Genomic DNA, 71,551 nt, shown 5'->3' on the forward strand with positions numbered 1-71,551 from the left:
CCAGATGAAAGCAGACCTTTTCGGTTTGTAATCAACTTGAGTTATAGAATAAGAACATGAGATCTAAGGAAAGCCACTGTAATGAGCCACATCTGTTCTGTGAGTAGGGGGGCAACTGCAGAAGGAAACATCCAACACAAATCTGAAGCAACAGCTACAAAAAAGAGATTTCATTGCTTCAATTTTAAAAACAAAAATTTAGGTTAATATTAAAGCAGAGACAAAAAATAATTTTAACATTGTTTTAATCACGTAACATAGCTGTTTCAAACAGGAAGTTTTAAGACAGTTGAATACAGCAAAGTGAAAGATCACTCTATTAGGATAGCCGCTATGAATAAACTCCTTACTATGTGGATTTGAATTCCACTGAAAGTTTGGCACTAGACTGAACAGTGGTCTAAGCCAAAATTTTCTTTTTAGTGTTTAGAAGCCTTGAAAGTTTTCCTTCAGATTTAAGGGGGAAAGAAAAAAAAAAAAAGGAAGAAAAAGGGAAAAAAAACCCTCTATAACAGAACCTCATTAGCTTGATAATGGGTATGCTGAATGCAACTTGATCCCCCCTAAACAATTTCAGATAATGGTAAAAATTTAAAACCTAGGTGAGACATGAATTTGCAAAGACCTCTTCTCTTTGGTGCGACAAAGCACATTCCCTCCAGGTAGGTATATGGCTCTCCTTCAATCTCATCAAAATCTATCAAGAAAGGCAGCTGGAGACCAATTTGTACCTCTCCAGTAAGACCGCCAGGGTTTAATTTCTTAAAATATCAAGCTAACAAGGTTTTATTATACCAAATGTTTATATAATTTCAATGTGAAAAAAACTTACATTTGTTAAGGTCTCACTGTAGTCTGTGAGATGGATCACAAAGAGGTGAATGATATAAGCCAGTGCTCCAGTAAAAATTCACTCCATGCATTTTGATTCCCACAGTGTACTTTTTGTGGAAATTTGCTTCCTCAAGATGATTTCTCAGATGTAGTCATAAGCCCTTCTATCCAGTGAGTTTACATCAGCAAATTGGGTAAGCAAATCACAAGCAAGTTATTTCCAAATCTAAAGCCCAGGATGGGCTGGGTCAGGCCCTCGTCACCTGCTTTCAGTTGCCATCATCACAGACTTCCCGGGTATCTCACAATATTCATTGTGAAAATAAAAAACACCCCAAGTCTTACACCAAAATATAGGCTCTCAGAAGTATGCTTTTAGCTTGTTTAAAAAATAAGACATTTTGGGGGGTGGGGGGAATTTGAGATATAGTTAACACTTATTTTGGCAAGATAGCAACAAAAACCAAAGAAGTATAAGCTATGTGTCCAAATGCAGAAATCGTCAAAGAACCAGTTTATCAAGGGAAAAAGCCACAATGAACAAAAGATACAGTATGTCTAAATATTTTGAAATTGTAATTTGAATCAAGAGTAAATGCTGAAAAATTATGCTCAGTTTTTGCTAGAGATTAAGTTTACCTTTTCCTGCTTCCCCCAAATAAAATCGTAGAGCTTACTAATCACTCCCCAAAGTTTCAGTTTTCTCTCAGTATAAAGCAAGAGCTACATACACATAATAAAATGCTTATGTTAATGTAGTAATTCCCCTGGCTCATCCAACGTGCAATGCACATGACTTCAAAGACTACAATTTGGGGCAAGTATAGAAGAAATGAAAAAAAAAAACCAATTCAAGTTTCAAAACCTGTTCTTAGAATTATCTATAGGACACTCGGGTCATTTTAACATCTCAGTGAGATAAAGGCGTTGCACTGTCATTTGATCATCCGTCCACCTTGGCATGGGAAGAATGTGCATTACCAGATGCCCATCTGAGGGACTAGAAATAAGACTTAAAAGTACTACATTTCTTAATGACTGAGTGAGGTATTGGTAAGTTCATGTTCACCTTCTGCTGAGACCTCTTTACAGTCTCAGCACCTAACAATACCTAACAGGCTCCAATAATCCTATCAGATTAAATGATGGTGCAACATTTTTTAAAGGAGTCAATTATTTTAGCTTACTTAAGTCAATCAGAGCCAAAAATGTGAAGAACGACCGAAATCAAATCTTTGTTTTTATAACTGTAAAAATGTGATCCAAATGTGTCCACCACTAAATTTTCAAAAAGAAACATGCTGTAAATAAGCAAACTACATCTGCTCACTGATATGTGTATGGACTCCCTAGATGTCTTGTTGGGTTTAAATACAGACCACTCACAGCAATACATTTTTAGTAGAAAGTGTAGCATGACATTAAGCCATTTTAGCTTTTGCACATACATGTTGCACTTCTGGCTGATGATGCAGAAAGATTCTCAGCATTACACTGTTAAGCTGGGCTGCACCCACCCCTTTAAATGGCATCAATATCAATGTCATCATCCTTGTTGTCAGACTTCACAGCTTCAACTTTCGGTACACTGGCAGTCTTTGAATACACCACCTGATAAAACGAAGATTTTTGATGGTAAACCTTTATCCCAGTAAACCTCCTTATAAAAACAGTAATAAGTCAATGGTCAACAAAGGACAAAAACTACCCAGAGACAGCCATTATTTTTCATGAAAATTTGTGCATATGTAAAAACTAAGTTAACCCTCCACAGCCTAACAGTACCTTATTTTTATGGACAATCAGCACCCCTATACTTAGGTTAAATAAACTTTCCTTTGGAAATTCAGACAATGTTTATTTGGAATCAATGTCTGGGGGTAGGAGAGATTTCCAGCACCTTTTCTATTAATGTGATTACTTTCCAAGTTAAGAGGCTGTATCATTACCCGATACTGGCATTTTATAATTCTCAAACACCCACCACGAACACCGTATTTAACGATTTCCCCAGCGCTTACCTCAATGTTCTCATCTTCATCATCATCTTCGCCACCGGAAGATTCTTCCTCTGCTTCCTTCAACCATTTTATAAAAGGTTCCGCTTTGACACGAATCTCTTTGGCAAGTTCTTTTGAGACATATTTCTTAGAGGCCTAAAAAGTGTTCAGCATGATTTTCTTAGTTAAAGGAATTTAAAATAATGCAAGTCATTTATATAATTGCCCACACCCATCTCTTTGAGGGGACTGGGCCACATCCTAATCTTGACCCCTCAACAGCATAAATGTATTCAGCACAAAGTATTAGAGTGTGTAAGGTTTTCTAGAAACCTTACTAGAAAGCTACCATGATGAGAATCACCCTACAGGTTATACCAGTCAAGCATGTAAAGACTAGGTATTAGTAGTTAACTACTTCTTCCAAAAAAGCCCCAATACTTCTAATCTTAAAGAGCCATTTAAATATTCCCCACCTTTTCTGACCAGCTAATGATGACTTCTTCCTCCAAAAGGTCTGCATCATACATCTCCTTCAAGATATGTGGAATCTTGGAGATGAGCTGAGCCTGATGCATTGCTACCACACACTCCAAGCCATGAAGAAGGTACCGTTGAGCTTTTTTGTTGTTGTGACAAAACTGCAAATAAATATCTCGGCATTAACAAGCTTTCTTAGATGTTCTAAGTTGACAATTCTAATATATGTTCTAAATATACTTATTGCCTTAGAATTGTTCTTTAAAGCCATGGCCCTACAGCAGTCGTCAATGCTTAAAGATCTCTACTTCACGTGTAAGGGACTACATGCACCATTTCCCAGGTACTCCCATTCCTGTTAAGGTAGGTCAATTATCTCCGTTTTCAGGATGACAGAACAAATAAACGAGGTTAAATCAGTTATTTCCAAGGTCACACAGCTGTAAAATCTCATGAATCTAGAATGATTCGCTTACTCGTAAGAAATGGCGCCTGTATTTCTTAATTTGTTCTCTAATTTTCTCATTAAAAAGAACTTCAGTCAAAACAAGAGGGCCCATGGCTTTTACATCCAGTCTTTCTGCTTCAGCTACAATTTCTTTGTCAGATGAGTCAATAACACCCTCTTCTTTCTTTTTCTGCAAATAAAAGGAAGCAATTCAGTGAGATGGAGGCACATCTTGCTCTAGAGATACCATAGTCCCTGCTCTTATGAACTCTTCCCCTAATTCAAGGAGGTTCTAGGACTTCTAAATAATACACACCTGCCAAAGACAGTGCCTGGAACCACCCTCAAAAACACTTCTGAATAGAAGTAGTAAAGGTGAGACTTGTATTTGAGTATTTCAAAAGAAAGCAAGAAAAAAACACAACAAACTACCTGCCAAATACCCAGCTTAAACTAATATCTAACAAAGCTCAAGGATGGGTAGAAGCTGATTTAGTGTGATCACAAAATGTTTAACTGCTCTTGAAGCAAGTACCTTACCTTAACAAAATCAAACAGGATATTGACACGCTCTTCAACAGTCCTTTCCAAATCATCACTGAGGGTTAACACTTTCGCGTGGTCACTGATTTCGTCCATTCTTCGCCTTTGAGCTTCCTCTGTTGTATCCTCCCCCCAGTCATCATCTTCCTCTTCTTCCTGTTTTTAAGAACAAAAATGCTTGGCCAAAAAAAAAGACCTTATAGGTAATAAAAAGAAATCCCAGATTTCTAGTCAAGTTAACAACATCAACTTCCCACTAAACTTGTGTTCACATTAGCTTAGTCAACGAATAGCACCTGGAACCCAATATACTGATGTATTGTTCACTGAAGAGCAGTTCATTTCTGCTCACCTCAACCAAAGGTCACAGTGTACACAATTTTAGTGCCCACCACACCCATCAACCTTGCACTGACCACAGCATGCGGAGGACTGATTTCATTGGGGGGTGGCGGTGGTGGTGGTGTCTCACTGCTGGACACGGAGCCATTTTCCTTGTCTTTGCCCTTTCTATTTTTCTTTTCCTTCTCTTTCTTTCCTGTACCACTGTCACTATTCTCTACAGGGACAAAAAGAAAATAAAGTTTAGTACCATAACTTATATTACACTTTATCGCCCATCATGAACATTTAAAATCTTGCCCTTTTGCTTTGAAACCCTCCCCTCAGAAAACCACACACAAAATGCTACCTATAATTCTAAAAGAATTCACAAATCAAATTCATCCACTGTATTTCATAGGTAAGCAACTCAAGCTGCGAATGGAATGTCCCTACCTATCAGTGGTATTAACTATTGGGTAAAATTAAGACCGAGTGGTAGTACCTCAGAAGACCAGGCAGTTAAAGTGGCACTCACGGCCCTCTCCTTCCATCCCTCATGAACTTAAACAAGGGTATTTTTAAAAAATTAATTAATTTATTATTTATTTTTGGCTGTGTTGGGTCTTCGTTTCTGTGCGAGGGCTTTCTCTAGTTGTGGCAAGTGGGGGCCACTCTTCATCGCGGTGCGCGGGCCTCTATCGTGGCCTCTCCCAGTGCGGAGCACAGACTCCAGACGCGCAGGCTCAGTAATTGTGGCTCACGGGCCTAGTTGCTCCGCGGCATGTGGGATCTTCCCAGACCAGGGCTCGAACCCGTGTGCCCTGCATTGGCAGGCAGATTCTCAACCACTGCGCCACCAGGGAAGCCCCAACAAGGGTATTTCTTAACTGCACTTTAGCCAACAGCTGGAACACTGTTTAAGTCTATATAACGGCTTGTCTCACAGAGAAGAGAACACCGGAATAGGTTAGACTTTCTTGCTATAGCAAGCTCAAATTGTGTCAGAGTTTTGATCATCTGCCACAGAGTGTTGCTTGCATGCTCTAAAACCACTTTAGCTTAATGAGCAAAGACCCGCATTTACAAAAGTTTTCCAGAAGTCAATCCTTTACTAGGATCCCATCACAATTTGTTTTACGGTATTTCATACATCCTAAGACAGGTCTTGAAAATCGAGAATGTGGTAGAGTTTAATTGGCAGCCTGTACTTCACCTTTAACAATACATACAACAGTACATTTAACAAAAAAGTTCTGAATTCAGTAAAATAGGGCACAATAACTAGAAATTTCTTAAACAGTTGACCTTTGGACAACACAGGTTTAAACAGCACAGGTCCATTTACATGGAGTTCCCCCCCCCCCAATAAATACACACTGCAGTATCACACCATCCACAGTTGGTTGAACCTTAGATGTAGAGGGCTGAACCTACTGTTATAGGCAAATATTCACTTGTGCAGGTATTCAAAGGTCAACCTCACTCCAGCTTTACAGCAGCAAAGAAACTTCCATTGTTTCCAACAATCAGGTGCTTTATGCTAAGATTTTAGAAGTTATCATAAGCACTTACCAGGTGGGTTTTTGAGAATGAATGTGCAGAGTTTGTGATGGGTGTCAAGCATGCCTCGATAGCCACAGGCTTTACAAGAATTACCTATTGTTTGTTTCTTTGGATTGACATGCTGCCAAAAAAGCAAAGATAAATATGTCAACCATAATATATGATGAATATTCTGTGAGGAACAAAATATGAAAGCATCTAACCATCAAACGGCATCTAAAACACAAGTCTAATATCAAAAGAGTTTTTTGGGCTTCCCTGGTGGCGCAGTGGTTAAGAATCCACCTGCTAATGCAGGGGACACGGGTTCGAGCCCTGGTCCGGGAAGATCCCACATTAAAAAAAAAAGTTTTTTTTTTTTTTTTTAACATGAAGTCAGTATGGAAATACCTGCAAAATTTGATGTTTGCTCTGCCTTCCCGGGAACATAATTTGCTGACATCACAGAAACAGATACACTTTTTTCTTTTACTGACAAAAACCTCAAAGGCAGGCACTCACCAGATCCGTTTCAGGATTCTCACACTCAGGACAGAGAACAAATTTTTTAATGAATCCATCCAACATGTCTTGCAGCTTATTCGCCTCATGAGATCCATTGACAATGTAACGGTCATTCTTAACATCAAACTGGGTCTGTGCTCCCAGTTCACAACCAAAATATTTGGTGGGATCTATTTGGGGGAAGAAACTCTGATTCATTAGAGTTAACTAAATTAATCTTTGGCTGCTCACCCTCATTTACACAAACATCACTCTGTATTTTTAAGTTGCTAGGTTCAAAAAATGTGTTGCCCAGATAGTTTTTTGTATCAGTAACAACTAACACATCAATGAGTTTTAAGCCCAAATTTCCACTCGACCCAGAAGTTAATCAACATACAATCCAGGCAAGATTTTGCAGACCAGAAACTATCACGTTTACGTCAATAAAATGCCTCTTTAGACTTCTTTCAAGAGGCATTACTTACACGTTGGAGGCCGATTAAGCGCTTTGGCTACGTCAACCATGTTGACTATAACTGTCTTGATTCCATTTCCTTTGCCCTCAACCTGAAGAAAGTAAGAAGTTTAATTTTGCGCGTCTACCCTGGGAGAAGCAATCTTCAATAATCTATGAAAAAAAGCTTAGGACTTGCTACTAAAATGAAGATGAACGTTACCTTGGCAATCAAACGGGGCATCTTGTAGCGATAGAACTGGTCTGACACGCTGCGGTTGACGTTGACAGACATTTTGGCTTATTAGTGGCTTTATCAATAAGATGAAGAGATCTTTGATTGCAACTTTTTGGTATCCTCTGTCTGGAGAAGAAGGGATGACATAAACGACTGCAAGAGTTCTCGGTCTCTGACATGAAAAATTTTTCGCCACTGAGGCTGTAAGCTTCTTGCTTGTATGCTATGTTTCCCCAATACAGGTACCAATGGCTGCGCAACAGCTCTGAAAGAGAGGAGAGAGAACAAACAAATCCCCCACGTTTAACGCGAAGCCTGCATTAAGACACCTCCCTGTCCGTTCCGTTTAATCACGCCTAAGGCTCCAACGTTAAAAGCATCTGTGTTATGCACAAACCAGCTCACAGACTCACGTAATACGGGACACCTGCAGCAACATAAAAGGCCTCCATTTGGACGAAGATGTGATTCTGGGAGACACCAGACTGAAACGACAACCAACTACGACGCTTCAGCGGCTCTGGGTTTTTACCCGACCAGTCAGTCACCACGTCGACGGTGGGCTTCGGCCGAGGGGCCGTGTTTTAACCACCGCCGAGGAGCGAACCCAGGCCTCTCCTCCCCCCAGCGCAACCCGTGCTGTCAACAAACTTGTGACACATCCCTCGACGACGCAAGGCTGTGCAACCGTTCTTCACGGCCAAGCTGCGCCTTCGGCAGCCAGGGCCCACTCCAGAGCCACCCGTCCCCGACGACACCCACGGAACGCGGCCTCGCGGGACGCAACGGAGCGTGCGCGGACGCCCGGCCCCGACCGCGACCTCCTGTCCCTTCCTGTTCTCTACGCACACGCACCGGCAACCTTCGCTCCGGTCCCCGCGCCCGTCGTTCCCTCCGGGGCTGTCAGGGCTGAGCCGGCGGCCCCCGCGAGCCGGGCGCGGCAGAGGCGCAACGTCGCCAGCTTCCCCGGCGCCCGCGGCAGCCCCGCCATGTGCGCCGCCCGGCGGGGGAAACGAAACCGGCCGAGGAGCGCCGGCCCGGCCGCCCCCGCCCCGCCGCGGCGATGACTCAGGAATGCAGCAATTAGGCCTGAGTCAGCCCCGGGCGGCGGCGGGCCCGCGCGGCGCGCTCCCGCGAGGCCGGGGTGGGGGTGGGGTACAGGCGGGCGCAGGGGGCGGTGTGAGGACAGGAGGGGACGCAGCGCCCGGCCCCGCCCGCCCAAACTGCGCCACACACGCGCGCTCACACACACGCGCGCGCGCGCGCGCGCGGGTCACGCGGCGCGCCGCCATCTTGTGCGGCCGCCATCTCCCCGCCGGCCCGCCGACTCACCGTTTTCGTCAAATAAAGACATAAACCCAACGCTGCTCGCCCGGGACTGGGATGAAGTGAGGCGCGCGCGAACCCGAGTCCGAGAAGCGGCGGCGGAGGCGGCGGAGGCAGCGCAGCGAGCAGCGACCGGGCCAGGCGCCGCCGAGCAGCGGGGAGGGGCTGTCCCAGCGACGTCCGGGGTCCACACCCTTCAGCGCCCGGGGCCTGGCGACCTGGCGCGGAGAGAAGGCGCAGTGAGCCGCGGGCGTCGGGGTGCCTTCCCCGCCAGCCAGCGGCCCGCGGGGGTCGAGGGGGCGGGGAGAACGGGGGACGGGGCGCGGGGCTCCCGCCCCTCCGCCGGACTCACCTCTGGAATGTTCTCCCTGTGACTGAACAACGCCGCCGCCGCGCTCAAGCTACCCTCGGCCCCGGCGCCCGCCCCCTGCGCCAGGCCGCACAGCCCACTGGCTGGCCGTCCACCCGAGCTCGCTCGTCATTGGCCCGCATGCCGCGTCAGTCGCGTCTTTCCCCGCCCCTTCTGCTTCCTGAGGCTCCGCTCGCCGCCTGGGCCCTCCTCTAGCCCCGCATCCCGGCTTCCTTCTCTCGCCTTCCCCTCCCCCGCTTTTCCCAGAGGCCTTCGCGGTCTCGCGAGAGTGGGCGGGCTGCGGCGGCGAAGCTGTGCCGCTGTCCCGCGCTTTGTCGGTTTGGGCGCTCGGGGAAGATGGCGGTTGGCTCCCCCTCCCCCGCCTGCTCGGCCGCGGCGTTGCGGCTCCCGAGGCCGCGTTCCCGCACGGGTTCCCGCGCCGGGCGGGGGAACTCTTGGGGGTTTCTCTCTGCCCCTTCCGTTCCTTGGGGACGCCCGTCGTCGAGTATTGAGAAAGAAGTTGCTTTTCCTCCCCACTCCCCTAGGCCTGGGCAGAGGGCGAAGGTTGGAGGGCCTGGGTGTTTCGTCCCAGGTGCCGCCTTTTATCGTCCGAAGCTCAGATGTGCGTGGCCGCGGCGATCGTGACTCAACCGCCCGCCTCGCTCCCTCCCCGGTGCCCGGCCTGCAAGCCTAGCTTGGCTGGTCGCTCACTTCCACCCGTTTTCTAAAAAGGAGAGCACCAAATTAGTTCGTAACTCCGGGGCCTCCTGATTGCGATCTTGGGGCTGTAGGGGGGGGGGTGTCCTCCATGTTCTCGTGCTCCACCGTCACTTTGCTGAAAATAAGCCTCACATCAGGTTACCGTTTGTGGGATCCTCCTCTCCAGTGTTTACAAATTGACTTCCTTGCCGGGCAAAGGATAGCCGAAAGCAGGTGTTCCTAACGAGATTCCAGTGTATTCGCTTGAAAACGGTTACTATTTACAAAGAGCCTCTCATATTTTAGTTCTGTTGAGGTGATCACAGAAACTCGCCAGTTCTTTCAGATACTTGTGTAAAATTTCGGTTGCGACTGTAAAAATGCACTGAGTCCACTCTGAAATGTGAAAACATACTTGACTCCAGAGCAAGAGCCAAATAACTGAGCGGTTGGAGCAGTGTCCTGGGCGGCAGTGTGGTTTCCCGGATCTGGATGAAATAGCGATGTTACTGAGGACAGGGTGAGGTGGATAAGGGGCTGACCTTTGTTTTACACCATTCGAATTTGCAAGGTTAGAATTGAAAGATGTTTTGATTTTTATCAAAGTTGAAGATTACTCTTCCATGGCTTTATAAGCTTTGTAAACCATTTAAAAATTGACAGTGTCGGCTTCCCTGGTGGCGCCGTGGTTGGGAATCCGCCTGCCAATGCAGGGGACACGGGTTCGAGCCCTGGTCCAGGAAGATCCCACATGCCGCGGAGCAATTAAGCCCGTGCGCCACAACTACTGAGCCTGCGGCCTAGAGCCCGCGAGCCACCAATACTGAGCCCGCGCGCCACAACTACTGAAGCCCTCGTGCCCAGAGCCCGTGCTCCGCAACAAGAGAAGCCACCGCAATGAGAAGCCCGGGCACCGCAACGAAGAGTAGCCCCCGCTCGCCGCAACCAGAGAAAGCCTGCACGCAGCAACGAAGACCCAATGCAGCCAAAAATAAATGAATTAATTAAAAAAAAAATTGACACTGTCAGTGGGGAGAATAAATCAAAGGGATGGTCCAGAATTGAGAGAAGTGATTTGTTCATTGCTGCAGGGGCTTTTGTTGTAATCACACAGTGTATACGTTGGTGTGTAATCGTTAAACCAAATGCATAATGCTTTATGGGTAGCAGGGTTCCCGTCAGACAAACTAGAAAGATAGATCCCAAACGTGCCTCTCTGGTTCTCGCTGGGGCTTGACTTAGCAGTATTGAAACTTTGAATTTTTGCATGGCTGCACACAAATGACATTATTTTAGAAACTTGAAAATATGGACATGAAACTACCTGAGGTTAGAGGCCTGCTTCCACAGAAAAGTTTTTTTTTAACAACTAAATACAAAGTGATCACGTTTTTGGGTAATGTTTGATGGCCCCATATTTAATTTCTTTAAAGAAGCTTGTACTAATTTTAACTTTAATTTTTAGTATGTGTACCATTCATTGTGTCTAATCACGGACAACGTTTAAAAACTACTCTTAAACATAACCATTTGTTGAATGCTTCTCATAACCTAGGATTTTCTAAGTCCTTTGAATACACTGCCTTATTTACTTCTTTGCCCCATGAGGAATTTTTATTCCCATTTTACAAATGAGCAAACTGAGGCTTCCGGAAAAAATTAAGCAACTTGCACAAGATCATACACTAGTAAGTGGTAGAGCTAGAATTTAAACCCAGATCTGTCTGATCCCAAAGTCTGTTCCCTTAACCATTGTATGACACAGCCTCTCCAGATGAATATAGCCATAAATAAAACTAGGCAATTTGCATGTGTAATCCCATTTAATTCTTTAACAATCATGTGAGGGAGTGTTGTTATGCCCATTTTACAGGTGAGGAAAGAGACTCAGGAAGGTTAAGTAATTTTCCCAAAGTCACCTGTCTAGTAAATAGTTGACCGCGTTTGAACACTAGCTTGACGCCAAGCTCATTGCACAATTCCACCTCCCATTTCTGGGTCTCCACCACCTTTGGCTGCGTTATTTCCCCCCAACCAGGTGCTCACAGTTTGCTAAATAATGGGTACTTGGTGCTTATGAAATCCTTGTCGAATGAGTACCCGAATTAATGCATTTCAGGCAACGTCCTGGACGGCAGATATGAATATCTACCGAAAAGGTAAGTTATTAAATTGGCTTTACGATTGTTTAGTTACTGGTGTCTGTGAGTCTGTTTAGCATGAATTAGCCCCCATAAGCAAGATCAAGTCTGTGTGGACTGAGAACCTTGTGCTTCTGAGCTGAGGGCCACTGAGGGGACCAAGACATTGCCCTCTGTAATGGGCCTCCCTCTATGACATCCCTCTCTCAGCTCTCTCTGACCTCTAGCATACTTTTAAAGCTGCACGCTATTAGTTACTTAAGCTCCTGTCTCCCCTACTTGAGAATGGGCTACAGGGGATATGCCCCGTTCTCTTTCTAGCACAAGCCTGTAAGCGTACGCATAGGCAAACATTTGAAGCTGCTGGAAGGGAACTGAAGGTTATCTGGTGAGTACAGAGGTGGTGAAGGGTGTTGGCTGTGTTGAGGACTAGTGTCCTAAACCATGGTAATCTAGTGCACCATATCAGTAAATATTTCTGAATTGCTAGGCAGCGAGGATATAGGCTCTGTCTACATCGCAGGCCCTGCCCAGGGAGACCATGTGTCAACAAGCAGTGGCCAATATCTTCCTGGTGGACACCCAAGTGAACCTCGTCCCGCTCCGCGGAATCGCTGACCCTCTGGGCGGGTGTCTCCCTGCCTTTGTGCCTGGCGCCACCCCCACCCCGAACCGCTGGCATTCACGGCGCTTCACTGTAGTTGCCAGTTCACTTGTGCATGTTCCTCATTAGGGTAAGTAACTGGCAGACAGGAAACTTATCCTTGAGGAGAACCAAGGAATTTGAACTTTGGCTGAGGACTAGGGACCTTCAGTTGCAAAGGGGACAGGTGCCTCTGAGGAAAAGAGGTATCCAGGCGAGGTGTCACTGGGGACAGATGTGACATCTTCTGCCTCCCAAGTATATAACTCTGACCAGCGTCTCTCATGTGTCATTCCTTGAAAGAGAGAAAAAAGTGCAAAGTGGTATCGATTCAGTAGATGATGGAAAAATGTGGGTGACTCGGAGAGCAGGCCCTGCTCTTGAACTGGTGGTGTCCTGGTCACACACAACACCTCAGGATGGGACAGTGGCCACACTGGTGGCTTCTGGCTCGCCGCAGGTCCTTTCTTCAGGGAAGCAAGGTGGGTGTGTGCCGAACTGGACCCTCACCTGCATGATTCTAGTGGCAGTGTGCTGTTGTGGCCCTACGAGGCGTGTGTGCTCAGAGGGCTGGAAGGGGCCCAGGAGTGCCCTGCAGCTGGCCCTCCCGCTGAGACCCTGGGTTCCCGCTCTGATTCCTGACAGCCATTTGCAAACCTTTGTGAGAGAACATTAACGTGTCCCCATCTCTGCCACACACTGGCCTCTTCAGCTGGGAGTCTGGCACAGTGCCAGCCAGCTAGCTCACTGAGTGCGGATGGGCCGTGGCCTAGGCCTTGTAATCAAGCACTAGCCCCACGCCCCAGGAAGCACATTCTTGGCTGAGTCAGCTGCCACTTTGGGTAGACTTGCCATCTACGTCTAGTTTTTGTTTTGTTTGTGTTTTGGGTTTTTTTGGCCTCACCCTGTGGCATGTGGGATCTTAGTTCCCGGGACAGGGATCGAACCCGTGCCCGTTGCAGTGGAAGCATAGAGTCTTAACTACTGGACCGCCAGGGAAGTCCCTAGGTCTAGTTTTTGACAGCAAATATGTATGGTTACCTTCTGGGCTCTGTGTTTCTTACAGGGGGCCTATCCTGCTTCTCTGTGCGTGGCCTGGTTTTCCTAAGCCAGTGGTTCTCAAATGTGGGTGAGCGTTAGAATCCCCGGAGGGCTTAGAAAGACATAGATTGCTGGGCCCTCCCCAGACTGGGATTCAGTAGGTCTGGGTGGGCCCAGAATTTAGATTCCTATCAGATTCCCAGGTGCTGCAGGTGCTGCTGGTTCCAGGAAACACTTTGCCGTAAAGCCAGGGGACCGTGTGACTTCGGAGTCCAGGGACCTCTTTTCCCCTCACCAGAGTCTCAGTAGCTTTCTTTTGAGATAGTCCACATGCCGTAATTCAGGCAGGCTGTCTGTGAATTAAAATAAGTAAAGAAGAACAAAATTGATGCCTCATGCCTGCATTGCAGCAGTGGTCACCAGGCCTAATGGTGAAGTTATGGGACTGGCTGTCGGGAGACTTTGCGTTATACTGACCACGCCCATTAGCATTATGATACTGGTCCCAATGACATTGCATTGCTGCCGGAGCCCTGTCACCTGAGTTCTCTTATAGGCATCCTGACACCTCAGGGGGGTGGCAAGTATGCATGTTACCCCCTCCTCTGGTGGATGGATAGAGCGAGCCTTGGAGAGAAGATTTACCCCAAGGTTGGGGTCAGGTGTCCTTACTCCCAGCTTTAGGGCTTTTCCCACGTTGTAGGGACTACTTATCCTGCTTGGTGCATCCAGATTCTAGCAGTTTGCTTCTCCTCTTTTAGTCCGATTTCAGTGGCTCTAATGCTCTTCTTCAGACACTTCAGCGAGGAGGTGGGATCTGAGGGCTGAGGATACATTTTCCTTTTGCCACTCATTTTCTTTTCTTTTTTACTATATTAAAATTTTTAATTCTGTTCAGTAAAAGTCACCATACACAAAATAAACAAAGAAAAACAATGGACTGTTACACACACATAATAACACACACACACATACACACACACAGTCTAAAGAGATAGGAAAGGATTCAAAATATACAAAGAATCTTCTACAAATCAATAAGAAAAAGCCAAACAACCAAATTGAAAAATGGACAGAGAATACTAACAGTAGGTTTACAAGAGAAGAAATCTAAATGGCTAATAAAAATAGGAGAAAATATTCAGTCTCACTAAAATGGACTGTCCACTTTGCCCAACTATCAGCAGAATTTTAAACTCTGGCTTTGTCAGGTGTTGACCAGATCATGGAAAAGTACAAACTATTATAAGACATCAATAAGTGTATAAAGCTACTGAATGACATTGGAGATTATTCTAGCAATGACTATCTGTAATCCAGAAATTCCACTTCTAGGTATATATTCCAGAAATATGGCAAATGTACAGAACAAAAAGTTCATTGTGGGACTTCCCTGGTGGTCCAGTGTTTAAGAATCTGCCTTCCAATGCAGGGGATGCAGGTTCAATCCCTGGTCGGGGAACTAAGGTCCCACGTGCTGCAGGGCAACTAAACCTGTGTGCCACAACTACTGAGCACGTGAGCCACAACTTGAGAGCCTGTGTGCCACAACTACAGAGCCCACGTGCTCTGGAGCCTGCACACCACAACTAGAGAGAAGCCTGAGCACCACAACAAAAGATCCTGTGTGCAGCAATGAAGATCTCGCGAGCCGCAACTAAGACCCGACACAGCCAAAAATAAAATAAATAAATAAATAAATAAATAAACATTAAAAAAAAAAAGTTCATTGCCTCATTGTTTCTAAAACTAAAAATGGGATTTCCCTGTTGACGCAGTTGTTAAGAATCTGCCTGCCAAGGCAGGGGACACGGGTTCGAGCCCTGGTCCAGGCAGATCCCACATGCCATGGAGCAACTAAGCCCGTGCGCCACAACTACTGAAGCCTGTGCACCTAGAGCCTGTGCTCCGTAACAAGAGAAGTCACCGCAATGAGAGGCCTGTGCACCACAGCGAAGAGTAACCCCTGCTCGCCGCAACTAGAGAAAGCCTGCGTGCAGCAACGAAGACCCAACACAGCCAAAAATAACTAAATAAATAAATAAAACAAAACTAAAAATGAAGTTCTAATCTAAAATATCCATCAATACAGTTTGAGCTAATTAAATTGGTGTATGTGTATGTATTGAAGTACTATATGGCAGTTAAAAGAATTTACATGATATGAATATGCCTAAATCAAAAACAATGTGGAATAAAAAACAAAATGCATATATATATGCAAAACATTATGTAAATGTAATAACTACGTAATGTCTAATTTAAATATAATGCATGTGTGTGAATAAACATAACACCCATGATTGTGGCTGCCTTTGAGATTAAAGAAGATAACAATGTCATTACATATTAAAAAATGATTCAACTGAATATTGTCTTTGTTCTTTCATGAGTAATGTAAAAGATCTGGAGCAAAGACAACAGGATATTGAAATATGTTAACTCTACATGGGGATACATTGATATTTAATGTATCATTCTCTATAGTTTTGAATATTTTAAAAATATTTATTCTATTGTGCAAGTACTTATTAAGTACCAGCTGTATACTCAGTGCAGGGCTAAGTAAAGAAAAAATAAGAAAAAGAAAGAAAAGAAATTTTCACATATTGAGGTATGAGAAGTCATTCTGGCTTATACTTGAGTTAACTTGAATTTTATGCTGAGTAGAACAGCCTGTTTGTGGCCTATCAAACATATACTGTATATCTGCTTTAATTATTAAAGAAAAGTGTACACTGACCGGAAGTAATGAATGTCCATGTTAAAAATAAAGATGAAATGCCTCTCTTCCCTGGACGCCAATGCTGGTCCACTTGTGATTATAAGACTCCCTCCCCAGGTGCCAAGGCCATGCTGACTCACTGTGTACGTGCTATCTGGTCTTTTCTGAAACCTTGAAGGAGTGTATCCCTGACTTGTATGATGTTCTTTGTTCTGACAGGGCATAAAAATCTGTGCTGAAAACCATGCTTCTCCAGAGCAGTTTGTCAGAATAATCTGGGAAGCTGGCTTCTGAGCTGTGGTCCTCAGTTTGGCTCAAATGAAACACTTTTCTATGCCTCTGGTTGTTTATTGGTTATTTTCGTCGATGTTACCTGGCATAGTCAGCAGGATATCAGAAAAACGCACCTGAGATCACCTGGAGTCTACTTTGGACCAGCACTTGGTACCAATCACGGTCCCTTGAGCCCCTGCATCTTCACAGCACCCTTTAAGTGATTCGGTGAGTTTTTCCTGATATCTGGACCTCCTTGTATTTTTTTTTTTTTTTTTTGCCACACCATGCGGCATGCGGGATCTAGTTCCCCTACCAGGGATCGAACTGTGCCCCCTGCAGTGGAAGTGCCCAGTCTTAACCACTGGCCCATCAGGGAAGTCCCCTGGATCTCCTTGTATTAAGTGATGGTCCACAACTTGTTTTTTTCTAATTAATTTTTATTGGAGTATGGTTGCTTTACAATGTTGTGTTAGCCTCTACTGCACAACTTGGAGTCTTAAGGGGGTACCAGTACATCTCCTACATGAAGAAGACCTAGAGGGAATTTCTAGGCAAGGGATCTAGAGAAAATTTCCATACAGGAAGGCCTGGAAGGAATTTTGGAGTGAAGTGTGTTGGCTGACTGTTTTTTTTTTTTTTTTTAATGTGGCTTAAAACTGGAAATTTAAATTTAATTTTAGACTTGCACTTTATAATAAAATGAATCTAAAAGAAAGGGGGAAATTGTGTTTCTAAAGCCTATCAGCTCCCAGACAGGGAACCACCCACTGGAACTCCAGCTGGCTTCCACAATTGGTATGGAACCAATACTTGCAAGTACTTTTCTAACCCTAAAATGGCCAGGAGGAAACTTTTTTGACATTCCAAAACTGATTTTTACATGCACAATTAAAGAAAGCTAGCTTGATAAAACATCTGTTCAAAATTCTGACCCTGAGAGAACATAAGTACTCCTAGGAGAAAGCTTAAAGTTATAACTCCCATCATGTCCTTGAAATGCAAACACAGCCCACACTGCCTGAGACTACAGCCTTGGCTCAATTAGTAGAAGCCAAAATCAAAGGGGGAAAAAAAAGGGGGCGGGAAAGCCTTTTAAAATTCAAGCAGGATGGTCGGGACTTCCCTGGTGGTCCAGTGGCTAAGACTCTGCCCTCCCAATGCAGGGGGCCTGGGATCGATCCCTGCTTGGAGAACTAGATCCTACATGCATGCAGCAACTTAGAGTCCGCATGCTGCAAACAAGTCCGCATGCCGCAACTAAAGATCCTGCGTGCCACAACTAAAAACATGCCTCAACGAAGATCCCATATGCTGCAACTAAGATCTGGTGCAGCTGAAATAAGTCAGACAGAGAAAGACAACTATCATATGTTACCATTTATATGTGGAATCTAAAAGAAGATACAAATGAACTTATATACAAAACAGAAACAGACTCACAGACATAGAAAACAAACTTATGGTTACCAAAGGGCGAAATGGGGGAGGGATAAATTAGGAGTTTGGGATTAGCAGATACAAATTACTATATATAGAACAGATAAACAACAAGGTCCTACTGTATAGCACAGGGAACTATATTCCATATTTTGTAATAAAATATGATGGAAAAGAATCTGAAAAAGAATATATGCTATATCTATACCTATATACCTATATCTCTATCTATGTATCTCTTTATCCCTATATCTATGTAGCTCTGTATCTATCTATCTTTGAATCACTTTGCTGTACACCAGAAACTAACACAACGTTGTAAATCAACAATACCTCAATTTTAAAAAAGTAAGCACTTAAAAATCAAATATTTCTTTTTTTTTTTTTAAAGCTTTATTTATTTTATTGATTGATTGCTGTGTTGGGTCTTCGTTTCTGTGCTAGGGCTTTCTCTAGTTGCGGCAAGCGGGGGCCACTCTTCATCGTGGTGTGCGGGCCTCCCAGTATCGTGGCCTCTCTTGTTGCGGACCACAGGCTCCAGACGCGCAGGCTCAGTAGTTGTGGCTCACGGGCCCAGTTGCTCCGCTGCATGTGGGATCTTCCCAGACCAGGACTCGAACCCGTGTCCCCTGCATTAGCAGGCAGATTCTCAAACACTGCGCCACCAGGGAAGCCCTCAAATATTTCTAAATGTAGAAAAAAACGAATCCAAATGCTTAAAGGATGATGTGATCTAGGATTACTCTTGAATAAAGGGAAACAAGTTTAAGTTGTTGGTTTGATTAATACAGACATGTTTTTAGTGTCATCAACATTAAGTGTAATACTTTTATTGTACCTAGGTTTACTAAAAGTCAATAAGTTCATGTTGTCTCTGTTACAAAATTTGTCAGCAAGAAAATTAACTTGGTATGATGATATTTTCACAAGTAATGAAGTAGAGATAAATGGGATAAAAGTTTTAGGTGAACTCTTAAAGAATGGTTATGTTTGATAGTATACATACCTAAAAACAGTTTCTCCAGATTTTTGGTAATTGAAACTCTAGAGTTTTGTTCAGTTGAGATAAATGATGGGAATTCATTGAATATCCAGATCATTTCCAATTAAGATAAAAATACTGAAACATTCATTACTAAACATGTCTAAATTTACCTACTTTGTCTTCTGTTTTTTTTTTTTTTTTACTATTTTTATTTTTAAATGTTACGTTTACTGGTTTTTTTTTTTGTTTGTTTGTTTGTTTTTTTAAAGATTTATTGATTGATTGATTGCTATGTTGGGTCTTCGTTTCTGTGCTAGGGCTTTCTCTAGTTGCAGCAAGCGGGGGCCACTCTTCATCGCGGTGCACGGGCCTCTCACTATTGTGACCTCTCCTGTTGCGGAGCACAGGCTCCAGACGCGCAGGCTCAGTAGTTGTGGCTCACGGGCCTAGTTGCTCCGCGGCATGTGGGATCTTCCCAGACCAGGGCTCGAACCCGTGTCCCCTGCATTGGCAGGCAGATTCTCAACCACTGTGCCACCGGGGAAGCCCCTGTCTTCTGTTTTTTTAAATTAATTAATTTATTTATTTGGCTGCGTCAGGTCTTAGTTGCAAGCACATGGGCTCTTCGTTGCAGCGCGAGGGATCTCTAAGCGTGGCACGTGGGCTCTAGAGCACGCAGGCTTAGTTGCCCCACGGCATGTGGGATCTTAATTCCCCAACCAGGGATCAAACCTGCGTCCCCTGCATTGGAAGGAGGATTCTTAACCACTAGACCACCAGGGAAGTCCCCACTTTGTCTTCTTACAAAAGAAAAAAACTGAAGATATTTGGGTTTATTAGACACATGTCTTGTACCACATTGGAAAGAGAAATTATGCTATGAGGAAAAGGTATGTTTTTAAAGGTTATGAAATACGTTCTCAAGTTTGCTAATCAGGAAATACTGATATGACAGAGTAAATTACTTGCTTCTTGATTTTCACTAGAGATTAAATTTTTTAAGGGTTAAAAATTATATGTAATTAAAGATACTAAAATAATAAAGTAAGCATTTCAGGTATAAAAAAGTAGGCTATATATTGTCAGTGATAGAAGATATAAAAAATGTAAATATCTTTGTTTAGAGAAAAAAAGGAGAATAATTTTGTCCTAGAGCTGGTTGTTTCTGGATGGAAAAAAAGGGGGGGGGGAACAAGCGAATATTGATACAGACAGTGATGGAAGGTTATGGAAAAGGAAACGAGAAAAGAGTTTTGTACATGGTCAGAATTGATTAAGATTAGATTGAATTTAATTAGATAAATAAAATTTGTTATTAAAAGTAAGCTGAAGCAAGACTGGATTTGGTTTTCTCTCTCTGTTAAGAGAACAAAGTTTTCTTGGAATGCTGCTTTTGATAACAGATTATGTGAATTTCTTTGCCTTTAAGTGATCTGTATTTGATTTTGAAATTTTTTGTCACTTTGGTTAAGTAAATAAGTTTTGTTTCACAGTGACCTATGATCCTGTTTGACCAAGTGTTTTGAAACTTTTTGATATTTTTGACAAACTTCCAAAATATCAAATTCTAATTGAAGTTCTTTTGACCTCCAGCTAACTTTGGGATGCTTCAGAGGGCCCCTGAGGCATCTCAGAAAAATATTTAACTAGGATTATTTTGTAGATTAAATTATGTGGGAAGCATTGTCAAATAAGAGATGACATTAAGCCTTCTTTATGTTATATCTATATAAGTATACGTATTATAAGTATTCCAGAAATTATATGAAATTCCTGGAAATCTTATATGTCCTGACATAAAATGTTATCTGTCATCAAAATTGAGGCTCCCACTAAAGGGACTGAACCCAAGTATTAGGGAAGTGCCCTAGCTGACTTTCACACCACGGCAACAACAACAGAATCTGTAAAGATCATGGCACATGTAGATAAAGTCCATTCTGCTTCTACAAAAAATTAACCCCTCATTGTCAGGCTTTTGCCATCCTGATGTGCTTTTAACATGGCAACAGTCTGCTCCTAAATCAGAAATTAAATGGGTAAAGGATAGCTGTGAATTAAGTAGTTGGGGCTATGGGAAACCCAAGATGGCCACTTGGCTCTTCCCGGCTCCCTGGAAAACACTGTGTTTTATTTTGTGGGTTAAAGCCTTCCCTTGCTGCAAGGCTGATACCCTCCAATGACAAACTGTTAGAAAAATGTGCTTTTCCACTTGGGGTATACTTTCCACAATCTTCAGGGATCAAGGCACCCACGTCACTGGGAAAATCATATGAGCCTTAACAAAAACCTCACAAACTTCTTAAAATTATCACTGTCACTATGATCCTCAATTATCAGGCAAGGTCAAAAAAAAAAAAACTAATGGAAAAGCTGGACTCAAGCAGAACAAAAATTAATTACATGGGATTGAATGAACTGATAAATATGATTATAATTTTTATGACCTTTTGTCTGAAATATTACTGGCTTTTAATCTTTATTTTCCAGATAAGGGAATCTTTCCCTTTAAGCTAATTATGACTTACATCAATTTGGTAAATAACACATTTGTAAACAGATTTGAAGCATTTATCTTTTCTCTCTACCTGATCCCTCCAGAATTTGTAAACTCTTAGGTTCCCAGTGGCCTTTCCAGGTGAATAGGGAAGGCCACCTCCTGGCAGATATAAGAACCTTAAGATAGGGCTTCCCTGGTGGCACAGTGGTTAAGAATCCGCCTGCCAATGCAGGGGACACAGGTTTGAGCCCTGGTCTGGGAAGACCCCACATGCCGCTGAGCAACTAAGCTTAAGTTGTATGCCACAACTACTGAAGCCTGCACACCTAGAGCTCGTGCTCTGCAACAAGAGAAGCCACCACAATGAGAAGCCTGCACAACGCAATGAAGAGTAGCCCCCACTCTCATTGCAACTAGAGAAAGCCCGCACTCAGCAATGAAGACCGAACACAGCCAAAAATAAATAAATTAAATAAATAAACTTTTTAAAAAAGCTTATGAAAAAGAACCTCAAGATATTTTGGAACTTGAGAAGAGAGGGACCCACCTAAATCTGTAGGTATTGCAGGTGGATTCTAATGGCAAATCCTTGGCATGGCTTTCCTGGCCTTGTGAGACCTTTTAAAAGTTCAATCTGTGGGACTTCCCTGACAGTCCAGTGGTTAAGACTCCATACTTTCACTGCGGGGGACACGGGTTTGATCCCTGGTTGGGGAACTAAGATCCTGCAAGCAAGCTGTGTGGTGTGGCCAAAAAAAAAAAAAAAAAAAGCTCAATCTGAGATCAATTATGAAAAGTTCCAACAAAGCCAAATTTAAGAGTCTATATAATCAATTACACCTATGTAAATAACCAGGCAAAGTGTATTGAAACCAGACTAAACAAATTAGTCTTAATTTGACTCTATTTGGTAAAACAGAGGATAATTTAGAGAGAAAAAATTATGTTTCAATAATATATCTTTACGGGTATTGAGGTTTTATATATGCTGAGGTTTTGTATATACTACCTGCTAAGGTTTTGTATATACTACCTACTGAGGTTTTGTATTTAATTGAATTTTTAAGAGGATATTCTAAACTTGTTTCTGAAGCTGATCGCAGTAACGTATCTTTGGATGAAGATCAGATGCACCATGACCTGCACCCGGGAGATTATGCAGACTGGAAAATACATCATTTAAAGGACTCTTTCTCCAACTTAGATGGTAGGACCCTTCTCAGATACTCTTAAGTAACACGTGCACAATAAAACTGAGGGGAATTGACTCAAATTTATACCTTCTACTTAAGAAGGGCCTCTGCACTAGACTTGGTCTATAGAAAGGACTGCTGATCAAAAACCCATGACTACATTCCACTGATGGATTATCTTCTTGCGTCTAGGAATGATTTACAAGAAATTCCCATTGACAATGCTGATCTAATTTGGTTTACAGATGAGTCCTTCTTAAAAGATGAACAAGGACATAACTGAGCTGTATATGCAGTAACATCCACAGTGAACGTAATTGAAAGCTCTTATTTACCAGAAATTAAGTCAGCACAATCAGCCAAATTAATTGCTTTAACCTGAGCTTGTCAAGTAGCTAAAGACCAGATAGCAAATATTTGTACTGATAGTCGTTATGCCTTTGGAGTGGCACATGACTTTGGGATGTTATGGCAACAATGAGGTTTTTAACCTCTTTAAGACAGCCTATAAAAAATGGAAAACAGATTGCAGAGTTATTAAATGCTATACAATTACCAAAAGAGTTAGCAATTATTAAAACACCAGAACATTCCAAATCTAAGACTATGGATGCTAAAGGAAATCAGCTTGCTGATGATGTCACAAAGCAAGCAGCTCTAAATAATCATTCTCTCCAGTCTCGAGAATGTCCACTGCTCTCTGTTAACCCTGCCAACTCAATGAAGGATTTCCTTCTACAGGCTCAAGAAATTGCCACTGAAGAAGAGAAACAGATATAGCAATAAAAAGGGGGAATTTTTAACCCCGTCACACAAATATGGCTTGGACCTGATAAGAAACCTATAGCACCTGCTGGAGCCCCATTGTCATTGCTCCAGCATATACATTCTTTAACTCACTGGGCACCTGAGAAAATGATTCTATGGGGAAAACAGTACGTTTGGAAACTTTCTCCCACAATGGTTCCTAATGTATATGCTCGCTGTAATATATGTCCTAAATATAATCCTGGAAAGTCACTTCGTGGGTCACAAGGCCACTTTCCCCTTCCTAAGGGACCCTTTGAGGTATGGCAATTGGATTTTGTCCAAATGCCACCCTCTCAAGGAAATAAATATAGCTTGGTAATGATCTGCATGTTTTCACACTGAGTTGAAGCTTTTCCATGCAGGAGAGCAATGGCTTTAACAGTAGGTAAATTGTTATTAGAAAAGATAATTCCTATTTGGGGAATTCCTTCTGAACTACACAGTGACTGAGGAACTCATTTTACTGGACAAATAATTAAATCTATTTGTGACATTTGACCAATAATGTGGCATTTTCACTGTGCTTATTATCCCCAATCATCAGGATTCGTAGAAAGGACTAATGGTGCTATCAAAATGCAACTGGGAAAATTTTCAGAAGCATTTCATCTCTCATGGCCAAAAGCTCTTCTGCTAGTGCTTCTCAACCTTAGATCTGTGCCTTTTGGTAAACACTGGCTGGTCCTTTTGAAATAATAACAGGATGGCCTATGTGATTAGATGAGGGAATTATGAACCAACCTCACTCCAAGGAGATATATTACATTACAGTATTGTCAAAGTCTTATTAAAACACTTAAGGAAAATGAAAAATTAGTAGCTAACTTCTTTCACAGTGAGATCCTGGGAGATGAAAACCTTAAGGATCATGGATTACAACCTGCAGATTTTGTTTATTGGAAAAGATATAAAAGATTCATGGCAGCCACATTAAAAAGGACCTTACCAGGTATTATTAACTAATCCATGTGCTGCCAAAGTAGAAGGCACAGATTCGGGGATTCACATCTCTCATTTTAAAAAGCCCTCTCTAAAAGGGAACCCTCCTGGGGACTTCCCTGGTGGTCCAGTGGTAAAGAATCCACCTTCCAGTGGAGGGGACGAGGGTTCGATCTCTGGTTGGGGAACTAAGATCCTGCATGCCTCAGGGCAACTAAACCTGCGCGCCGCAAGTACAGAGCCCTCATGCCCTGAAGCCCATGCGCCACAACTAGAGAGAGAGGGGAAAAAAAAAACCCCACAAAAACCCAACACACCCCAACTAGAGAGAAGCCTGTGTGCCAAAACGAAGATCCCACTTGTCGCAACTAAGACTTGACACAGCCAAAAAATATATTTATATATAATAATAATAATAATAATAATAATAATAATAATAATAATAATAAAGGGAACCCTCCTACACTGTTGGTGGGAATGTAAATTGGTGCAGCCACTATAGAAAACAGTATGAAGGTTCCTTAAAATCCTGAAAACAGAGTTGTCATATGATCCAGCAATTCCACTCCTGGGTATATATGCGGACAAAATTCTATTTCAAAAAGACACATGCACCCCTATGTTCATAGCAGCACTATTTACAATAGCCAAGACATGAAAGCAACCTGAATATCCATGGACAGATGAATGGATAAAGCACATGTGGTACATATATATATATGTACACTGGAGTGTTACTCAGCCATAAGAAATGAAATAATGCCATTCGCAGCAACATGGATGGACCTAGAGATTTTCATATTAAGTGAAGTAAGTCAGAAAGAGAAAGACAAATATCATACGATATCACTTATATGTGGAATCTAAAATATGACAAATGTGAACTTATTTACAAAACAGAAGCAGACTCACAGGCATAGAGAAAAGACTCGTGGTTGCCAAGGGGGAGGGGGAGGGGGGAGGGATGGATTGGGAGTTTGGGGTTAGCAGATGCAAACAATTATATCTAGGATGAATAAGCAACAAGGTCCTACTGTGTAGCTCAGGGAACTGTATTTGATATCCTGTAATAAACCATAATGGAAAAGAGTATGAAAAAAATATATATGTATAACTGAATCACTTTGCTGTACACCAGAAACTAAAACAACATTGTAAATCAACTATACTTCAATTAAAAAAAAAACGAATTTTGTACTTACACACACACACAAAACCCCTCTTCACCTGAATGGACTTTGTCCCCTATTTCTGACACCTGGCTTCAACTAACTAATATCAAATGACACCCTCACTAGGATGAGAAGAAGATGACAACAGTGGTAGACAGCTGACCCAAGAATCTGGGCCAGACCTGTAAGACCCATCCTACTAGTTTAATTGAACTGTTTACCAAATGTTTGTCTCCCTATCAAAATTGAAAGTTATTGTTTTACTTCTAGCTATACATTTGCCCCAGTATTCATGATGGAAAGAAAATTCTTTTGTAAAGTTGTCATAAAGTATAGCTACTGGGATAATCCCCTCATAATATCTATCACTGACTTTTCAGATGTTCCTAATGTTACCACTCACCCAGACCAACTTCCCTCTAACCTAATCTTTCAGGTTCAGATTCCTCAACATATTAATATGTCCATCCATTCTCTGCTACTATCCTCTGTTCTTAGAGACTGGACACAATTTACCTCAGGATGCCCTCATTCTGTTCCTTATTTAATTGAAAAATGTCTTAAAAAAAAAAAGAAAAATGTCTCAAAGAGAAAAATGTGAGTAAATTGTGCCAGCAATGCCCTTATATCAAATACTTAGTTGACTTTTGGAAAGCCTACAAGAGAAGTGATCCATAGTTTAAAATTGTTTTGACAAAACTCCCAATTCATGAGGCTATCAATGATAGCACTCTGGGAGGGATCACTTGTGCTCCCCCAGGTTTTGTCTTCATAGGTGGTATTGGAACTGACCTACCTTCCCAAGGATGGGTTCATAAATGTCTTAATAGCTGACAAATAGAAGGTTTATGTTTATTAGGACATTATGTTACTTCATTGTCTACACATCAGGAAATAGATGAATCTCCTTTCTCTCTTCATTACAGAAGCAAGAGATCCATGTTAGCAAGATACCAAGATATCTGGTGGCACAATCCTTTGGTTCCTAATGCAGGAATATATGTAAACAAAGAGATGATTAGAAATCTATCAGCTACCATTCATCAAATAGCTGAAGAGACTGCAAAAAACACTGCAGCACAACAGACATCCCTAAATTCCTTAGCCAAAGTTGTGTTAGATAACAGGGTTGCCTTAGATGTTCTACTGGCTAAACAAGGAGGTGTTTCTGCTATTGCTCATACTACTGGTTGTAATTATATCAATACCACTGGAGAAGTTGAGATGTGCCTAGAAATAACTTCCCCAAAGGCAAGGTGGTTACAAGATGTAAGAAAAACTGACCCTTTAAGTGACCTGTTTAATTGGCACCCTTCAGGAATAAGCTATTTTTTCACTCTGCTTTACAAATGATTATTATTTTCATAATATATGTTATCATTCTTTTCCTAACTATCAGCTACTCATGACATGTATCACTGCTTGCTTTAAGTCTATTGCTAAAGGCACATGTAGGGACTTCCCTGGTGGTTCAGTGGTTAAGACTTCACCTTCCAGTGCAGGGGGTGTTGGTTTGATCCCTGGTCGGGGAGCTGAGATCCCATGTGCCTCATGGCCAAAAAACCAAAATATAAAACAGAAGCAATATTGTAACAAATTCAATAAAGACTTTTAAAAGTCTTTTTTGGTCCACATCAAAAAAATCTTTAAAAAAATAAAAGCACATGTACTATGTTTGTGTGACAATTCGATATGGTTGATAATATGTATAGCTTATATAAAATTCTTCCCGTGTCAATATATGGCTCTGGGTTTATCCATTACACTCAATTACCCCCCAGTGACGGTAACTAGGCATCTCCATTCCTGTAAAAAAATAAATAAATAAAAATAAAGGAAAGAGGTAGACCTAGGACTAAGGGACATGATAGACCCAGGGCAGGCAGCAACCACCCTGGCATTGAGGGACAAATATTTTGATCATCAGTGCTTTCTATTGAAAGATTTACAATCAAAATGGGAGAAATGATAAAAGAGAATTTTACATTTTGAGGTACGGGGAAGTCATTCTGGCTTATACACGAGTTAACTTCAATTTTATGCTGACTAGAACAGCCTGTTTGTGGCCTATCAAACATACTTCTACATCTACTTTAGTTATTAAAGAAAAGGGTGCATTGACCAGAAGTAAAGAACGTCCATGTTAAGAATAAAGATTAACTGCCTCCCTTTCTGGAACACCAGTGCTTGTACCCTTTCAGTGATAAGACTCCCTCCCCAGGTGCCAAGGCCATACTGACTCACTGGGTATGTGCTGATCTGTTTTTTTGAAACCTTGAAGGAAGATATCTTTGACTTGTTTGATGTTATTTGTTCTGACAACACATAAAACTATGCTGAAAACCATGCTTCTCTGGAGCAGTTTCTCAGAGTAATCTGGGAAACTGGCTTCTGGGCTATAGTCCTCAGTTTGGCTCAAATAAACCTCTTTTTTAATACCTATTATAGGTTGCTTATTGATTATTTTCATTGACAGTAGGAAGAAGGAAGGAAGGAAGAAAGGAAGGACACACTTATCTTTAGGTCCCTGTCTTTCCCAAAAGTTCTGCGAGGCTATGAATGATGCCTATCTTATGCCACTGATTTTCATCAGGCAACCACTGTGCCTCCTGCCCAAGGCTGATTCAGACCTGAGAGATGCAGATGGGCTTCTGGAGGTGCTGTATCTGCTCGTACACTTGTTTTGTGTGTGAACTGACACCTAAGAACTTGGGAGATTTCACCTAAAAATCCAGATTTCTGGTTGTTTGGAAAGTTGGAAGCCCTGGCATGCTGGAACATATTCCCATGTGGCAGCTCTTCCAGGAACAAAGTCTCTGTCATTCAGAGCCTAAGATGGGGTGTGAGTGTTCATGGATGAGAGCCACTGTCCCCTCCCCCATCCAGGTGTGCATGTGCACCTATACCTGTCCTGTTACTCCCATTGCCTGCCTCACCTCTGTTGGTCTTCACTCATCTATTCATTTATTCACCCACTCAACCAATATATATCAAATGCCCTCTATGTGCCAGCTCTAGGGAATTTAAACATTTAAGACATTGCAGTAGTTTCCTAGGGCTGCTGTAACAAAGTATCACAAACTGCTTGGCTTAAACAACAGAGGTTTAATCTCTCATAGTTCTGGAGGCCAGAGGTGTTGGCAGGGCCATGCCCTCTCTCCTAGCTTCTGGTAGTGGCCAGCAGTCCTTGGCATTCCTTGGCTGGCAGCTGCATCACTCCAGTCTCTGCCTCCATCATGTGACCTTCTTCCCTCTGAGTGTCTCTGTATTCACATGGTATTTCCTCTCTATGTGTGCCTGTCTCTGTGTCTCCTCTCTTCTTAGGACAGCAGATGTAACGGATTAAGGGCCCACCCTACTCCTCAATTCAGTATGAACTCATCTTAACTATTACATCTGAAAAGCAGTAGCTCCAAATAAAGCCTCATTCACCTTGTTCAGGGTTAGGACTTCAACATCTCTTTTGGGGGGATGCAATTCAACTCACAACAGACATTAAAAGAAAAACCTCAAACAACCCAAAATTTACAACATGGCCCTTGCTCATCATCCACTTGGGGAGACAAGACTCCTAAAATGTCAGCAAAGCACCCCAGTGACAATTTAACCTTCCTGGAGCATGTACAGTGAGACGGCTCCGTGGTCTCAGTGTTTCAGACACACTGATGCATCTAATCCTCAGACAGTCCTCCAAGGTAGATTGTGTTGTGACTCTACACTGTAGATGAGGAAATTGAGGCACAGAGAGGTTACACTGTGTGGTCAAGGTCACCAAGGGAGCAGAGCTCATGCGTGGAAACAGAACAACGAGTTCCAGTGGGCGGGTGAAGCTCAGCAAGCTACTTTCCCTTCCCCATCAGGCTTTTCCCCTTGTGATACGGACATCAGACAGTTTGAAGCTAGACTTTATCTCAGCCACCATCATGAAACTTAGTACTTATCTCATTTACAGTCCCCCTGTGAGGTGAAGCAGGCTGCCCTGCTGCTCTGTGGACTTCCCAGGGCAATTGCAGGGGCTGTGTGTATGACGTATAAAAGGTCTGATTATTTTCTTGACCCAGAGAGTGATGTTTCTACACTTATATTTAAACAAGATTTAGTCCATATTTAGTGTCAATTTCCTGTGTCTCTGTTGCATTCTCTCGTAGATGGAAGAATCATTCAGAAACCATAACAGTATGCTCTAAATAACCTTTATTTTGTGGTACTGATCTATCTAAGTACATATAGTTAGTACCGGATGGGACTTTTGCAGTGCAGAGTTCTGAACGAAAGAATTGATTCATTTTGAGTTTCCTTAAATTAGGTGAGAGATTTTTTCCTTGGGTGATCAACTCCCACATTCAATATTCCCAGCATGACATTTTGTACTGTTATACTTGGTAAGTAGGCTTAGCTATTCTGAGCTTTATGTGCAAGGAGCCTGTGCTCAGAGTTCCTTTTTTAGTTTAGCTCATAAAGGCTGCTTGTATGTTTGGGTGTTTCATGCAGAAAGAAGTCTTTCAGGCTAGGTCTTTACATTCCATACCCTCTTGCTAGGTATTTACAAAGTTCATGGCTATTTTTAACACACACTTTTGCTACCTTAAAACCACAGTCAGAATTTAAAGCCATGACTGGCCTATTTCACTTAACATAATGTCTTCAAGTTTCATCCAACATGCTGAGTGAAATAAGCCGGTCATAAAAGGACAAATACTGCATAAGTCCACTTACATTAGGTCCCTAGAGTAGGCGGATTCATGGAGACAGAAAGTAGAAGGGTGGTTGCCAGGGGCTGAAGGGAAGGAGTAGTAGAGAGTTAGTGTCTAATAAGGGACAGAATCCATTGCAGCACTATTTACAATAGCCAGGACACGGAAGCAACCTAAGTGTCCATCAACAGATGAATAGATAAAGAAGATGTGGCACATATAGACAATGGAATATTACTCAGTCATAAAAAGAAACGAAACTGAGTTATTTGTAGTGAGGTGGATGGACCTAGAGTCTGTCATACAGCGTGAAGTAAGTCAGAAGGAGAAAAACAAATACCGTATGCTAACACATATACATGGAATCTAAAAACAAAAATGGTTCTGATAAACCTAGGGGAAGGACAGGAAAAAAGACACAGACGTAGAGGATGGACTTGAGGACACAGGGAGGGGGAAGGGTAAGCTGGGATGAGGTGAGAGTGTAACATTGACATATATACACCACCAAATGTAAAATAGATAGCTAGTGGGAAGCAGCAGCATAGCACAGGGAGATCAGCTCCCATAGCACAGGGAGATCAGCTCGGTGCTTTGCAACCACCTAGAGGGAGGCGATAAGGAGGGTGGGAGGGAGATGCAAGAGGGTGGTGATATGGGGATATACGTATGCATATAGCTGGTTCATTTTGTTATACAGCAGAAACTAACACAACACTGTAAAGCAGTTATACTCCAATAAAGATGTTAAAAATAAATAAATAAATAAAAGGGACAGAATTTCAGTTTGGGAAGATGAAAAAGTCCTGGAGATGGATGATGGTGATGGCTACACACAATGTATATTACTTAATACCACTGAATGATACACTTAAAAATGGATAAAATGGTACCTTTTATGTTATGTATGTTTTACCACAAGAAGAAAAAAACCCTACAGTAACCTAAGCCACTCTAAATATATATAATAAACATCTAACATATCTAAATATATACAAAATATTTAAAAACTCCCATTCCTGCAACTAAATATGACATACATTGTAAATATTACTAACAATCACACGTAGAGCTTTATAGAGTTTGTTTACTGTTTTGTGTTTTTCTACATTTTTTAAGTTAAAAACTTCCTTGGCAAATACAAATAATTTTAGCTCTCTGACTTACTGACTCTTTGACTTAGTGCAAGTCTTTTTAGCATTTCGTGCTGTTATTATCCTGTAAACTAGGAGTGTTAAGTCTACAGGGCTACCAAGGGGAGATGAAGATTTAAAGACATGAAATTTACTCTGCAACACAAGTAGAAACCAAAGTAAACTGAGATCACCCCTCAGTAGGGTTTAAGGTGTAATGGAATCAAGTGTAATTCTGGAAATTTCTTAGTCCCATAGAGCAAGAGTTGTAAACCTAAATCTTTCAAGGGCTTGGCAGGTGATAGCATAGTGTGAAGCAGGCAATAAGGAATGGCAGGGACTGTGGCAAACTGGAGATCTCTTGTATAAAGGCATTCACACTCAATTAAAAAAACAAAACAGGGGCTTCCCTGGTGGTGCAGTGGTTAAGAATTCGCCTGCTGGGGGCTTCCCTGGTGGCACAGTGGTTAAGAATCCGCCTGCCAATGCAGGGGACAAGGGTTCAAGCCCTGGTATGGGAAGATCCCACATGCTGCAGAGCAACTAAGCCCGTGTGCCACAACTACTGAGCCTGCACTCTAGAGCCCGTGAGCCACAACTACTGAGCCCGTGTGCCACAACTACTGAAGCCCACACGCCTAGAGCCCGTGCTCCGCATCAAGAGAAGCCACCGCAACGAGAAGCCCACACACCTCAACGAAGAGCAGCCCCCGCTCGCCGCAACTAGAGAAAGCCCACATGTAGCAACAAAGACCCAACGCAGCCAAAAATAAATAAATTAAATAAATTAAATAAATAAATAAATTTAAAAAAAAAGAAAAAAAAAGAATCCACCTGCCAATGCAGGGGACACCGGTTTGATCCCTGGTCCGGGAATATCCCACATGCTGCAAAGCAACTAAGCCCGTGCGCCACAACTACTGAGCCCACGTGCTGCAACTACTGAGTCCACGCGCCTAGAGCCCATGCTCCGCAACAAGAGAAGCCACCTCAATGAGAAGCTCGTGCACCGCAACAAAGAGTAGCTTCCGCTCGTGCTGCAACTAGAGAAAGCCCGCACACAGCAACGAAGACCCAATGCAGCCAAAAATAAATTAATAAATAAATTAATTAAAAGATTATTTAAAAAAACAAAAACAAAAGAAAACAAAACAGGACCAAAAACTTCATGCAGACCAAACAAAACATGAAGGGGTTGTGTCTAGCCTGTGGGCCACCAGTTTGCAATTTCTGCTTTGGAGTGAGAGACTCTTTAGATCTGGGAGAACATGGGAGGCCTTTTGGTCCCAACACTTAATTTTTCAGAAGAGGAAATCATGACTGAAGATATGGATTGTTTTAGAAAGAACTGCTCCAGAATCTACTTCTTAGATAATCATTTCAGGCTTCTTCCTCACTGCTGGCTAGAAACTTTTTTTTTTTCCAGATAATATGTCATTCCAAGTTTGAATTCAAATCTTTATTTTAACATGGGTAAATTTTTTTAATTTCATCTTACTGCCCAGATCAAGTCAGCCCCTAGTATTTTTCTATCTTAATAACAGCTACCACTTCCCACCAAAATCCAACGCTCAAGGGTCGGCAGAAATTTTGATGTGCTTTCTATATGCCTACTAGCTTTTCAAAATTGCAATTATTTGTATTCAGTTCTTTGGATTAAAATGCCAAAGGAGTTCATTGGTGGACATTTTCATGTCTCTGATTCTGCTGGCCTTCTGTGAGATTTAACATGTCTTGAGAAAGATAGATTTTTCTCTGGCTCTCAGGTTATTAACATCTGCTGTGAGAATTTAGATTATTTTTAGAAAACTCTGAACCAGGGGCATGAGCTGGCAGACCTAGAATGAATATGGTCCCTGCACATGTGCCTTGTTTGGCTACCATTTCTTGGGAGGAGGGGAATGAAATGCCTTAAGTCATCGTGTGCTCTGGGAAGTCTGGCATGCTCCCCACTCTCCCAATAAGGACTCTTTCACACATGCACTGCCCCTCCCTGGCCCCTGAAGGCAGGTGAGGCTGTGATCTGTCTCACTCAAGGGAGATCACAGTGCAGTGCTATCAAACTGAGATTCTCCAGGAGAAGTGTTCAGAGGTCAAGAGTGTCATCTGACCTTGCCTGGACAGCCTCACGTGTGGTCATTGGATTTGGCCCGTTGGACAGGGTACAGATCCATTTACCTGCTCTGCCTCTGGCCATGTTCAGGAGTGTCATGTGGCCTTCAGCCAGAACATTGGAAGCCGCGCTCTCATGGAAGGGGTGAGCCCTGAGGAGCTGCAAAGGAGACCCCCTATTTAGGAATGGAATTTAAAACCATTCCGGTCCAGTGCAGCCCAGGCAGCATTTATGGAAACATGCCCGTGGTCAGGCCCTGTGGGGTCCATCGACATGAATAATCTTCATAAAACAGTGGCCCACATCTATTCAGCTCCTGCAGGTTCTGAGCAAGGTTCTTTTCGAGGGTTAGAAGTCAGAATCCACAGCACTAACAGAGCTTTGGCTGCGAGGGGAACTCCAGGGACCAACTCGTCCCAATTTGCTCAGGACTTTCCCAGTTTTCCCACTGAAAGTCCCTCATCCTGGGAACCCTCTCAGTCCCAGGCAACCTCAACAGTTAGTCACCCTGGGGAGGGGCACACATTTTATCTAAATTACTTGGTATAACATAAAGTGGAATGAAAAAAAGTGGGCCAAAAGAACGATCAAGTTCACGAGGACATGTTGGTCACACTGCAGGTGGTGGCCAGGAGTAAAAGCAATGTGAAGGGGCGAGAAGGGCGTTTGTTTAAATGTTTACTTTTTATCTTTTAGATCCGTTTTAGACTCACGGTAAATTGAGCAGAAAGTACAGAGAATTCCCCTATGCCCCTCCCACACACAAGCCTCCCCCCTCCGCCTCCCCCCCCACCCCGTGCTCACCCCCACCAAGTGGGACATTTGTTCCAGTCGGTGAAACTCCACTGACACATCATTAGCACCCAAAGTCCATAGTTTACTTTGGGGTTAACTCTTGGTGGACATTCTACGCACAAGAGCATCTCAAAGAAAATGAAAGGAAGTAGAATAGATCACTCGTTTCATTACACGCACACATGCATGTGCCGCGCTGTCAAGTAAGCCTCTTCCCTAACTGGGTCGTGGTGACAGACGGTCGAGATACTCTGCTTGGAGTTGAAGGGCCAAGGGCACACGAGGCTAGGGAGAACCTGGAAGGGCTCTCTGGGGTAGGGAGGACATCCGCGAGAAGCAGGGACTGAAGAGACAGCCAGGAACCCGGAGGGAGGACGGCAGGACGGGTGGGCGGGTGGAGGGCGGGGCGTCACGGGGCCTCGGAAGGCTGGGAGGGTTTGGGTTCGACCCCTGCTCTGCGGCTCACTGATGTGGGTCCCCAGCGCACACGGAACCCCTCGGGCCTCTGCTTCTCAGCAGTGAGAAGAGGGTCGTCATGGTGCCCCCCGCGTGGGCTGGGTTAGGAGTCAGGTGGCGCAGTGCCTGCAGCGTGGGCGGTAACACACCCACTGTTACGGTCAGGCTTCCTTAAGGAAGATTTGCGGGGCGGCCACCCCAGAACCGCTGGGGGAAGGCAGAGACGGCGTCCGACCACGTGGCTGGCGCGTGTGCGGTGCAGGTGGGGATGCCGAGGGCCCAAAGGACTGTCCTGGAGGCCATTTTCTCATGTTCTGCTTCAAGGGGCAGAGTCCTCGGTATCACTGTGTTCATTGTGTTGACTTGTTTGTGGCATGGAGGTTTGACCTCGCGGCAGGGGAGGGGTGGGCACTGTAAACTTTTGGGGCTCCATGGAGACTCCTGCAGGGCCCCGGGCCTCCCACTAAGGAACTCCTGGCTCTTTCTCTTGCCCAGCTGGAATTCCCCAGGGTGGTCCCAGCACAGGTCAGGATGCCTTCAGGAGTCAGGCTCCGCCCTTGGCCACTTTCTCTTTCAAACAAAGTGACCTCGTGATGTCGCTTCCTGGCCGGTCGAGCTTGGTCACCTCGGATGGAGCCTGTGCTCCTGAATTCAGGGTCCTGGCTGCCCCTGGACTGGCCTGGGTAGCACATCTTCTTCCAGTGACACCACGTGCTTTCTCTCTGCCCTGACGCCCCCTCTTGCTCTTGCCATGCCCCTCCTGGAGAACACCCGCGTCCCCCCCTCCCCCTTGATGAGCCCTAGTTTTGGGGCCTGTTTATAGACTGTTATGGCCTGTTTAGGGAGCCCCACATCTGCCTGGTAGCTTCCTGCTGTTCTTTTGGGAAACACCATTGGCAATGACCCTCCCAGCCTGAACAACAAAATTTGCTGCTTTGAGAGACCTAGACTTTGAAACAGAAAGATCTGTTTATCATGCTTCATCCTCCCAAGGGCTAGCAGGGGACCAAGGAAAGCACAGCTCCATCTGTGGCCTCAGCACGTCCTTCTGACCCTCTTTTGGATACTGTGCTGCTCTCCAGCCAGACTCTTGGTGACGGGATGCTACAGTTGACGTCTGCGCTGCTGTGGCACCCCGAGCAGTGTCCTGCCGCATCGGCTACTGAGTGCTGAGTATCAGGGTCAGTGATGAGACCCCATCGCTTTAGGGAATGGCACGTGGTAACACTTCCTACTCACACAGCTGCGAAAAAGTCATCCCCAGCTGCCTTTCCCCTCAGGAAAGCGTCAGGCAGGGGCAACGGGCCAAGACGGCGTCTGACGCTAATTTTCAAGGATATCCTCTAGTGGCTTTGGCTTCCCATTAATCCTGCAACACGTCTTGAGTGCCTCCCCCGTGCATGCGGTGCCAGACCCCGTGCCTCCAAGAAAACCGACTATCTATGTATGATGCGACGTGACAACTGGTAAATCATGAATACCTTGCCTTCAGAGAAGCAATGTGCATTGTGGGCTAGGGCGGGCAGGAAGGGAGTGCCAGCAGCGGAGGGAGAAGGAGGGGTGTTGGCATCTGTCTCAGAGTGCGGAAGAGCAGGAACAAATGTGCGGAGGTGGAGGTGTGAAAGCAGAGACTGCATTTAGAGAACATGTGAGTAGCCCCGGCCAGCAGCAGGCATGTCTTAGAGTGTGTTGGGAAGGAAGGTGCGGCCACTTGCTTGTGGGGTGCCCACTGGCTAAGAGAGACGTGTGTGCTGTGTTGTAGCCACTGCTTTTGATTAAGTAATTGATATTTATCGGCCACCTCCTAAGTGCAGGCCGTGTGCTAGGCCCCCGGGATACAGTGATGACCTAGACGGCTGCGGTCCTTGCTCTCGGGGTATGGGCAGATTAGCACATGGACGGATGTAAACAAGAGGCCAGTGTGAGCCTGATGAGTCAGCGAAAAGGGGAGTCCAGAGCACTGGCTTGGGAAGCAGTTACACGAAGCCGCAAATTCTGAGCAGGAAAGGGCCAGATGAACAGAGTGGGGGACTTTCCAGGCAGAAGGAACAGCTGGTGTAAAGGCTCAGAATGAAGGAGGACACGGGCCCCTGGGAGAGGAAGAAGTGGTGTGTCACCCCTGAAGTGTGACTGCAGGTGTGCGCCTGAAACCAGTGGAGGGGAGGGCTCTTGAAGGCTCCAAGCAGAGCGGTGGCCCAGGGGAGCAGTGTCCCAGGCAGGTTACGCCCTTCCCGGGCATGTGGAGGGGGCCACAGCAGTGACAAGAGGAAACAGGCCTTAGTCAGGGTGTGGCAGGGGAGCAGGAGGGTGGACACGGGGAAGGCACGGGGTGTGGGGTGACCATTCCCCCAGCGTCTGGCTCTGGGAAATCCCAGCAAACCGGCTGCTGTCCCCACCCCCAGGACCTGTGGTCTGTGAGGGACTCTGAAGCCACCCTGGACCTTGTGTAGGGCAGGCAGAAGACAGGCAGGTACATGGCAGCCCATGACAGGTTTTTTTTTTGTTTGTTTTGTTTTTTATAAATTTATGTATTTATTTATTTATTTTTGGTTGTGTTGGGTCTTCGTTTCTGTGCGAGGGCTTTCTCTAGTTGCGGCGAGCAGGGGCCACTCTTCATTGTGGTGCGCGGGCCTCTCACTGTCGCGGCCCCTCTTGCTGCGGAGCACAGGCTCCAGATGCACAGGCTCAGTAGTTGTGGCTCACGGGCCCAGCTGCTCCACGGCATGTGGGATCTTCCCAGACCAGGGCTCGAACCCCTGTCCCCTGCATTGGCAGGCAGACTCTCAACCACTGCGCCACCAGGGAAGCCCGACAGGTTTTTATAAAGGGTCCCTGTGTGCATTCTTTCTTTACAGGTTGCTAAACTCTCTTTCTATATACGTTGTCCATTGGGGTCCAGATCTTTTAACTCCTTGCTGCTTTTTTGTCAGTATCTGAAGGACCAGTATTTGAAGGATGTGTTGAAATCTCTCCCTAAGATTTTGGCTCCGTCTGTTTCTCTCTGAAGTTCTCCCAACCTTCACTTCAGAGATCTTGAGGCTGTGCTATCAGGTACACACTTGTTTAAAATCACAGTACTGTCTTGGTGATTTGAAACTTTTTTCCATTATTTAATGATCATCTCTATTCCTAGTAGAACTTCATCTTGAAGTCTGTTTCGTGTGATATTAACACATGCTCTTTGGTTAGCATTTGCCTGATGTGTTGATCTCCACCTTTCATCTTCAGTCTTTGTGTGCCCTTAGGTTTTATGTGTCTTTGGCAAGCAGCATTTATCTTGATTTTTTTAAAGACCAGTGTGTCAGTGCCTGTCCTTTTTTTTTTTTTTAACATTTGGTCATTTATTTATTTATTTGGCTGCTGGGTCTTTGTTGCAGCACGCGGATCTTCATTGCGGCGTGCGGGATCTTTGCTGTGGTTTGCAGGCTTCTCTCTAGTTGTGGCGCACAGGTTTTCTCTTCTCTAGTTGTGACCGGGGCTCCGGAGTACGTGGGCTCTGTAGCTGCCGTACGTGGGGTCTCTAGTTGAGGCGCACGAGCTCAGTAGTTGTGGCGCACGGGCTCAGTTGCCCCGTGGCATGTGGGATCTTAGTTTCCCCACCAGGGATCTAACCCACCTCTCCTATTTTCGAAGGCGGATTCTTTACCACTGGACCACCAGGGAAGTCCCTGTGCCGTCCTTCTGATTGATAGGTTTAGTCCATTTTTTATTACTGTAATTATTGATATATTGGGACCAGTTTCTACCATTTTAATCAGTTTGTCCCACTTTTTCTGTATTCTTTTTTTTTTAAATATTTATTTATGTATTTATTTATTTTGGCTGTGCTGGGTCTTAGTTGCGGCATGCGAGATCTTTGTTGCCACATGCGAACTCTCGGATGCGGCAGGCGGGATCTAGTTCCCCGACCGGGGATCTAACCTAGACCCTCTGCATTGGGAGCGTGGAGTCTCACCCACTGGACCACCAGGGAAGTCCCTTTCTGTATTCTTTTTAGTCCTTTCGGTTTTTTGGAATTGATGTCTGTGTGCTGCCCTAAACAGATAAGGACAGACCAGCTACTCACATCCTTCACATCCTTCGGTCTACCCAAAGCCTTGATTCCTCTCAAATTCATCACGATTGCCTTTTACTTTTGCATTGCTATAGGTATATATTTTCCCATATTTATTGAAATAGTCTTGGCTATTTGTTCTTTGTGCTCTAGGCATGCAGGCTTCAGTAGTTGTGGCACACAGGCTCAGTAGTTGTGGCTCGTGGGTTCTAGAGCGCAGGCTCAGTAGTTGTGGCGCACAGGCTTAGTTGCTCTGCGGCATGTGGGATCTTCCCGGACCAGGTCTCGAACCCGTGTCCCCTGCATTGGTAGGCGGATTCTTAACCACTGTGCCACCAGGGAAGTCTTTGGGTATGGGCCTTTGACCCTCTCTGAGTCTTCAATGTCAGGTCTTTTATTTATTTTTCTAAATAATTTATCTCCCTTGTTCTTTCAGATATTTATCTCTGTCTCCTTTTGGATCTCCTCTATTCCAGTGTCAGCAATTCTGTACATACTCACCATTTCTCTTCCTATTCCTCCTTCCTCCTAGGAAATTTCCTCCATCTGATCTTACCATCTGCTGATTTGCTCCTCATCTGTACCTGGTCTGCTCTTCATTCCATTAATTTTGTTCTTAATTTCAACTCTGTTTTTCATACCTAATCTCTCTGCTTGGCTCTTTAAAAAAATGTTTTCCAATTATTATTTTGCATTGCTAATGTCTCTCTTTATCTCGTTTGCTAAGTGTAGTAACTAATTTCAAACTCTCGATCCATCTTTCCTAATCTGTTTTTGGTAGAATCTGTAACACAGGCTGTGGGTTTCCTTTAGAAAAGTCATGTTCTTCAAGTGTCTGGATATCTTGCTCTTTTTTTGAAATTTTAAGAAGATGTTCTTGTTTTTTTTCATGGAAATAATTCAAAATTGTACAAAACATTTCTTGGTCTTGTTCTGTAGAAAATCCCAACCGAATTTGCAAAGTGTTACTTCTACTCAGGGTCCTGTTCTCCAACTTTGTCTGCCGTCGGACACAGTCTCTGTCAGTTTCTTGAGTTCCTCAACTCCAACTACTTAGACTCCTGGATATCTTGTTCTTTGGGCTCAGTTTTCCCTGGGGGGTATCAGATGCTCTGCCAGGCTTCCCATAAAGGGGGGAGGTCAGTGGGCTTGGCGGGTGGGTGGATGAACCCCGGATGGAGAGCCCCGGGCATGAGAAACCCTGGAACAACTCGGTGGGTCAGGGTGTGCAGCAGACAGGCCTAAGACTGTAATTCCCAGCCCTGGGTCTTTTGTGGGGGAGGTGCGGGTGGAGTGGGGGTGACGGTGGGGAGGCTGCAGAAGGACCGCTGGGAGTTGGTTCTTCCCCCTCAGTTTTTCTTAGTGTATCTCATACTCAGGGCTCCTGCTGGCCCTGATTTCGCTCTTGAGGCTCCCGGAGTGGCTATGAGAGTGAGGCCAGCCAGGCCCTGGCAGCCTCCAGGCAATGCAGGGAGAAGCAGGCACAAAATTCCCTCCGCTCCTGTTCCATTTTATTCTCCAGTGGTCCTGTGCCTTGTGCCTGAGGCCAAGGTCACCACCCACCTGGTCAAAAGAGCATCCAGTACTTTCTACCAGCTCACTAATTCTCTTCCTCTACGTCTGATACTCTGCAAGTGTGACCAGCAGAACGGGCCTCACTGGGGAGTGTTTTAAGATTACAGAATTTCAGCCCTCACCTTGGACCTGTGGAATCAGAGTCTGCATCCTTTTAAAAGCAGCTTTCTTGAGGTGTAACTGACATACAATAAACTGTACATATATAAAGTGTACAATTTGATAAGTTTTGACATATCCTATGTCTGTGAAACCATCACCATGATCAAGATAGTGAAAAGCTTCATTATTCCTAAAGTCTGGTTTCTGTCACTAAAGATTAGTTTGTATTTTCCAGGGTTTTTTTTTTTTTTTTAATAGATCTTTATTGGAGTATAATTGCCTCACAATACTGTGTTAGTTTCTGTTGCACAACAAAGCGAATCTGCCATGTGCATACACGTCCCCATATCGCCTCCCTCTTGAGCCTCCCTCCCATCGTCCCTATCCCACCCCTCTAGGTCATCGCAGAGCACTGAGCCGATCTCCCTGTGCTATGCGGCTGCTTCCCATCAGCCAACTATTTTACATTCGGTAGTGTATGTATGTCGATGCTACTCTTACTTCGTCCCAGCTTCCCCCTCTCACCCCATGTCCTCAAGTCCATTCTCTATGTCTACCTCTTTATCCCTGCCCTGCAACTAGGTTCATCAGTACCATCTTTTTTTTTTTTTTTTTAGGTTCCATATATATGCGTTAGCATATGGTATTTGTTTTTCTCTTTCTGATTTACTTCACTCTGTGTGACAGACTCTAGGTCCATCCACCTCACTACAATTTCCAGGGTTTTGTCTGGCTTCTTTCACTGGGAATAATTACTTTGAGATTCATTCGTGTTGTGTGTATCCATGGTTCATTCCTTTGATTGCTGAGCTGCATTCCATTGCGTGGATATACCACAGTTTATCCATTCAGCCATTGATTGACATTTGGGTTGTTTACAGTTTTTGGCTATTACACATAAAGCTGCTATGAATCTTAGTGTACAAATCTTTGTATGGACATGTATTTCCTTTTCTCCTGGGTAATTAACTAGGAGTGGAGTGTCTGGATTGTATGGTAGGTGTATGTTTGACTGTTAAAGAATTCACAAGATGTTTTCCAAGGTGGTTGAACCATTTTACATTCTCATGAGCAACGTATGAGAGTTCCAGTTCCTCCACATCCTTGTCAACACTTGGGTTTTTTACCTAATTAAGTCATATGGACCCTGCTCGGGCCCTAGCCCAGCCAAGGCCCTCTGTCTTGGTGGGAAAAGTCTCTTTTTCCATTTGGGTTTGCATAGCTAAATAATGAAATCCAAGTTGAGACTGATGCAGCACAAGCTTTATTCAGTGGCCAAAGAATGGAGAAGCAGGAACTTAGTTCACAGATCAAGTTCTCGCCCACCTGGTCAGAGGGATTTGATTTTAAAGAGTAAAGACAAAGGGAGGAGTAGTGAGGCTAATGGTGGGGAGGCATATGCATTAGTCTACGGGGAAAGGGCAGGGCTTTCTGAGGGAGTGGGGGACCACTGTCTTTTTTTTTTTTTTTTTTTTAATTAATTAATTTATTTATTTTTGCTGTGTTGGGTCTTCGTTTCTGTGCGAGGGCTTTCTCTAGTTGCGGCAAGCGGGGGCCACTCTTCATCACGGTGCGCGGGCCTCTCACTATCGCGGCCTCTCTTGTTGCGGAGCACAGGCTCCAGACGCGCAGGCTCAGTAGTTGTGGCTCAGGGGCCCAGCTGCTCCGCGGCATGTGGGATCTTCCCAGACCAAGGCTAGAACCCATGTCCCCTGCATTAGCAGGCAGATTCTCAACCACTGCGCCACCAGGGAAGCCCCCACCACTGTCTTTTTATCCTTTTTTCGTCCTTAATATCCTGTCAAGACTGCCGATAGGTGTGTCATTTAATATGCTAATGTAGTAAAATCAGCATATAATGAGACTGAGGGTCTGTTGGAGGTCAGAGTCATCACATCTTAGTCCCAGCTGGTTCCATCTGGTTTTTGTTTGTCTCCCCCTATAGTTTCCTTTCTTATCTCTAGACCTTGTGACTTAAAGGTTTGCGTTAACTCCTGCTAAAGGTGGGGGTTTGTGGGTTTTGAGCAAGGACCTGGAGCATATCTGACAACAAACTCCCCCCTTTCCTTGTTACTGCTCCTCATTCTTTTTTTTTTTTTAGTATTTATTTATTTGGCTGTGACGGGTCTTAGTTGTGGCACGCGGGATCTTCGTTGTGGCATGTGGGACCTTTAGTTGTGGCATGCAGGATCTAGTTCCCCGACCAGGGATCGAACCCAGGCCCCCTGCATTGGGAGCATGGAGTCTTAACCACTGGACCACCAGGGAAGTCCCACTACTCCTCATTCTTGAGGGGTGCTGAAGGGTGAAGGTCTATCTTCCGAAGCTGCTTCCTGCTGAACATGGGCATAGTTTTTTCCCTGGATTAGAGGAGCAGAACTGTTCCCTGACAAGCCTAAAATATGTCTGATTGCTGTCAGGCTGCAGTCGCAGTTGCTCATACCCTTGCGTTAGTATCATCGGAAGTTTGATGGCTTCAAGCCGTTTACTATTGAAGTTGACAAGGCAGTTAAGGAGGTAAGGCCCGAAGATGAGCAGGAAAATGATAGCAATTAGTGGGCTGAGAAATGGAAAAAACCAGGTTCAGCTGGGGAGGCTCTATGTGACCATATCCCAGATGGAGCTTGGATCTGGACCTTGTGTGTTATATCTATGTAACCGCTGAGCTTGCTCATGTATCTCTTTTGTGTTTGAAGAGTTATTGACATATGTAGAGCAGGTTTTATTAATAACTGCAAAAACTCCCCCTTGCTCAGCCAGGCCATAGTAAAAGGCTAGCCTACTGTTGAGAACATTTGCTAGTGAGTCCAGAGAAGTATGGAGTCTTTGTAAGTCATCCCCTGTAGTTTTGGATAATTCCTCAAGGGCCATGTGAGACTTTGTAAAGTGACTTCATGGTATGGGAGACCTCCCCAGGGGGCCGCCAGTCTGAGAGCGATCCCTACTCCTGCCAGAATGAGTCCTATTGCCCTTTAATCTCGGGGTTGGGTGATGTTATGAAGGGTTATACCGAGGTCCCGAGAACTTAGCCAGCCTAGTGTGCACTGTCCCCAGTTGGGCATTATCTAAACAAGGATAGGCTAGAGCCCACCCCGGAGAAGGTAAGGAGGAGTTGGGGTTGTTCTGATGGACAATTGGTTTACTCTTGGGCCAAAAAGCAATAGGTACCCAGGGGGAGTGCATGCCTGGCGCACTTCTGAGGAACTGAATCACCTTCATAAGAGGCTAGCCCAAGAGGGGGTGCCCTTGCAGTGTGGGGAAAGAGGCCCACCTGCATAGTAGGGGTCACTGGGGGATTCTTGACTAGTGGCTTTTCCCCAGGCCTCAGGAGGTCCATACACTAAATGCCAGACAACCGGCATCTTCCCTCCCCAATAAGTACATCTCCCGTCTTGTCCCTGTGTGTATCCATCGAGTCGGTATAGAGGGCACCAATGGGTGAGATTTCCATAGGAGTCAATCCTGGGGCACTTAAACTGTGGGGTGATGGAAGAAGCAGTGGTCAGAGTCCAGAGCAGCCCGGGGTGTTATTGCAAGTCCCCCGCTTTGGTAGGGGCTGTTGATAGGGGCAGTGGCAGCAATACTGGTTAGAACGATGGCACTTTAGACTGAATGCTTTTGTGTTCATCAGAGATGTTAATGTAGGGGGCGAGGTCCAAGCTGGGAAGCTGTCTTAGGGATGGGATGTACACTTCAAGAGGAGTGGGTTTAGCAGAACTGTCAGCCAAGGTGAGAGTGAGGTGGTCATTCTGAGGGGTAAAATGTAATACCTTTAATCCACTGGTGTCACTTTGTGGGTGGGGGTGACAGATCCAGCACTGGGATAGATTTTGTCCATGGGCTATAATTCTCGAGAAATTTACTATTGCATTGAATTCCCATTCTGCGTGGACAGTTGTAGGAGATAGAGCAGAGAGTGTTAAAGAGAATAGATAATATAACCACTCATCCTGCTTCCAGTAATAGTATTCCCTATACCCAGCATGGACAGAGATGTTTGCCAGGGGAGGGGCTTTGGCAGAACTGCAGAAGCTAAGTAAGACAAAAGCAGTGACAAGGCCAGCTAAGTCTGTCCACCACATTACTTACCTACGGGTAAGTTCATCCTTTTGAAGAGTAACTTAAGGTCTGTGACAGGTTCACAGGTGTATTGAGTGGGTGGCTCAGTAACTTCTTCCTCAGGCGTAGGTGTTGTCTTCTCTCTGGTATGGTGGGTCCACGGGCTTGTGCCCTGTCATTGTCAGGCAGAATGAATGGTCAAGATTACTAGGTAAGGTCCTGTCCACTTGGGGTCTAACTGGTCTTATGGGTTTCCAGCCTCCTAAGTTTTCAAACAAACCCAATCCCCAGGGGAGAAAGGACGTAAAACCATGTCAGAAGGGGAAGGCAATTCCTGAGTCCCATAGGCATGTAAAGCTTTGACTATTTCCCCTCTCCGTAAGGTATATTTCAGTCAGTCCATATCCCTAAGGTTGGCTTTGTAGCCAGGTCCTTCGGGAATGTGCCTCGCATGCATGAGCTCATATGGACTTAATCAGAGCTTTCCTTTAGGGGCTATTCGCATTCTCAAAAGTGCTATGGGGAGAAGGGAGATCCAGGGTTGATGAGTCTCTTGACATAGTTTGGCTAAGTTTCTTCTGAGGGTTTGATTTGTTCTTTCTAATTTTCCTGAGGTTTGTGGCCTCCAAGCTTGGAGTGTAAACTCCATGTAATTCCTAGGGCTCCAGAGAGTCCCTTAGTAATTTGCGAAACAAAGGCAGGTCCATTGTCACGTTGAATGCATTTAGGGATTAATCCCTGAGCAGGGCCTTAGAGACTTCCAAGGCAGTTTTAGTTGGGAACGCCTCCATCCAGCTGGAGAAAGTATCAGTTAAAACCAGCAAATATCTAAAATTTCCTTGTGCCTGGGGAGTTGCTGTAAAATCAACTTGCCAATATTGACCTGGATATGTGCGTTTATAGGGGTTAGGGGTCACTCCCTTGACCTTTGGGGGGTGAGTGTTGGGGGTATTCTGGAGGCAGATAGGTCAAGCTTCAACCACGCGTTTAAGGAGACTCCAGAAACTGAGGGTAGTCGTGGACTTGATGAGCCATTGATATAGGGCCTCCTGCCCATAATGTGTGCTCTGGTGAGCTTCCGGGATGGCCTGCCGTGCAATGGCTGATGGGAGGATCAGTTGCCCGTGACCGTTAACCATGCACCCCAGGTATTTCCTTTCTCCTGGGGTGCATATAGGAGTCAGGGTCTGGGGGAGCTAGCAGGAGTGGCATTTGGAGTCTGTCCCCATCCTTGTATTCTTGTTTAGTTACCATGTCCACCAGTTGTTTCCTCTTATTATGTCTGCTTCTCCCTTTTGATGGCCTCTGCAGCTTCTAGCAGCCACTCAATTTCCCACGGGCATGTAGGATTGTACAGGCATATTAAGAGTCAGTGTAGATATTGGCAACTTTTTCTTTCCCCAGTTCTAGTGCTCCAGGCAATTAATCCAGCCCTCAGAGCAGAACAGCCAGAGGGCAAAGCTTTATCTTCCACTACTCCCATCAGTGAACCATTCCAATTCTGCACTCTCTACAGGGGAGCTCTTCAGGTCAGGCCTGCTGGAATAAACCTGTTCCATAACTTCCTCACCATCGTGAGTTAATTTTGGACCAGTCTGGGGTAGCAAGGAGGCAGGGTTAAGGACATTACAGGGCATCAGATCCACAGACCAGTTGTGTAGAAGCATGGCTTGGACTTGGAGGGTTCGACCAGGGGATAACCAATCTGCCCCCCTTTCCTTTATGAGGGGTTGGAAGTGGTGCGGGATCCAGATGGTCAGGAGCTGCCCACGGGTTAATTTGTTAGCCTCTTTGAGGAGCTGAGAAGTAGCAGCAAAGCCCCCGTAGCATGTGGACCATCCTTTAGCGGTTTGGTCCAACTGCTTAGAAAAATAAGCTACAACCTGAGTCCGAGGTCCCAGTTTTTTGTGAAGCTCCCCTAGGGCAGTTTCTCCTCTCTCACGTACATATAGATGGGTGAGGTGGCTCAGGTCGGGTGAATCTAATGCGGGGGCTCCCATGAGATGGTTTTTCAGTTCCAGGAATGCCTGGTCACAACTAGGGGTCCAGTCAAAAGGATCAAGGTCCTTCCCTTTTAATTGTTCATACAAGGGCTTAGCAATTAAGCCAAAGTTGGGAATCCATATGCAGCAGAACCCAGCCATCTCCAGGAAATGCTGGAGTTGTTTTCTTGTACTAGGAGGTGCTGTTGCAGGAAGCAGAGTGGGGCACGAGAGGATGGTCACATCCCAGGTCTCAGGCGAGTCCCTGGGATGGGCTGCCAAGTGTGGGTTCTTGGCTTCACACAGGAAAGAATTCAAGAGCTGAGACAGGAGATAGATGGGCTCCAGCCTAGACATTTACAATGGCCTCCTGTTCACACTTCCTGGGGTGAGAAGAGATGGGCTCCAGCCCGGACATTCACTGCCAGCCCCCTATTCACATTTCCTGAGGCAAGAGACAAATGGGCTCCGGGCTACATATTTATAACCGGACTCCTGTCTACATTTTGAGATCTGCACTTCGATATAAGAAACAACAGGAATAGTGTAGATAACCGGACATTGGACACTTTTATGGCAGGGACAGAGAGGGGCTAAACCCTGTTAAAAGATCAAGAGGTCATACATTTCCCATCCTTGGGGCAAGAGAGACACTACAAGTGCGCAAAATGCTTTGCAGGGTCAAAAAGGCAGAGGAGGCCAGACCATAGTGAGTCTTGCTATCTTCCTCCCAGAAGCCTTTGGGATAAAATCTATCTTGCCTGAGGGGTGCATGCGCACACAGGGGAGGGTCCTGAGACAGATTAGCCATGGAGTCAAAACAATACAATTGGCCAGGAAGAAGACAAAGACATGGAAGACTGCCCCCTTCTAAAGGATTTAGACTTCCCAGTGGTGCTACTGTCACGACTCTCTCGCTGAGTTCGCCTGTGTGTCTTCCCACGTGTACTCGGCTTTTCTAATAAACACTTATATTTTCTTCTATACCTTCCGTCTCCTCATCAGAGTCCTCCTTTCAAGGTAGACAAAGGACTGGGGGCTTAGGTTCTAGCCTCTGGTCCCGTGGGCCAGTGGTTAAGATCCTGGTTTCCATCCAGGTGACCTGGGTTTGATTCCCAGTCAGGGAACTAAGGTCTTGCTTCCAGTCGCTGTTTACTGCAAGCTAACACACACTGCTGCATGCATCTGAAACCAGAGTGAGCCATAGTAAAGTGAAAGCAGGTTTATTCAAGGAGATACACACTCCATAGACAGAGTGTGGGCCACCTCAGAAGGTGAGAGGCCCCAGGGTATGGGGTGGTCAGTTTTTATAAGAGTGGGTAATTTCATAGGCTAATGAGTGGGAGGATTTTTCCAACTATTTTGGGGAAGGGGGCGGGGATTTCCAGGAATTGGGCACTGCCCACTTTTTGGCCTTTTATGGTCATCATTGGAACTGTTATGGCACCTGTGGGTGTGTCATTTAGCGTGCTGATGTGTTACAATGAGCGTATACTGAGGCTCAAGGTCTAGTGGAAGTCAGTCGTCCACTATCTTGGACCTAGTTAATTCTAACCAGTTTATGTTGTGTCCTCAACAACTATGTCATTCTTTTAAAGGTTGTGCCCTGCTCCCTTCCTGTCTTAGTGCCATCCAGCAAATCACTTCTTTCCTCCTCTTAGATAGTGCCCGGTGCCCCTTTCCTACTATAAATCCTAAGTATTTTACCTGCTGGAGGGAGATCCGGGCTTTTTCCTTTGAAACTTTATATCCTCTCTCAGCCAGATGATTTAAGGCGTTAACGGTATTACGGTCAGAAAGCTCTTTGGTGGGGCTGGTCATCAGAATGTCATCCACATATTGAAGTGTGGTTCCCTGTTCTAGCTCAAGGTCACCAAGATCCTCAGCTAAAACCTTTCCAAAAAGGGTGGGGGAATTTTTAAATCCCTGTGGCAGAACCTCCAGTACAATTATTTTCTTATGCTGTTGGGATCCTGCCATTCAAATGCAGAAATGTATTGGATTCTGAGGCTAGGGGCACCCAAAACAAGGCTAAATCTAACACTAAGTACCGGATCCTCTCAGTTTACGGTGGAAAGCCAGGTGTAAGGGTCAGGCACCATTGGGTGAATCTCCTCAGTTGCTTCATTTACAGCCCGAGGTCCTGAACTAGCAGGTATGTCCCATTTGGTTTTTGTGCCAGCAGAATAAGGGTGTTGCAAGGGGCCTGGGGGGTCTAAGGAGCCCTTGCTTGAGTAGGTTTTCTATTATAGGCTTAACACCTGCCAGGGCTTCCTTGCTTGAGGGTCATTGCTTTTTATATGGGGGATTGTAGCCAGGTTGCAGCTTGACTATGACCAGTGGTGCCCTCCTGGCTCTGCCCGTACTAAGGGATTAACCCCCTCAAGGTTAATTGGGACATTATTCTCTGGAGAGGGCAGTAGCGCTAGGACTACAGAATGGAAGGGAGTCTTAGGTATCTCAGTGGTAAGGTTTTTGTCTCTGAGATAAATTGTATCTCCCAATTCCTACTAGGGGACATGGGCATTCCGAGAAAGAGTGAGATAAGAAAGAGTGAGATAACATTCTCCCTTCCAAATTGCACCCAAGGGGCTCTATAAAGTCATGCTCCTGGGGCTTCCCTTCCACTCCCATTATCCTAAATTTATCTTCAGTCATTCTGTCTTGTTGGGTGTTCAAGACCGAGTAGGTGGCCCCTGTGTTGCCTAGAAAGTCAACCTTTTTCTCCGCTATGGTCAGGGTCAGCTGAGGCTCCTCCAAGGAGCCCCTGGGCTCTTCCGGTCCTCCTCCTCTTTCATGTGTATGACCAGCAAGTATGGGCCAAGAGACGGCAGTCCACTTAGCTTCCTTCCTAGATGTTCGGGGCGTTCCGCCTTCCAGGGGCCCTGCTCCAGGCAGTGTGCACACTGATTGGCTTTGAGCCCTTCTCTCCACCGTGGGTGTGGTCTTCGAAGTCCAGGATGACTCACCGATGTTACAGGGTCCCTAGTGGGGGGAGCGGGGGGGTTGGCTCTCAACCCTGGGAGGCAGATTGACCCTGAATCGCTCAAGCTAGAATACTGGCAGCCCGTTCAGTTCATCTATCTCCCTTTGCATCCACCTCCAGATCCTGGGTTTGAACACCCAAAATGCTGATGAAAGCAGATGGGGCAAGGGGTCCCTGGAGAAAGAGAACCAGGCATGGCTTTCTTGACGTAAGAGAAGCCATTTTTGACATAAGCCATTTTTGGGTCTAAGCCTGACCACAGTGCTTGCCCTTGAGCAGGTCTCAGTAATCAGTGATCTTAAGGGAAGTGAGGGAATGCAGGAACAAAGGAAAAGCAGTCAAGAAACAATAGTTCAATGTTAAAGCAGAGTCCTGGTTCTTCCTCAACGGATTTACATAACAATCTGATGAAGTCTTTTTTAAAAAAAATATTTTATTTATTTATTTGTTTGTTTATTTAGCTGCTGTGGGTCTTGGTTGCAACACTTGGGATATTCGTTGTGGCATGTGGGATCTTTCAGTTGTGGCATGCGGGATCTAGTTCCCCGACCATGGATCGAACCCGGGCCCCCTGCATTGCGAGCGCGGAGTCTTCGCCACTGGACCGCCAGGGACGTCCCCAGGGACGTCCCCGATACAGCCTTTGAGTTCTGCAGGGACTGAGGCCCCCCCACCCAGGTGGAGGATGGAATGATGACGTTGACCCTCCTGAGTTCAATCAACTAAACCTTGGACTCGGTCGACCTTTGCCCCAATTCTTTGTTTTGTTTTTTTGGCCATGCCACGCGGCTTGCAGGATCTTAGTTCCCCGACCAGAGATTGAACCCGTGCCCACGGAAATGAAAGCACTGAGTCCTAACCACTGGGCCACCAGGGAATTCCTGAACTTTGCCCCAATTCTATGTTGAATTCTCCGCTCCAATTTTGCTCTTCGGGAAGACACTGCTTTGGGAGAGATCCTTGGTGCTCTCCTTATTTGCTGCAAGTGATAAATCCTCCCTTCTCCCAATCTTTGCCTTGGCTGTGTCTTTTGGCTCGACACCCCCAAAAGGCGAATCCAGCTCTCGGGTAACACTGACTCCATTAGCTGGGAACTGGGTGTGATGGGCCCTGTCTCCAACTTCTGTAATTTTCTCCTAATGTCTGGGGTGCTCTGGGAAATGAAATGGGACTTCAGAACGGCCTGCCCTTCACTGACTTCAGTTCACATTTGTACACACCCAGAGACATTCATTTAGGCACCCAAGAAAGGCCGAGGGATTTTCCTTCAGTGCCTGGATGACTTCCTTCACCCTACTCCAATTTATGGGTTTCTTCCCTGCCGATTAAGTGTCCTTAAGAATCAAATCCCTGGGCTTCCCTGGTGGCGCAGTGGTTAAGAATCCACCTGCCAGTGCAGGGGACACGGGTTCGGGCCCTGGTCCGGGAAGATCCCACATGCCGTGGAGCAACTAAGCCCGTGCGCCACAACTACTGAGCCCACGTGCCATAAATACTGAAGCCCACGCGCCTAGAGCCCGTGCACCGCGACAAAGACCCAACGCAGCCAGCCAAAAATAAATAATAATAAAAAAAGAATCAAATCCCTGAAATGTGTGAGGTGCTGCCAACTGTTTTCCTGTTGATGGTCCAACCCAGGGTCCTGTTGGGAATAGCTTGGATTCCAGGCTGGTATACAGTGTGCCCTGTGTTATTTTGATTAATTAACTTCCTCCCTCACATTAGGTATAATCATTGGCTTTTCTTCCCCAGAGAATAAAATGTTTCAGAGGGTTTGGACATCCGCCCAAGTGGGGAAGTGGGTGTGGAATATTTCCCGGACTAAATTAAGAACTCCCTTGGGGTCTTCCCTCAAACCCTTGAATTGATCCTTCCAGCTATATAGATCTGAGGGAGAGGAGGGTACGTACATGGTGGTCAGTCCACTTGCTCCACTGGGGACCTCCTGAAAGAGGAATAGCTTATTGATTCCAGAGGGCTTGTACTGAACCACACTGTGAGTGTGTGTTGGACTAGTCTCCAAGGGAGGACCGAGAGATGGAGGTGGGAGAATCGGGGGGGGGAGGGCGGTGCCCACCAATTTTTCAGTTGAACCTCTAGAGCTGGTGGGGTTTTTTGTTTTGTTTTGTTTTTGGCCACACTGCATGGCTTGCGGGATCTTAGTTACCCTGACCAGGGATTGAACCCGAACCCTTGGCAGCAAAAGTGCAGAGTCCTAACCGCTGGACCACCAGGGAATTCCCCCAAAATGGTATTATAATTTAGAGAGCCATTAGTTGGACAACTTTCTCCATACACCAGTTTATATTGGGCTCACGTGGTATTGCAAAAGAAAATAAGCTGTTTCTTTGTTAGCAGGTGGTACTTGAAGAATTTCCAGTTATGAAGGATGTACTGTAGCGGTGATTTTGCTTGGATAGAGGCTTGGTTACCCATACTGGGGAGTCCTTATTTCTAATCTGTTTTCAACTCTCCAATAGCCTCCTCTTGGCTTGGTAGCAGTGCGGATCCCATAAGATCTGGCCCACACCAACTGGTCTAGGCGCTCTGACTGAAATCTGAATGAATTTTTGCAGTGGCTGGAAGGGGAGATGCTGTCTAAGACGGTCTTGGTTGTGAGGTCCCCTCTTAGACGTCTTAGATGTTCCTGGACCCTCTGTGGGACTATAGGAGATACCCGATGTAGGTGGGTGCTTTCAGTGAGCAGTTCCTGGATAGGGTGAGGGGGGAGTGGGAAATAAGTGCTTTCTAATCAAATAAATTGCCCAGAGACCCTCTCTGGCAGTCAAGGAGGCTTGTTCAAAAAGGGCTTATCCTTGCTTGGTTAGAGGTAATTGGGAAGGGAGGCCGAATGCCCACTTGGTATACATCCAATTTTTTATACGTTCAGCTACTAGGACCCAAGGACTTTGAATGACTTTGGGGGTCCTCTTCTTCTTTCTCCAGCCAGGCAAACTGATTGCTCTGAAATCTGGCAAAAAGAAGATTTTTTAAAGGTCCGTGTTTCAGCGGAGGGAACCCTAGGGATTTGTGATGGAGAGTAGTGGGGAGATATCTACCCGACAGAGACGTGTACCCTGCCCCAAGATGGCAAATTGGGGCAAGACCAAAAAACACAAAAGATGTGCTCTTGGATTTTTGACTGTACCTTAGAGGTGGGAACGCTGCAAGGGCTGGGGCTGTGAGTGTTTTACAGTGTGCCTACTTACATGGGCATTTGCTTCCGGTCGGCAGCATGCCTAGTGTTTATCTACCCTGGTCTGTGACCAACTTATCCTCTCATGGGAGTCTTCCAGTGGCAAGCACCCTAGTGGCCTTTAAGTGCCCGACCCGTGCCCACAGTTGCGGCGAGGATTTCCAAGAGGATTAGGACAGACAAGACCACATAGAACAGAGATTGAAGCTTCACTCGTATCAAGAACAGAGACTAGGACTTATGTCATACCCACAGAACAAAGAGATGTTCTTACCTTGCAGTGGCCTCCAGAGGGCTTCCCATTCTGTCCAGTCCTCTTGCTGGGAACCAGTGCAACTAGATAGCCAACTGTTCAATCTCACCCCACCTACCACAGGATTGGCTTAGTTCAGACAACCAACTGCCTAGTCCAGTCCTCTAGACAGAGGTCTGGTTCCAACCAGACAGCCAGGATCCTTTCCCTTAACCAGCAACCCTTACAACCAACCTCAACTTTATTGGCTGAAGAGAGGTCAACGCCCCCTGTATTGGGTGTCCCCTGGACATTACCCCAATCTATAGCAAGCGTCCTTGTTGTAGATATGCTGGGCGGGTGAGGGGGAGCTCTTTACCTGGGGATCGCTCCACTTGACCCTTGGCTACTTTTCGATCTCAGGCTGAATTCAGTAGCTCTCACTGGCCCAGAGGTCAAGAATTGGGTCAGGGACTTCCCTGGTGGTGCAGTGGTTAAAAATCCGCCCGCCAATGCAGGGGACACAGGTTCGAGCCCTCGCCCGGGAAGATCCCACATGCCCCGGAGCAACTAAGCCCGTGCGGCACAACTGCTGAGCCTGCACTCTAGAGCCCGTGAGCCACAACTACTGAGCCCATGTGCCACAACTACTGAAGCCCACGTGCCTAGAGCCCGTGCTCTGCAACAAGAGAAGCCACCGCAATGAAGAACCCATGCACCGCAATGAAGAGTAGCCCCCGCTTGCTGCAACTAGAGAAAGCCCGCGTGCAGCAACAGACCCGATGCAACCAAAAATAAATAATAAATAAATAAATAAATAAATTTATATTAAAAAAAAAGAATTGGGTCAAAGCGCCCAGTTATTTAGCTGACTTTGTTAACCCTAAGTCAGCAAGCAAGCCCTGAGTCACCAGACAGAATGGCGGACCCAAGGCCACCACCATCCTGCTGCAGTTGCCAAAATTTGTTACAGAAATTAAGTCATATGGACCCTGCTTGGCTCTAGCCCAGCTGAGACCCTCTGTCTTGGTGGGAAAAGGTTCTTTTTCTGTTCCCATCTTTTTGGGTTCATGTAGCCAAATAATGAAACTGAAGCTGAGATCGACACAGCACAAGCTTTATTCAGTGGCCAAAGAATGGAGAAGCAGGAGCTTAGTTCACAGATCAACTTCTCACCCATGTAGTGAGAGGGATTTGATTTTAAAGAGTAAGGACAAAGGGAGGAGTAGTGAGGCTAATGGTGGGGAGGCATATGCAGTAGTCTACAGGGAAAGGGCAGCGCTTTCTGGGGGAGTGGGGGACCACTGTCTTTTTATCCTTTTTTGGTCTTTAACTTCCAGTCATGGCTGCATAGATGTGTCATTTAATACGCTAATGTAGTAAAATCAGCATATAATGAGACTGAGGGTCGGTTGGAGGTCAGATTCATCGCCATCTTGGTTCCAGCTGGTTCCATCTGGTTTTTTTTTTTGTCTCTCCCTGTAGCTTCCTTTCTTATCTCGGGACAGTGTGACTTGAAGACTTATGTTAACTCCTGCTAACGGTGGGTGCTGGTGGGTTTTGAGCAAGGACCTGGCACAGCTCTGGCAATAAAATGGTCCATCTTTTTAATTCCAGCCATTCTAATAAGTGTCTAGTAGTACCTCATTGTGGCCTTAATTTGCATTTCCTTAATGACTAATGATGTGCATCTTTTTATATGCTTATTTGCCGTTTGTGTGTCTTCTTTGGTGAAGTGTCAGTTCAAATCTGTTGGCCATTTTAAAAATTGTGGTGTTAAAAAAAATAAATAAAATAAAAATTGTGGTGTTTGTTTTCTGAGTTTCAAGAGTTCTTTATATATTTTGGATACAATTCATTTTATTTTATTTTGTCTTACTTTTGTTTTGTCCCTTTCAGGACTTGGCTTATTCTTTCACAGTGAGAACCTGAGTCTCTTTTCTGCTCTGGAAACTTTTATTATTTCTTTCTTTCCCCTTTATTTTCTTCTTTTGAAAAATCCTAGGAGATGACAGTTTAAAGTCTATTAGCTTTTCTTTCCTCTGCTACATCGTCCCCGTGTTGAATGCAGGTACCCTTCCTGGTTCCTGGGGCTTCGCTAGTGAGCAAAACGGATTACCAGCCCGCCCTTGTTCTCACCGCGAGGCAGAGTGAGTGATGCAGTAAATTGTTTCTTCTGTAACAAGGTGATCCTTGCCAAGGAGGAAACTGGAGCAGAGCGAGGGGGAGGGGAGCCTGCGCCAGGAGCAGCGTGGTCAGGGCCCATCTAACCCAAAGGAGGGGAGGCGTCTAGGAAGAGCTTCCGGTGGAGGGACCAGCAGTGCAAAGTAATGGGGAGCCAGTCTGGCCGGAGCAGAGGGAGAGACGGGGGCGTAGAGGATGTCAGGTCAGAGAGAAGGGCCAGGCCACGGGATGGGGTCAGTCCGGTCGCTACGTGGAGGACAGACCGTGGGGTTGGGGGCTTGGCTAAGGAGGCGGTGGGGTGTGACAGCTGATCTCTGTGTTAATCTGGGTCTTCTGAGAAGCAACGGGACTAAACATGTTAATGTGGGAAATGTCTGTGGGAGCGAAAGTCAGGGGAGGGGGCAGCCATGCAGGTCTGACCCAGAGGGAGGGAGGGAAGGCTGGCGGCAACCTGAAGGACCTGTAGCCTAGGAAGGGTCCAGCCTGGCCATCAGAGGAGCCCTAGCTCCTAGACATGAGCCTGCTTTTGTAGCCTTGCTGCGCTAGATTCCTGGCTGGGAGCGGCCCTGGGAAGCACAAATTTCAGAGCTCAGCAGCTGGGACCCTGGGCTGGTTTCTGGTTTTGGATCTGGTGGGTCTTCAGGTCCACACGCCCTTGCCCATGATTGGCCTGGACCGGGCCCCTCACCCCCACCTCTGTGATCCCAGATGCGAAGGTCAAGGAGGACAGTGGCCCTAACCAACGCGTTTATCACCGGTTCCCGCCAGCTGCCTGATGTCTGTGTCCTTTGCTTAGGGGGTCAAGTCCCTATCCGATGGGTATTGGGGTTAAAATGGAATGTGATTCTATCGCTACCATGGAGGTCCCAGCGGAGAGAGAATGGAAAATCAGGTCACGAGATCTAGGAAAGAATGTAGGTTAATTAAAGTTTAAAACACAGATCTCTCTGCAGTGGTTCTGTGATTCAGCATGGAGCTTGGGGAAAGAGGCCCAAGGCACATGAACCATGAGAGGGTCCTGCCTGGGGGCCTCGGCCTCTGTATGGTGCCAGCACCATTGTCCCCACTGGAGAGAGCGGCCCGAGTTTGCTTTTAAGCAACATTTAAATTCATCCCTGTATATCCTGGACTGCCTGGGAAACGTCCTAATTCAAGCTGAGAATCTGGGTCAGCTGCTTATAAGAACAGTATTTGCTGAACGAAGCTGGCAGCCCAGACAGCGGGTGACTTCTTGGGGGGCAAGAGGAGGTGGAAGGGGGAGGGATGTAGCCATGAGCTCACTCGCTCGTTTGACATCTGCCCTGTGCTGCGCTGCTATTTTTACTCTCCAGGTGTTGATCTGAGTGTTGAGGCTGCCAGGTAGCACCTGGAAAGATGGTGCAGCAGGGCTCCCGGAAAGGCTTCCCTGCAGACAGAGGCACGGTGGGAGCCGCAGGTACCTGTAGCACAGGTGACTTAGCGTCTGTGGCCTGGCCAACACACACACACACACACACACACACACACACACACACACAGAGAGAGAGAGAGAGAGAGAGAGAGAGAGACTTGCACACAGGGTTTGCTTGGGCCAGGCTGGGGTTTCTTTGCAGCGGTTTTGGGTGAGGCGAGCCCCTGTGCCTCCTTCCTCTGGGCTCCTGCCTTCATGGTCCCGCCTGGGTTTGAGCTCTGCTCTGGGCTGGGCTGTAGTCATGTCTACCAGACTCTGAGGGGTCCCTGGACCGTGTCTCCGTCTTTTTTAAGCTCCAACATCCATGTTATGGGCTGAACTGTGTCCACCCAAAATTGGTAGGTTGAAGTCCTAACCCCAGTATCTCAGAATGTGACTGTATTTGGAGATGGGTCTTGACAGATGTAGTCAAGTTAAGAAGAGGTCACTGACCCATCAGGGTGGGTCCTGATCCAGTATGACTGGTGTCCTTATAAGGAGAGGAGATGAGGGAATTCCCTGGCGGTCCAGTGGTTAGGACTCGGAGATTTCACTGCCCGGGCCCAGGTTCGATCCCTGGTCAGGGAACTAAGGTCCTGCAAGCCATGGGTGCAGCCAAAAAAAAAAAAAAGAAGAAGAGGAGATGAGGACCCAGACACACAGAGGGATGATCATGTGAGGACACAGGGAGAAGACGGCCGTCTATAAGGCGAGGAGAGAGGCCTCAGGAGAAGCCAGCCTTGCCAACACCTTGATCTGGCACCTTCCAACCTCCAAGACTGTGAGAAACTAAGACCCCCAGTCTGTGGTATTTTATGGTGGTCCCAGGAAACAGTGTCTGGTGTATTTGGGTAACTTAACGTTTGTGGGATAAGTGAAGGTGGGAACAATCTTTTTTTTAAATGAAATATAGTTAAGGTAAAATGTGATGTTAGTGTCAGGTGTACTAATGATTTGACATTTGCACACATTATGAAATGATCACCAGGATAAGTCTAGTAACCATCTGTCCCCATACAGAGTTATGAGAATATTATTGACCATATTCCTTATGCTGTATACTACATCCCCATGACTGGAGGTTTGTACCTCTTAATCCCCTTCTCCCTCCACCCCCCCAGCAACCATCCATTTGTTCTCAGTATCTGTGAGTCTGTTTTAGTAAGGTGGGAGCTATCTTTAGAAAAATCCTTCTGCTATTCTGTAGAGGAGGCAGGTGAGGCCCTGGGGAAAACTGCTCACCCACGGCTGAACTTGACGTTCTGGCTGGAGCTCAAGTCCCAGGCCTTGTGTCTCAGGCTCCTCCCACCCGAGATTTCCTTCCTGGGCAAGGAAAAGAGGGGCCCTGGTCCTTGCTTCCCACATTTCCTACCGACTTCAGGGCAGGGGGCCTGCTCAGCCTCCAGAAGGGGAGGCTGCACCAGGCCTTCCTCCCAGATAGGCTGCAGGGTGGGGGGTGGGGGTGCCACACCTGGGCCTGGTCATTTGAGCTCAGAGCCGTCTCTCTTGGTGTCGGCTCCAAAGGCCCAGTGTTGACACCTGCATGCGCTGGGTAATAATGGAAGTGTGTTTCTTTCCGTGGGTCACAGTAAAAAGTGACAAGCTTGCAGAGGGGCTCTGCCTTGGACTCCATCTGTGTGTGTGTGGTCCCCCACCTCCTTAAGGCGGAGAACCTTCCAGCAGTTCTCTAGGATGAGCAAAGTCAGGAGAATATTTGGGAAGACTCACATGTCTGTAAGGTCTCTGAGTCTCGAGCTGTCACCACCCCTCTCTTAGTTTAATGCTGTTGACATTTAAGAAGTTGTCCTGAAGTGTGTCCCACACTTTGAACCTGACGCCTCACTTGCTCGGGGGGGCCACAGACTTGCCCCAATTTTCCTGGCGACCGGCTTAGACCTAGGCTCAGACTCTGCCTTTGGCGGCGCTGGTGCTTAGATGGCAGCACGGTGGCCGGAGGCCCAGGGGAGGCCTCAGTCCACTGGGCCTTGATGGATTTGAGCACGGGTTTTTCTCTGGCTGGTGACTGGAGTTCTGCGGGATCAGCTCTGTGATCGGGGGTCAGGAGCTCTGCACCCCGGTCCTAGCGTGACTCCTTACTGGTTTGTGTTGGCCCTACTGGCCTTATGTATAGCCTGGGAATGATGTAATGAGTTCTTGTAGGGGTGCAATGAGAACATGGACCTGAAAGGGCTTTGGAAGCTATAAGGTGGCATTTAGGGTGACTATGATTCTCCCCCTGCTGCCTGTGGTCAGGTCCCCCGCTGCTCCATCCCCCTCCCTGGGTGGCTCACCCCTGCATCTTGCCCTGCTGCCCTCTCCCCCCTGCACCAGCCCGACCTGCCCCTCTGGGTGCTCTGTGCCTGGGCTCCGTCCTGGGCGGAACTCAGCCTTGCCCCCCACCCGCATGCTGTCCAGGGCCCACTGGAGGGTCCGGGGCCTGGGATGGTGCCCGGTGGGAGAGCGGCTGGTTGACCCGAATACCAGAGCAACGAGTTAACGTCGGGGCACTTGCTGCTGGCATAAATTCATGCTTTGGGGTAAAACTCTTGGAAACCTATCATATAAAAGGCTGCAGAGCAGTGAACTTTTGGCTTGGGTGTGGTATCCGGAAGAAGAGCCGCTCAACTGACTTTCAAAGCAAACTTTGGAACTTGTTATTGAAGTATGATCTACATGCAGAGAAGCACACATGTGTGAGAACATGGCCCAGTGAATGTTCACAAACTGACCGCTTGCAGGAACGAGCACCCAGATCGGGAAGCAGAACCTACACTCGCACTTTGAAGCCTCCCTCATGCCCGGCTCCGTCACCCCAAAAGTGACATCCCGAGATGCTTGAAAGGCTGATTTTCTCTAACCGTAAAGATGGCGGAACTGTGCTCAAAGCAGACCAGTCCCGCCCGCACCTGCAGCTGAGAACGTGCCACCCTCTCCTTCCCGCTCAGCCCCACTGCCCCCCAAAGTGCTCAGCTTCCTCCGAAGGGAGCCGGGGATGCTTTATCTGGGAAGAGTTATTTTCTACTGAGAATCAAGGGAGGGACAAGTGGTCACTGATAAGAGGTCATTATGGCTGTGTTTCTGAAGAGGGTAGCACTTGTCCCCCCTCTAGAACGTGGTTTGCTTCACCTGTGTGTGTGCGTGTGTGTGTGTGTCTGTCTCTTTCTCTCTCCACTACATGCATCTTCATAGCCAGTGGCTGTAAAGAAAGGACTCCTTCTGTGCCAGGACTGAAGACTCACCACATCACCAGGAAATGTTTTGTTAATTAGTGAATTGAAGCATTTGAAGTAATTAAATATGTAGTTTTAAAGGTTTAACAGTATTTACTTAAACTGGTTTGTCAGTGAGACTGAACATCAGAGAAGGCCCCTTGTAAATGATTGTTAAAATTGACTGGGCTTATAAACAACATAAGATTTTTAAGTTGAACATCAACGCTTAAGGAAAAACTAGGGTTTTAAATGTAGTATTTTAAGAAATTGAATATTTATTTAAAAAACAAAGTGACTGCCACCAGTTGTTTACGTGCACAAAAGTCATCTTAAAAAAAGACCGCAATCCTTTTACTCCGGGGTGTGCAGGCCTTTGTGAAGGTGGAGTATGGGGGCGTTGGGAGGGGAGGCGGGTTCTTCTGCAGCTGGAAGGAAGGGGGGTGGTCTCAGCAGCAAGAGGTGGTGACTGCTGGTTTCAAATCTAATTCCCGCACTTATTTTGGTTTCCCCTGTGGAAAGAAATGCCGTGGTCCTGTCACCTAAGGCAGTGTCTTCAAACTGGGGCCTGCAGCTCACTACTAAGATCGGGTTAGGGGATTGCAATCAGTCTTTTTAAAGGGTTGCCAGGTAAAATACAGGACATCCAGTTAAATTTGAATTTCAGATAATGAAAACGTTTTTTTCAGTATAAATATATCCCCAATATTATATGGGGCTTACACATACTAAAAAATGTCTCTGCTGTTTACCTGCAAGTCAGATTTAACTGGGAGTCCTGTGTTCTTATCGCTAAATCTGGCAGCGCTGATTAGGGTAGAACAGAAAATATCAGGAGGGGCCTCACAGCACAGGAATAAATGTGGCTTCAGGTGTCTGTGTGGGCGTGCACGGGGTCACACCGGGGTCGCATCTCTTACTGAGGATTAGAGTGTGAAAGCCACTGTCACAGGTGGTTGGGTTAAGTGTCAGACAACCACAGAGGCGCTAACAGCACCTGATGTGTAATAAGGGGCACCCTTGGTGCTGCGACAATCATTGTTGCCCCATTCTCTGCCTTATTCCCTATTTTTATTTTGGAGAGAATTTTCCTTGAAAGAACTCCGAGCCTTCAAATGTGTACTGAAATATTACTCAGAAAACTTCCCCTGTTGATCAGACTCTCACCTTTCTTCGAAGGGAGAGAACCCAGTTCCACTTTCTGGTCTCACCTGGGGGAGGGCCATGTGCCCTTCGCCATCGGACACTTCCACCCATGGCCACTAGGTGGCGGCACGCGGCTGCGGTCTCTGTGAAGCGGCACTGTCTGTGAGAGCTGATCAGGCGGTCCATACCGAGGGCAGATAACACGCTTCCGGTCGATCATCTCCTTTTTCCTCGCAGCAACCCCAGGTCGTGTCCTCTTCTCATGCAGATGCCACAACCGGGAGTAAAGAAGCTGTCGGGTGTCCGGAACCCGTCCAGTAAATTGTGGCCGATGAGCGTGGGCCGAGGGTACCAGGCCTGCGGGGGACTCCAGGTGAGGCCGAGGTGTGGCCCCAGGACAGGCAGCCCCAGGGGAGGGCGGCTGTGGACCGTGACGATTACCTGAGGGCAGGTGCCCAGCGTTCCCGGTGCCCGGGGCAGCCACTCGCCCCCCACTCGGTGTTTCCTCCCCCTTCTCAGTGGCCCCCCTTCTCTGTTCTTCAGGTGCCTCTGTGCACCTGCTTCCCTTCCACCCCGCCCACTCCTTTCCCTGCCGGTGGTGTTATTCTCTCCTTCCCTTAACTGATGACAACAGGCAGCAGCGGGCAGAGGGGCGACTTCTTAACTCCTCACAGCCCGTGAGAAAATCAAAGCCCCAGTCTAGATGGAAAACCTTCTAAATTTACTGCAACCTTTGTCGACTTAAAATGTAGCTTGCTGAATTTACTTTACCTTCGTATTTTGATTACTCAGAAGCATAATCACGAACATGGATTATTGAGTCATCTGGTAATGTCTGATGTTTACATTTTCTACTTCTTTCGATTTCAGTTTGTCGTTTCTCTTTGTCAGTTAATTGGTTTGAATAAATCCTCCGTGTGTGTGTGTGTGTGTGTGCGCACGCACTTGTGTCACTCATTGCTATGTTTGTATACAGTTTTTTTGGTTTTAATTTTAAAATCTGGTGAGTTGAATCTTTTCTAACTTCCTGCTAAAATCATTTCTGGATTTGATTTCCTTCTAATTCAGGTGACCAAATAACCAGTAAAACACCCATATTGTGTTTTGTTTGTTTGTTTATTTATTTATTTAACTCTATTGAAATAACTAGTGGCCCCTACTCGACACTACTCGACACTGCTGGAAGGGGATCCTTCTTGAGAAATTCATGTGCTTTGCCCCGGAAGGAGGCCACCTCCCCTTCCTCATCCGGGTCTGGGGTCCCAGGCTCCACACCCCATCCCTTCTCCCCCATCCTCTCCCCTGCCGGGCTGCTGGGAGTCAAGTCTGGGGGATGGAGGAGGAGAGGCAGTGGGTTTCCCAGGGGTGGGGGTGAGTCGGGGTGCCTTCAGACGCTGATGGGAGGTTGGGAGTAGATGCTGGAGGGACTGGCCACCCAGCGCTGCCACCCTGGGGGCCACAGCCTGTGCCCACGCTGGCCCTCACGTGGGCCCCGAGGACGTGGACAGCAAGCTCCTCTGCGGACATGAGGGTGGACGAAGGTTGGCGCGTCTGTCCCCATCCTCTGCGCCCTCCACCACGTTCTTTAGGGTCCGAGGAGTGAGAGAGGGTCCTTCTTGTAGCCTCTGGCCGTGGGAGCTGAGCTGGATTCATCAGAGTCCTTTCTTGCCCAGGTTGGACAGACTGACCCTGGGCTCCCGAGGTCTGGGCTTATCTCGTGCTTTCCCACCTGTGCCCGACCTCCACTACCCATGGCCTTGCTTCCACTAGGCCCTGTGGGCCCGGTCCGGTGCCCTCCTGCTCGCAAGGCTCCCGCCGACCACGACCAGCAGACCCAGGCTGGCGGTGGGGACAGACAGAGTCAGGTTTCGAAAAGGAAAGTGGGTGTCAAGACGAACTTTGAGATTTGACAGTTTCGTGGCAGTCATGTTGTGCAATTTTACCTGTTTCACAGGAATTTAGGATGTGGGAGAGATTATCCCATCATGGTTCCATTTTGCCTTTCCTAGGAAAGCCCATCTCTGTGTCCTGCTGGCTATTGTAACGGAGCAGGACCCTATGGGGCCTTCCCGGGACAGACCCTCCCCCATGTCCTCTGCTCTAGCGCCTCTCGGAAGTACCCAGATGACAGTATCTGATGCACATTTCCTGAGTTCTTTTACAGATGCTAAACCCACAAAATGAAAGAAGTTAACCACTTGATGATCATGAGCATGAAGCCCCCAGACCTCCTGGAGCCTGAGGATTGATAATGTAACCATAGTGACAGTGACACCTGTCTGTTACCGCCATCAACCAGTCAGAGAATTGTGCACAAGCTGATTACATACCCTGCGACGCCCCTCCGTCACCTGGCCTTTAAAAAGGCTTCCCTAAAACCCATCAGGGAGTTCGGGCTTTTTGAGCACTAGCTCTCCTGGATTGCATGTCTAGCACCCTGCAGTAAACACTGTGCTTTCCTTCACCACAACTTGGGGTCAGTAGATTGGCTTTACTGCACATGGGCAAGGGGACCCAAGTTTGGTTTGGTAACAGTGGAACAAAGGGGGTCTGTGCAGCTGGGTTGAGAGCCAAGCCATTCTCCGACCTGCATGGGGTGCGGGTCTCCCTGACCAGCCTCTTTGAAAGGCAGGCAGAACTCCAAGGGGCACCTGAGGGCGGGAAGACCCTTCTCTCCCAGCTCTAGCCCCACTCACCTCAAAGCCTCAGGCCTGTTTCTTCAGGGAAATACGATTGTCTGAGGGGGGCGGAGGGGACAGGCCCAGTCAGGGCCCCCTGCTCCTGAAATGACGGTGGAGTCTGAGGGAGTTGCTGAGTTTCATAATCAGAGGCCTTGGAGGCCACCCGGCCCAGCCCAGCCCCCAACCCAGCTGAAGGAGTTCACCGCAAACAGGGGCCCAGGGGTTTCTCAACCGCATGTTCATTCTATTCATTCATTCATTCATTCATTCATTCCTTCAGCACATCTCCCGTGAACCCAGATCACACAAGGTGCTGCCAGGCCCTGGGACGCAGTGGTGAACCAGGGCCTGAGTTCACACAGCTGATGGGCCTTTGGGAACAGGGGTGCTAGGCAGTGATGAGGGAGAGAAGGTTGGTGCGTGGGGTGCACATCGGGCAGCTTTGTCCTTGGGGGTCCAGGGGCAGCCTCGTGGAGAAAGTGACCTTCAGCTGAGGATGTAGAGGACTGGGAGCCTGAGGGAAGAGGGTGGACGGAGGCAGCTGTGCGTCCGCAGCACGGGGGGGGGGTGGGCCAGCAGGGAGGGGCACGGGATGGGCCAGGAAGGTGTCAGGACTTCAAGCTCCCCTATTAACTGTAGCAGGAAGCCTCTGAGTGGGGGACACAGGATCAGGTTTGCATTCGAACACAATAATCTACTCCTTGGGAGAGCAGGAGTGAGCTTGGCCACTCCCTTCTCAGGGTTCAGGGGGTAACAGTGCTTGGACGGGGCTGGCAGGGGGAACGGAGAAAAGTGGGCAGATCTGATCCACATTTCAGAGGAAGCTCCCTGGACCCTAAGCCGGCGGTCCTCAAATGTTTTGGCCGCGGGACCACTTTACTCTGAATAGTTATTGAACTAAAGAACTGTTGCTTATGTGGTTGTATCTACTGATAGTTACTATATTAGAAAATTAAACCCGAGAAATATTCATTAATTCGTTTACAATATATTTGTTAAAAATAATAGAAATTCATTAAAATAGAAAATTAGTATTCATGAAATAATTATAAAGTAAGTAATAATATACATGAATAATTTAGAAATAAACTAGTATTTGTATAAAATGATATTCATTTAGAAACATTAAATTATATTAAAATAATGATAATAAACCCATAACTTGTTAACATTAATAATGATTTTTAAATGAAAAAATAAGTATTCTCTGAAACAATAACAAATTTAATGATATGGGTGTCATTGTTTTACACTTTTGCAAGTATCTTTGGCTTGCTAGGAGACAGGTAGATTCTCATATCTGCTTCTTAGTTCAATCTGTTGTGATATGTTGTTTTGGCTGAAGTATGTAAGGGATATCCAGCCTCTCACAGATACACTTTTAGGAAAAAGAAAGGTTATTTTAATGCCTTTTTTAAAGTAATTATGGATAATCTTCTTTGATACCACACCAAAACTGAACAGGAAGTAGTTTATTAAAGATTATTTACAAAGTGGATTCTGAAATCATCTTGATGAATTTTACAAAATTTGCATACTCTGTTACAGTAAGCCATTGGTTTATCTTGTACTTTGAATGGCTCTTTTACCCACATGTGATTTTGTAACATCAGATGTTTGTCATCTGGCAAATACTGGTTCACAGACAGAGTGATGCAGATCTTCTAGATGTTGACCCATTTTGTTATACGTTATCCAAAAAGCACCTTTGTTAACATCACCACAACCTCATGAGGAAAATCTTTAGCTATTGGGAATCTCTGGTCACAGTGGTAGAAGTGAGTTTTCCAAAAACCTAATTTTTGCTTGAGAGCTCAAATTTTATCATCGGCAGCAGACACTGTCAGTTGTTTACCTGTAACTGGCCAGCTCCCATCATTCATTTTCAAGAAAATGCCTGCCGATAATTCAAGCCTGAACAGGCATAGTTTACTCATTAGTTCTTCTTTCAGGTGAAAGTGCTGTAAAACAAGTGACTAGTTCAGCTGGTAACTCACACAGTCAATTGCACAGGTGCTTTTCCTCAGGGCCGTGCCTGTCCTTCCCTTTGCATTTTATCATACAGACTATTAAAAAGAGGTATACCCAAGGGTTGAGATTTAATAAAAATAGCCATTTTTACTGCTTCAGCAGTACATTTTAAAGTGAAACTAGGTTTTTTTTCTGTGAGTGCACCATGGTGCTGGATCCAGTGACTACTGGTAGAGTTTGGTGCTGCTGCCTTGATCTGTGCTGAGGTTCCAGCAGCTCTACCCACCACAGCTCTTGCACCATCAGGGTAAATGTCAGCCCAGTGTAAAGGATGAATAATGCTTTAGTGTTATGGAAAGAGTTTTGACCTCATGGGTCCCCGGAAAGATCTCAGGACCCTAGGATTCCATGGAACACACTTTAAAAACCACTGGCCTACCTGCACTGGGGTCCTCTCCCCATGTGCCTGCTTTAGATGGACTTCTATGAAATTTCTGCTGTTGATCATTTTTTTTTGCCAGTAAAAATGACAGACTCACTTGGTTCAGATTGTCTCCACGTCTTTGCATGTTCTGTTCCACCTACCTGGAATGCCCTTCCAGCTGCTGAAATTCTCCTCCTTCTAGGTCTGGCTCCTAGACACCCCAGTCTGGGTTGCTCGCTCCCTTTCCCAAGATGCGCGTCACCATCTTCTTTGGCCAAGAGCTGTCCTGTCTGTTCCTTTGCAAATGCCATGATGGCGGAGGACCAGCCATGTTTGTCTTCATCTACACAGTGCCTGGTGGCACGCTGGCTGCCCCAGATGGAGGTGGACGTGAGCTCTAGTTTCAGGGAGACTCTGCCGCTGAGGGCTGTGGAAGTCATGTGGCTCCGGCGCCCGACTAAGGCAGAGGATCTGAGTGGCCCTGACCACTTCACAAATGGCAGCCTGAAATCCAGAAGGAAGCCAGTCCTTCTCGAATCTGGACTCTTCTACCAGAAGGAATCCTGATATCAGACAACAGGCAATGAAAGGCTGGCATACTCTGTGGCCCACCCAAAAGAACAGGAAGGCAAAGGGATGGCCAGGGACAGAGCAGGGCACAGGTGCTTCCCACCATCCTGGTTGTGTCGTTGCTTTCTTGTGTGTACAACAGCTTTACTGAGGTACAATTGACATACCATGCAATTCACCCACTTAAGTTTAATGTACCATTCAGTGGTTTTTAGTATATTCACAAAGTTGTGCAACCATCACCACAGTCAATGTTAGAACATTTTCATCACCCTATAAAGAGACCCTGTACCCTTCAGATATTACCCCAAACCCCTCTTCCCACCCTGCCCCCAGCCCTAGGCAATCACTGCTCTGCTTTCTAGCTGTATAGAGTGTCTGTTCTGGACATGTCACATAAAATGAATTATATAATATGTTGCCTTTTGTGATTGGCTTCTTTCACTTAGCATCATGTGTTAAGGCTCATTGGTGTTGTGACTTGCATCCATATTCCATTCATTTTTATAGTTGAATAATATTCTGTTTTACAGATATTCCACATTTTGTTTATTCATACATCTGTTGATGGGCATTTGAGTTGTTTCTACTTTGGGGCTCTTATGAATAATGCTGCTATGAACATCTGTGTACAAGTTTTTGCGTGGACATGTTTTTAGTCCCCCTTTGTTCTACTTAGGAGTGGAATTCCTGGGTCAAATGGTAACTCCATGTATAACTTTTTGAGAATCTGTAGAGTATTTTTCCAAAGTGGCTGCACCAGTTTACATTCCCGCCAGTGATGTATCAGGGGTCCAATTTCTCCATATCCTCATCAACATTTTTTATTTCTGACTTTCTAATGATAACCATCCTAGTGGGTGTGAAGTGGTGTCTCGCAGTGGTTTTGGGTCTTTTAAATAAATTTATTTATTTTATGTATTCATTTTTGGCTGTGTTGGGTCTTCATTGCTGTGCGCAGGTTTCCTCTAGTTGCGGTGAGCGGGGGCTACTCTTTGTTGTGGTGCGTGGGCTTCTCATTGCAGTGGCTTCTCTTGTTGCGGAGCACAGGCTCTAGGCTCGTGGGCTTCAGTAGTTGTGGCACGCGGGCTCAGTAGTTGTGGCTGGCGGGCTCTAGAGCGCAGGCTCAGTAGTTGTGGCGCTTAGTTGCTCTGCGGCATGTGGGATCTTCCTGCACCAGGGCTCAAACCCGTGTCCCCTGCAATGGCAGGCGGATTCTTAACCACTGCGCCACCAGGGAAGCCCTGTCCTTTTTCAAGACTGTTTTTGGCTATTCTGGGTCCCTTGAGTTTCCATATGAGTTTAGGATCAGCCTGTCAATTTCTACGAAGAAGCCAGCTGCAATTCTGATAGCAATTGCATTGAATCAGTGTCCTTTTTGCTGCAAGTTAGAGTGTAAACAAAACAATACAAGGAAGGTTTCTGTGAGCTGCAGCCTCAGGGAAAAAGGGCCCCTTCAAAGTGGATTCTGGAACGAACAGCCTTGGCTGGCTTTGGACAAAATGTTCTGGCCCAGCTGGAGCTGGGTGGGCACCTGGGCCTGCGGAAGCGGTGGGCGCAGGCGGATGGTACTTTCCTGCTAGCTCTGCGAAGTGTATGGGGCACCTGTGGCTCACCTAGACCTGGCCCGCCCACGCCCATGGCTTCAAAGGCTTGGACACGGACCACCCACACGCAGGCGTCCTCTTGGTGGCGGCTCGGCGGGGGGCGCTGAAGGGACTGCCTGCAAGTGACCCTGGACTCCCCCTGCTCTCCGCCTGCTCACGGGCTGCCTCAGTTGGACGAAGGTTTCAACACCTGTGTACAGTCTCCCAGCGTACGCCAGACCTCGCCTCAGCCCTGGCAAAAACCAAGACCTGGAGGATCTTGATCGGGGAGCCTGATTTTGGGGAAGACACACAAAGAAATGCAGTGTGGGGCGTGAGACAGTACAGGACCTTGTACATCAAGGAAGAAGGGACGAACCCAGCAGGAGGGGACTGTGTTTGCGGCAGGGCTGTGGGCTGGGCTGGGCTGGGCTGGAAGATGAGGTCCAGGAGGGCCTCTCAGAGGAGGGCCAAGATGCCCCACCCCCATCAGGGCTAGAAGGAGGGTAGGAGTTTGCCGGAGGACAAGGGGAGGGTGGGGAGGGAACGACGGACGACGGAAGAGATGGGCTGGAGCTGGATGGGTTGGCACAGCCGAGGCAAGTAAAGGGGCAGCAGGAAATGGTGGCGGGGGGCGGAGGGCAGGCAGGTTAACCAGGGGCCCTTGTGCCAGGCCAGAGCGCTCAGGCCCTGGGCCTGTGGGCAGCGGTAGCCGAAGGGCTTCCATCAGGGGGTGACCCCGTGGTGGGCCTGTTGCCCCCGCAGCTGCTGGCAGCGGATGGAGGGGGACTGGGCAGGGTGGCGTGACCCTCTGCTTGTGGGACTCAGCGCCTCGGCATGTCCCCCTGGCAGGTGAGGCAGGAGTGAGTGTTGCCGCGTCACTTGAACTCTTATCAGCACTGCCTCACCTCTGACATTTTGGAATAGATCTAACTGCCACCACTCTACAGGTGAGAAGACCGAGGCTCAGAGGGGAGAGTGACATCTTCAGGGTCAGCCACCCCTCAGTGTGGGTACAAACCCAGGACTGCCAGCCCCTCACCTCCAAGGGTCCCGTGCATTGAGAGTGGCCTGTAGCCCATCCCAACTCCCACCAGAGGGCGCCAAAGCCAGGCCTCTGTGAGGAAACCCCGCCCCCCCTCCCCCCATTGACTGAGGGTCCCAGAGGCAGACCCCACTCCCAGGCCCTCCCAGAGGTTGGCCCCATTCCAGGCTTAGGTCCCAGGGGGCTGGGGGGCACCCTGTCAGCCCAAGACAACAGAGCGGACTGGAGTTAGGCCAAAGGAGGGGGCAGCGTGAGAACCTGGGGCAGCCACCAAGGAGCCCTGGGGCTCCTTCACTGTCCCTAAACATTTGGCAAACGCTTCAGGATCCTGGAGGGCCCTGCGTCTTTGGTGAACCCCTGCAGGGGGCCGCTGTGGTCTAGCCCAGGGTTTCCCCCAGCAGTGGCTGGTCAGGAGGAATTTCCACCTCTTCCCACACCCAGCCCCCAGGATGACCTGTGACGAGAGTGCTCAGGGCCACAGGCCTGGGACTAGCCTGCTGGTTCCTCCCTCCCTCCAGCCGGGGAGACGGTGCAGAGCTGGCCGCGGCCTGCTGCCTGCACCGGGACCTCGTGGCGTGCCAGGCTTGCGGGGAGAACAAGGCGACTGGAGGGCAGGACGGGAGGGCCAGGCTGAGCAGCCTCCCCCCGACCCCTTGGGGCCTCTCCCAGGCCGAGATGGGCGGCCAGGATGTGATAGGACATAGGCCAGAGAAAGAGACAGGAGGATGTCAAGGAAGGGGAGGTGGGGACATTTGGGGGCTACTTGACAGGGTGCCCAGAAGGGACGTGTGCTTTCCTGCCTCTGGATGCAGTTGCAGGATCATGGAGAAGTTGGCCAGCATCCTTTCACTGTGAAGGCAAAGTTGAGAGAATCGTGGTGGAGAGACTTGGAGCCTGGGCTCCACTGGTCCCCAAATTAACCAATCCCAGGACCAGTGGGTTAGTCAGCTGGAGCCCAAAGCATCCAGTAGAGGCTTGTCATCACCCAGAGAGAGTGCCCCTGCCCCACTGCTGACTCACCGTCCATGTGGGGGAGGCTCGCCCCTCTGAAGGGATCTGGGTGATGGGAGTGCCACCTGCCCTTGGATGGTTTGATGATATCATGACAACATCACCCACATAAGCTACAAGTCCAAAGTCATCCCAACCGAAACGCCACTTAGATCCTTGGAGGAGCTCAGTAAACATACTCTAAAAGTGAAGGAATACGTCACCAAATGGCCAAGTCACTGTAAAAATGGAGAATATCTGATGGGAAGGCACGGCAAGGTCAAGGTCAGAGAAGTTTCTTCTAGCCAGAGGGGAGGGTGGGGAGCTGGAGGTGGGGCCGGGTGAGAGGAGACCCTCACCACATACCCCTGGGGCCCCACCGTCAGCAGAAAGTAAAAACGGTCCTTACTTAACCCCACCTACAAAGATGGATCCTAGAGAGAATAAAGACCCAAATGTAAAAGATAAAAACATGAAGCTAGAAGAAAAATGCAGAAGACTCTAACATCTGGACAGGGAAGGACTTCTTACACAAATATCCAAAAGCATAATCCATACGGCAAAAAACAATGATAAATTTGATTACATCAAAACTCAGGGGCTTCCCTGGTGGTGCAGTGGTTGGGAATCTGCCTGCCAATGCAGGGGACACGGGTTCGAGCCCTGGTCTGGGAGGATCCCACATGCCGCGGAGCAACTAGGCCCGTGAGCCACAGCTGCTGAGCCTGCGCGTCTGGAGCCTGTGCCTCGCAACGAGGGAGGCCGCGGTGGTGAGAGGCCCGCGCACCGCGATGAAGAGCGGCCCCCGCTTGCCGCGACTAGAGAAAGCCCTCGCACAGAAACGAAGACCAAACACAGCCATAAATAAATAAATAATTAAAAAAACAAACAAACAAACAAAAAAAAACTCAGACTTTTTCTCAGTGGACACCCCAGACAGGTTAGAAAGAGATCAGAGAATGGGTAAAGATATTCACAATGTCTAAAATTAAGAGATGGAAATCTCTAGAATGGACAGGAATGCCTGTGAATCAACAAGGCTGATGGATGGGGCAGCAATGGCGGCAGGGGCTTCCTTGGGGTCTCAGGGTGTGTGTTGAGGGGTGAGGGGGCAGGAGGTGTTCCTGGGAACAGGAAGAGTATGTGTTCGTATTAGTTTCCTGCAGCTGCTGTAACAAATTACCACAAAGCTGGTGTCTGCATAAAATTGGAGAATTGCTTGGTATAGAAAACCTACACATTTGGTGTCAGAAGCGTTGGGAGTAGAGGGATAGTTTTCCTTTCACCACGTTTTCTTTTTTCTTTTTTTTAGTAAATTTATTTATTTATTTTT

At 46.6% G+C, this 71,551-nt stretch overlaps 1 protein-coding gene and 1 non-coding gene across 2 annotated transcripts; both read right to left on the minus strand.

Annotated features, from left to right (window-relative positions):
• Window positions 1–228: 228 nt before the first annotated feature.
• EIF5 (eukaryotic translation initiation factor 5) lies at window positions 229–9,151 on the minus strand. The gene is made up of 12 exons (XM_068540104.1): window positions 9,049–9,151; window positions 8,703–8,914; window positions 7,356–7,635; window positions 7,164–7,245; window positions 6,694–6,866; window positions 6,202–6,313; window positions 4,722–4,864; window positions 4,303–4,461; window positions 3,791–3,952; window positions 3,311–3,475; window positions 2,856–2,990; window positions 229–2,445 (listed from the first exon to the last, which is right to left on the minus strand). Exons 3-12 carry the CDS (start codon window positions 7,425–7,427, stop codon window positions 2,356–2,358), a joined length of 1,293 nt encoding a protein of 430 aa, XP_068396205.1. The 5' UTR covers window positions 7,428–7,635; window positions 8,703–8,914; window positions 9,049–9,151; the 3' UTR covers window positions 229–2,355.
• On the minus strand, window positions 5,542–5,665 carry LOC137752596 (small nucleolar RNA SNORA28). The gene has a single exon (XR_011071211.1). It is a non-coding gene; the product is annotated as a small nucleolar RNA SNORA28 (small nucleolar RNA).
• Window positions 9,152–71,551: the final 62,400 nt, after the last annotated feature.

This window comes from Eschrichtius robustus, chromosome 1 (assembly GCF_028021215.1).
Source record: "Eschrichtius robustus isolate mEscRob2 chromosome 1, mEscRob2.pri, whole genome shotgun sequence".
NCBI classification, from domain to species: Eukaryota; Metazoa; Chordata; class Mammalia; order Artiodactyla; family Eschrichtiidae; genus Eschrichtius; species Eschrichtius robustus.

Bases quoted from the DNA above. Each gene is read 5' to 3' on its own strand.
- EIF5 (XM_068540104.1), bottom strand. From the start codon at position 7,427: ATGTCTGTCAACGTCAACCGCAGCGTGTCAGACCAGTTCTATCGCTAC. The intron at 4,865-6,201 runs GTAAGTGCTTAT...TTGTCCCTGTAG, and splicing joins CATTCTCAAAAACCCACCTG to AGAATAGTGACAGTGGTACA. The intron at 4,462-4,721 runs GTCAGTGCAAGG...TCTTAAAAACAG, and splicing joins TCAGTCCTCCGCATGCTGTG to GAAGAAGAGGAAGATGATGA.